We start from the raw sequence: 71,853 nt of genomic DNA, 5'->3' as shown, positions 1-71,853 counted from the left end.
TGCACGTTTTTTAGTCGACCAATGTTTTTTCGATTTCGTGTCAGGACTCAAGCTATCATACGCCTAGCAACGAAATCACGTTATCAAATCGCATCATGCAAAAACTCTAATAAAATCAATAGAATCAATATGTTCGTTGATTCCACCCACCTACAATAAGTAGAATGGAATGTGGAATTTTTTTCCCTTAAGCACGCTAAAAACTCGACCTAGAGCTCGATGGGATTGTGTGGAAATAGCTCAGTGGGACCTCCATTCAGCCGCTAGTCCGATAAGTGTAAGCGAGGGTCCCATCCTGAGAGCAACCACTTACGCGATTCCACTAAGCGGTCTGAGGACGTTTCGATCCAACTCTGCCTAACTTCAGATTTTTTGTCTGCAATCTCTGGACCATTTTAGTTCGGGTGGTGAATTTTTGTGGAAATTTTTTTAAAATTATTGTTAAAGCAAGAAAATTGAAGCAATCCTTTTACTATAGTGGTGTCGAGACCCTTGTGGAATTCTAGTTTGTTTATTAGCAGGTCCTATGCGCTAAGATTCATTACTCTACGATAATAATAAGAGATAATAGCAGATTACTTCCTAATCCAAGTGGGACCCTGCCTACTTTCCAACATTTCAACACATATTTATGAACTATCTTCAATATTTTACAGTTAACGACATCCTTTACTTTTTTATACAAGTTCTGCTGTGAAACTGGTTGCACAAAATTCTAAAATAGTGTCAGTGTCCAGTGCGCGTCTGCAAATTCTTTGCATAAACCAGATCTTTTCAAAGGGGAATACTTTTGTAAAGAGTTCTTTCTTTTTTTAAAACAAAACCATTAAAAATGAAGAGATTTGCTTCAAGAACAGGCTTACTAGCTTATTTCATTCTCTTCATTTTTAATAAGCTTATTTGGTAATAACAAGCTAATTACTCCATACTGTTATCTATTACAGTAAACGACATATGTTTAACTTTTTCCAGCAAGTTCTACTGTAAAACTGTACTATCACAAAATACTAAAATAATGGCGCTAAGAATGTTTGACGATGGTGAACAAATGTCGTGCTTAATTACCTTGAATTTATAGCCGTCAGTTTTTTGTTGTAGTGTTTTGTGCAAAGAGGATTCCACTAGTTAGAGGAGGATCTTTAAATCCATTGATGTTGTTACACACGGACCCTTCGCTCACCTCTCAGCTGTAATCAAACACATTTTCTGGAAATTTTTCAACAGAAATTATTCGAATGGAGTCTCGTATACCACTCCTACTTCGAACGTCCAGAAAATTTCTTATTCAGTATTCAAAAGAGAAAAAAGAGAAATTTCTTGAAGTAGGAGAAATGGTTGCATCAAGAACAGAAATTCGAAGGAGAACAACTACGGAACTAAGGGAAGAAACACACGGGAACAGTAAACGAGTACCATTAATTATGATATTCTCCGTTATATCAGCGAAGTTGGGGGGAACTGATCGTGAATGTCACGAATATCTGCACGTTTCCCTCGCTTATACACGCAAACACACGCAAAAGCACTACAGCGAACGATGTCGCCGCGAAAGCGGCCGAAAAAACCCAACAACAACTGACATTTCTAAAATTGCAACCGATTTTTCGATTGTTTGTAGCTTTACACTCGAACAGCACAGAAAAGACCGTCATAGAACATCAACAAAAATGACCGTTTGAAATAATCCCTTGAAAAATTTCAAACATGTTCGTTTTGTGATAAAGTGCAACTAATAATAGTGTCCCAGTATCTTATCACAGAATCCTATGAGAGACATTTCTTTGTGAAAGAAACAGTGTGCACTTGTGAACTCAAAGAACCCCGCTCGTAAGAAACAAACACTAAGAACACACGAAGCACAGGAGGAAAGAGCAATTTTCGGCCGGGGACCAGTTCTCGCATGAGAAATAAGTGCGAATTTACCGAGGTTTAGTTCGACGAATGTCTCAAATAAATCTCGTTTTACCTTTTTCTCTCGAAAAAAAGTCTCAAAAAATGATTACAGTATTAGGAGAAGAGAATAGCACGGATCATATAAAGAAGCATGGGCGGAGAAGGATGGCACGGTGCAATTAATTCGAGTATTATTTTTTTTTCGGGAAAATGCCAATGTAGAGGTTTGGTAGCAGAAGAAAATCGCACTAAATGTAATAATTGAAGTGTAAACATAAATAATACTTGATAATGGTGTAGTTGATATGAAATAGAAATTTTAAAAAAATATTTAAAAAAATGAGGAAGGATAAAATAATAAGCGATGGAAATAATGTCTATGAGGATTTAAACGACGAGCTAAAAACTCTGAAATGGAGTGTTTTCGAGAACTTGTATCACAGCGCTTGTTACGATAAAAAGTGCATCGACCGGGAGCATCCATAAATTCACATTCATTCATTCTACCTATCAGTGAACCGGAAAAAGTAACAGACTGATGACGTTTCGACGAGAACTCGTTTTGAAACCACTGGACCCACAACATCTAGCCGAGCAGTGGAAAGTCAAACACTCGTACAGTGTAGAGTGGCCCGTCTCGCACGGATGCTGACTGTGGACGAGTTCCCGAAATCGCTAAATAATTGATAGGTGCGAAAAAAAGGAAGGCGAGAGAACGAACGCCGTGTGCTAGGTGATGAAGGTGGCCGCGTTGCTGCTGTTAGCTCTACGGCGCCAGCTAGGTGTAAATAGCAGAACAATGGCCAGCAGTGGCAACAGCAGCCATCCCCGGTTAGCGGTAAACATTGAAATTAACTATTCTAGTGGTGAACAGAATCGTCTTCACGATAACACCAGTTTCAATCCGTACTGATCGATACATGGATCGATCAGGAAAGCCGTAAGACACGTCGTATCCGTCTTGTTACATTTTTTTATACCATACCACGTTAAAATCCTGGTTGAAAAAAAAGGAAACTGCTCTGCATTTCTGGGAAATTCTAATTTCCACAATTTCGTTTTTCAGCATTAAATCACCAAAAATACGACTAATATAATTATTAAGTACATTTTGATGTTTTCTTTCATATTTTTTTCCTAAATATTTTTTTTCTCGTTTCTAACACATGCATACACTACCCTCAGTTTCTCAATACTCTTCCTTCTTCTTTCTTTCTTTCTTTTCTTCTTTCTTACTGCTTCTAGTTTTCGATTTCTTCTCACGTTTCCCAAAAATGGATGTAATCATGGATTGCTCCTTTCTCACTGACCATGCCCAATTTAAATCGTCAATATATTCAGAATTTTGCTTTTTAAAATTCGTGACAAAGAGTTTTCTTTTCCTACACTACTATCCGTCCCTTTTATTTCATAAAATGGGGAAATTTCGACTTTTAAAGTGCTGTCGGTTTAAAGTGGTGTCGGTACCGTAAAAGTACCAAAATCGGTACACGCTCACATTTGCGGAACGTTCATAGTTCCTAACAAGTTTGTTGTCTCGAGGCTCGCACTGCGCGGCGCGACTATTGCGCTAAAATGAACTTGGGATATGTAGGAGATAGGAGATGGCTATTTATATGATTTATTTTCAAAATGAGAAACAAAAACAAAGGAACAAATGTTTTGAAAACTTTTGATTAGTAATTCTGCTAGGAATAAACATAGCAGATGTTTTTTTTTTCCTGAGAAAATGTTTCTTGAAGAATTACTAGAGATGAATAAACAATAGTTCTGGATTTTTTGGTAGAGGATACATGAAGTTCTGCTACTGCTTTGGCCATCCTTCTCATGTTTTCTTTTACAGCATCCAACATAATGTTATAAACGAGAGAACAGCAGTTTTTTTATGAACCATAAGAGTGACAAACACATGCGATCATCACATGTTCTGCGATATGAGAACTATTCACTGAAAATGGCAATATAAATTCTTCTATGCTATCGAAAACACTAAAGAAATATCTGGAAAATAATCGGGAAGAGAGCAATCACCAGTCGAGTGAGAGTTTAAGGTCATTCACGAGGGAATGATGACATTTTTGTGAGTTTATACACACACATGCGAGCGCACGCAGATAAAAGAGCAAGTACGGTAACGTCTTACGTCATTGTCTCATCAGCGTTTGTACTTACGTAAAACGTAGGATCATCGATGAAAAAATAAACCACATGACATGAACAATAATATGAAAATATGTGATTGCGATGCGAGCGATTCACGTCTGATTCACCGTACGGCAGACGTACTCAACGGGGCCCCGTACTGATAAGCGTACCCGTAAACAAAAAGTCTTCGTCACCTTCGCACAAACATCTGCATGCACATGAAAAGATCATTACGATCGAGCACCAGGACACGCTATGGGTGGGCGACTCAAAAAATTCCCTAGTTGAGCCGGTGAGAAAAATATTGATATTATATTAATTAATATTATTATTAATATTAATATTATTATATTAATTATTAATATTGAAAGAAATCTCGTAGGGGACGGGAATGGGTCCCAAATCGTTGAAATGTGGTGTGCCACTGTGAATCCCAGAAATCAGCAAAAATTGTGAGAGGAGACGAAAGAAAAAAACATCTAGAAACCAGAAAAATTGAAGTTAAATAGCACTGCCTGGATTTTTTTTTTTTGAAAAGACGTTCTTGGCATGGACGCTTGCGTAGAGATTTCTGATTAACAATCAATAATTATTTAAGGTACCGCGTTAAATTAGAGAAAAATGCTCAAAAGTCTTTTTTTTGTGACCTGATTGTGCATTGTATTGGGTTGATCAAGAACTTTTTGAATATTTGGACATATTTTGAATATTTCTTTGTGTCATATCCGGTTAAACTACAAAGCCATGGGACCGAATTTATGGTAAGGAATCCAGGAATGATAGAACTCCAACTGCGTATGCCAGCCCTTCTCCTCAAACACTTCTCCACTGCGGAATTGGAAGTCTACTTTGCTCCAGATCGTCAGCATTTACGCCACTTCATATTTTTTTCCATTCTGAATCCAGATTTTGAGCTTGAAGGCTGCGTAGGCAAACTAAAGTAACATAGTTTACAAAGAACATGCGCCGAACTACCTGGGCACTGTCGCCTCAGGCAAGAGAACTACAGCATCGAAGGCGAATTGATGTCTGGACGCCCATTTGAATTCAACTTGAAGGAGCCGTGGCTTGCGGTGAAGGCAGTTCCTTTCCAATCTTCACGAGGGGGATGGGAACAGCTCTCCGGACCGCCTATAGTGCTGTTAAAGCAGGCGAGTGCAAGCTTCCTTCTTTTCCTCCTTCTTCTCCTCCCTTCTTTTCTTCCTTTTTCTCTGCTTCGCCAGATTTCTTTTCATCTGGCTTGCCCTCGCCTTCCTATAGAACTTAATTTCCTTGAAGCTTATGTATAGGTGAAAGGAAATAGTTACTACAGAAGCTGAATCGATATGTCCCACACTATTTGAAGAAAATTGATCTCGACCCAAAAAAGTGATGAAAAATGAAGACAAGTCTCAACGAATACACCTGGACGGTCGCCTCATCCTCTGTTTATCTGTGACCGTGCTTCATCGGACTATGACCTTTCTCAGATCTTACCCGTTACTTGGAAAGAAAACATCTGAAGACCGGTGCCTAAGTCGAAGTTGTACTGAGATCATACGTTAAATAAAGCCATCCCACGTTTATCCGGCGTGATGTAACGTATGTCCTGGAGGAACGGCATCCACGACCTGCCTGTGAAGTTGCCTTGGAGGAATATAGTCGACTAAAGTGGTAGATACATTTGAGGTCGAATCGCTAAGCAGTATAAGACTTCTACACTCGGAAAAATTCCCAAAAACTTCTTGGACAAATTTATTTATGTAAATAATACAATATACGCGTGTTATCACTAAAATTACTTCAATGGACAGGTCATCCAGTCTCTATGAGGTTAGACCTATGGAGTCCAATGGAATTCAGGAGGAATTTAGTGAGCAGAACATCACTGGATAGCGTAGAAAGTTCTAAGTTTCAACTCATTAGCGAAAATATGACGACCAATAACAATTTCCAAAGAAAACCTGAAGAAATTTCTTTTTCACAAATGGACGAAAGAGTTTCTGAAAGAAAAAATTGGAATTCGAGCAGCAAATGACTTGAATTTTCACGAGAAATACATGAAAATGGATAGTTGGAGCGTGTCGACCGACTGTCGACTATGGTTCTTTTCGACCTTCGGCATCTGTGAAGCGCGAGAGTTAATGTACTTGGGGCGTGGCATCATATTATCAAATGATGAACAAGTGCATAAATCATTCTGGATTTTACGTTGAAACGCCTACTTTAATGGATTTTTTCCTTGGAAAGTCACATGAAAAAATTTATGGATAGTTGTTGGAAATTAGTCGAAAAATATCACGTTCAAAAGGAGAGCCAGACTGGAGAATTCCAAAGTATTTTACGGAGCAAATACTCTTATTTAAAGAAATATATTTTGCTACAGTATTTCGACGACCATGATTCGACAGTGAGGGGACCCGGCCAGGCGGAAACCCCTTCCATAGGTCCAGCGCTGGACAACCTATGTCAAGTACAATTTACACACGAAACCTCCGTAGGGACGAACGGCAGAGGACCTGGGAAAAGAACGTTCCACACGAGCAACGAGCATCAGGAAATAACGATAACGACGCGGTGGGGCAATTTCGAAATTGCCGCCTGAACGCCTGACGGTGGCGTTCCAGGCGGTGTGCGACAGCGACTATGTACCACCACGTTCCGCGTTCAGAAGTGGTTGATAAGAAAACTCGGCAATCCATGCGGCGTCATCAATCTCGTGCTGGGCCCCCGTGTTACAGCATAACAAACATGCGAATCTTGAGGTTAACTGCAAAAATTATGACCATGGATATGATGCACTTCGGCGATGTTCTTGTGCATTCCACGAACACCAGGAAACAGAGTCAGAGACAAGAAAACCCTGTGCGAATCGCTTCAAAAGCAATGGAAATACTTAATAATGCAAAGGAAATTCCACGAGATTCCAGAATGAGCGTCGCATTCCGGACACACGTCGTTTCAAACGAAAATGGAAAGATCGATAGTCGATTATACTGTAACAGATGTTTTATTATCAGTCGAGACGGGGAAACTCTTCCGCTGTCGCCCAGGTGTTCTCAAATCTCCCACGTCCGAAGGAACCTCCAAAGGATTTCGATGGGGATCGTTTTCTACTATTTATTTAAAAAAAAAATATGGATGGTGTCGTAATTATGATCTGATGCATGAGGAAAGGGAAATAAAATAGATGTTCCGAGGGTAGACCCCTTTTTCCCTTTTTTTCCAGAGTGGGCTCGTAACATCTATTTTATCCCCTTACTGTAAATTGCATGCGCCTACGAACAAAATTTTGCGCTAAAGACTTTTGTTTCGTATGTGAAAAATTTTGTAAAAATTTATTTACGATAAAGATAATTTAATTAATTAGATAATTTATCTTGATAATTTGTTTACAATGGTATTTAGTTTATTTTTTTTTTACTTCAAATGATTCTGAATTAAATGAAACGTGATGGTGCGTCATCCAAAGCGGATTGATTAATGCCAGACACCTTATCCTTTATCCTTTAAAGTGCAGAATAAACTTATTCTCATAAATATATTTGAATAGAAAATAAAATTTCTTCAAAATACATTTTTATAGAGACTAATACTTATTTACAAAAGGATTTGTAAGAAATGTTTGCTTATATTTCCCCCCACTATAGTTCATTTCAAATTTATTGTCCTGCGAGTCGCTTCGCACCATCGTATGACGCCACACCTTTAGGCTTTTCCCGTTTAGTAGTGGGTTGTCGTGCGATTCTTTGCTGAAGATCTGATCGTTCTGAGGCAACCAATTCTAAATCGCAGATTTATGTCCTACAAATCGAATGACGTTCTAGGACCATTGAGCGGATAACCGATGCTGCTGCAGGGATCGTGGATATAGCGATCGATGGAATAAAATGAAGGGGTTTTCTTCACCCTAACTTCGGATATTCTCCCGCATCGGGCAAGTGGCTTAACCGTAAGGGAAGTAGGAAAAATCATTGTTTAACTTACTCCGTCACATTTTCTCCGGTTCACTTTAAAAAAAGCGCTCTATGCGGGACCCTACTTACATATGTTGTAAAGAACCAAAACAACCGTTCTCCTTAAGTTCCTTAAGTCGAGGGTCAAAAAAGTTCTTTTTTTTCAATAATTAATAGACGCAAAATTTGGAAAGACTCGCTACCTCACAACTAAATATTTGTTTTTCATTGGCTAATCTCACTCAACCATACCTTGGCGATTTTTTAAATCTATCCTTCCCTTCTCTCATCCTTCAATAAAAATGTAATCTTGGCTCGATTTGTTTTTTTTTTCAGAGAATTCAGAAAATTTCAGCTTGTTGTAGTGTCGAAAAATTTCTTCGAGAGTTTTGCAGACTCTTCTATACTTGCTATCACTCATTTTTTTTCCCGAGTTACATCTAATTATTTCTATTAATTATTAATTATCAATTATTGCATGCACAATAATTACTATCCGTTTGCATAACAATAACGTCCACAAAAAATGTTCAATGTTCAAGGCAAATGGAGAGATTGAAACAAATTTTGAAATAAACTTTGCTCATCGGTAGACATATCAAATAATGATATCGTGAAATTGCAAAACTCTCCGTTAACAAATTCGCTATTTTGACAATTTCGTGTTCTTTCAATATCAATTCAATCCGACACAAACTTACACCTAACCATCAATGGAATTTCATTGCGAGATTTCTGGATCCATCACGTTTCCTTTCGTGGACTCGGAAATCTGATCGTCATTATCATATCATACTATTATTACTATTATTATTATTATTATTATTATTTAGATTACTATCGGATACTGATGTCAAACAAAAAATTTTTTTTCTCTCGTTTCACAAAAAAGTGAAAAGTTTGAAGAAAAGCGTTTCTTTTTCACTGAAACAAAAAAAAATTATATAATCATAATAATTAATAGTAATTATAATGTAATGTAATAATAATTAATTAATAAGTAATAATAGTATAATAATAATTATATAATCACCATCAGACTCAGCGACACTCAACAACTGTTACCGAGCAAAGAGACCCCCGTTACAAAAAGAATAAGGATATCTTTCGAGAAAATTGGTTTAGCGACTCAAACAGCGGAAAAAATTATTTTCGATGTTTCTGAAAACTGTAAGGGGAAATCAGCAAAGAATAGGTGATAAAAACTAGTCCAGGGAGATTTTTTTCAAGAGGAAAATAATAGAAATTACAGTTGAAAGGTCCCACTACACCTGCTGGACCTACTCTAATTTATGAGTAATTTCCATGCATTAGATTTCCGTGCTCAAAGGCTACATGAGAAATATTTCACAAACATATATTTTGCAGCGCAATTGTGCCACGTTAGATGATATTTCCCTTAATGCACTCGGATAAAAGGAAACTAATCTGAACATGACGGATCTGAACGTAATCAGTGCGAAAAAAAACCCCGAGAACGTTTATTGTCGGCTGCTCGAGGACGAATGTCGTCCTTTCGCACGACTACAAGAAGGATTGTAAACGAAGAAAAACCCAACAGCACATCGAGCAGTCGATGCATTAAAGTAATGGATAGGGGAGTGAATAAAGGATAGGATCGACACGGGATCCGTGCCGGCAGAGCTCACCTAATAACGAGAACAGCCGTTTCTGGTGCATTTGATCTTCTTGGTTGCGTTAGGGGGCCATTACGATCCATTAAATCGTGGATTATAGAATATTATTTGATATTTTTGCCCTTTAAAAACCAAAAACTTCAGAAGACTTCAGATTGTTCGCCAGACCCCTGCACAAAGTCATATGGCACCACTTTCACTGGCTTCCATCCTCAGTCTCCGAATCTCAAATCCTTGATTTTCAAATATTCCAACAACTAATATGATCTCACCTCATGCTTCTTTCCTTCATGGCTGGGAAGGATTTCCTCTTGCTTTTTTGAGTTTTCAACTTATACTTAATTTCCTTCTCATTTTTTCTTTTCTCTTTTATATTTTTTTCCCCGATTACTTGTTTCAATTTGAGTTGATGCTCTGTTAAAGATTTCCTCAAATGGTGCAGAAAAAACAGAGACCTAATCGAAGACAAACTAGAGAAATTACTTTACTAGAAAGAATTTACTAGAAAAGTGTTGCCTTAGTGTTTTAAGGGGCCTTTATTCCCTTTATAATACATCCATGCACTTTCTGCAAATCACCTATGCGATTACGATACCGATTTCTAATGCACTAAATGATTACTGCCAAGAAATGTGTGGAGCGAGGACAATCATCGCATCCTGTTTTGCCGAAAATTCTTTCCATTGCTGCTGTCGAGACGAGAAAGTGCACCAAATGCCCAAAACCGAAGGAAAAATCGCTGATTGAAATGTCAAGGTGACGAGAGTTGGACTTCTAAAGGCGAAGACACGGTGGAAGTGAAAATCAATTAAATTGACGAATCGAAAAGGCGAAAGTTGACTCTGTTGCTCAAATGTTGAGTTTAACTACGGAAGAATACGGTATTAAGAAATGACAGCAAGGCGTTTTCATCAATTTCATCAGTAGAGAACTTCTTTTATTTAAAAGCAGCATCCCACGAATCTGACATGGTGAGGGAATCCACGGCAAAAACTAAAGACGGGGTTGTAGATTCCAGGATCAGCTGAGGTTCCACTCACCTCTCCCTAATCGTTCTTTAAAACGGCGTGGGAAGCACTTTAGTTCCTACGAGGAACGTTAGAACGCTACTCTATCTATAATTTCTGGTCCGCTCTGCAACTTATTCATAGGTTTCACTTAAAGGCAGCATACGACGACTCTGAGGTGGTGCGGTTTTCTCCCTGGATCACTGCAAACAGCCGCCTCCAGGATGCTGTTTTGTACGACGCCATCTATTGCAACGCTCCACCCGTTGCGCCGCCTCCGCCCTGCGATTCGTCGAAAATCAATTCGGACTGCCACTATAGGCCGTAAGGGACGCTATGCGAGCAAAGGTGGCGCGCTACAATAGAAGGCATAGTATGGAACACCATTCTGAACGGAACTACCCCGGTCCCTATACTCTGCGACCCCGTATACGGATACTCCACCTGAAATCCGTACCACCCCAGATTCGTGGTATCCTGCCTTTAAATAGCCAGTCGAGGAGAACTCACTGGCTTTCGACCGCTGCGCAACTGGATGCGGTGCGTGTACAAGGTTGGAGCGTTGCGAATGAAATCCTCGTGTAAAATAGAGTCTTTCACGCCGTTTTTTCCTCGCGATTAGGGAGAGATGAGCGAAACCGCCCCTGATCTCGCAATCTATGACCCCGTATAGTGTTTGTCCATCGGAAATCCACACAACATCAGATTCATGGGGTGATGCTTTTAAAAAAGAACCGAAAAAAAGGAGACCGAACATCCCTCCGATTTTAAAGATTCAAATCAATCTCATTCAAGTATGTATGCAGGTCACATGCATATATGCATCCGTACATTTGGGCAAAAAATTCTTTAAATAATTATACGTTTTTCAACTACAAATTATGTTGGAAGAACGGTAACTCCGAAGAAAATGTTCCAAAACATTGGATGTGTGTCCAACTTTTCAAAAAAAAAAATCCTCCAACGAACAGGAGTGATACGACTGGGCGCGGGTGTAGCGCAGTCGGTAAGAGCTCCGCTGTGGGTTCCATTCCGGTTGAAAGTTCGAAGCCTGCTCAGTGCCAACCATGCCTCCCATCCTATTGGGGTCGACTAATCGATACGTATTGTATATGTTCGATATTTCAAAATCGCGTATTTTGCTCCTCGGCATCAATGTGAATTTCATATAAAAGCACAAACGATAAAGTGCACCCCTTTAATCAATCCTTATGATGGTGCGCCTACACGTTCGATTTCAATTCAGAATCGTTTACGGTTTAGGGACAGAGCATGACAATAGCTTGCGTGGGCGAGCCTTGGTGTCAAATTAATGTTTTATCCTTCCAGACAAGTCTAGTACTAATTTTTCGGCTTCTCCGCATGGAAGGAGGACCCATCTGGCACTGGTGCGATTTCGAACCACCGATCTTGCAGTTACAGCCGAACCTTTCACCGAATATGCTACACCTGCGTTACAATTTCGCCGTAAAACAACACAGTAAATGTTAGTAAGGAAAACGTGAATCAGATCAATAAATAAGAACTACAGAGCAGAAGGGACGGAAATTTACTGTACAACTCTTTATTGTAAAACGAATAATAGAGCGTAGGGCGTAGGGAATATCCGTCACATTAACGTTATTCATGAATATAAACTGATTAAATATATTTTTGAAAATGAACATTTCATGAAATATGTCGCATAGGTGAGCTTGTTTACAAATCTCAATAGGTATCCCATGGCTTAAAGAAAAAAAATTAAAAAAAAAACTAGGAAATTATGAATAATCCACTATTCCTTGTTTAAAAAAATGACAGATCAGGTAGATACCAGTCTGTTCCTAATCATTCGAAAACATTGACATTCGCAATCGCCATCGTTCAAACCCCGTCATCCTATAAGTCGAATTTCCGAAGAATGTTGTACATTCGCGTATCTGAACCGACATGCGACGTCGAAATTACACGATAAAGGTCCGGAGACGATTGATTGAGCGAGCGAGACAACATTTTGAAATTTTGATGATAATGCTCATTTTTACATTTTAGACGGTTAAAGTGCACGATGTTGACCAGTCCTTTTCTTCGGCGATTGTCCTCAAACGATCCTGGATGTGTGTCTGTGTGTCTTCTTTTTCTGGCTTCAGCGGTCTCTAGCGCTAGTAAAACTATTTTTCAAACACAGATAATAATTAAGAAAGCAAGTGTGCTTTGAAAAATACTCAAATACAAGGAATAGTGTGTTTCGATAAATTTTCTAGGATGTCTACGGATTACCTTAGAATGTAAGGATTTTTTTCTGGCGTATGTAAAAATTCTGAACAGTAGAAAGGTTAAACTATTAATCCGCACTTTCTTAATTGCTCTTGAACTTATTGATTAGTTTTTTCCACTCCATATAAAATCGAGTTGAAAAATAAAAAATAAAAAAGCTCATCATGTTTGATACATCAGTTATTTGAGATTCTTCATTATATCAAATAAAACAAAACAAATTACAAAAATGCTTTGTTACTGTAACAAAAAAAAAAAACTAATAACATAAACAAACTAACTATAGTATAATATTTGCATGAACCACGTAGCAGTATCTAACATCATAACACAATTAATAGAGATTATCTCCAGCACCCGATCAAGTAGGAACAAAAAACAAGTAAAAAAAAGACGAAAAAAAAAGAGAACAATACTGTAATACAACTGCAATTGATCCTCTTGAATTAGCAAGTGATAAGGAGGAAAATAAAGGCAATAAGAGATAATGAGATCATGGATTAGCAAGTTGCAGACAGACTATTTGACCACGGACTTTCTTCCCTGCCAAGGACGAGACAGCTTTTGCAGCATTCTGGAAGAAAATACATTAAGTAAATTCGTAGATCGCAAATCGTTATGCATCGGGGGTGGGAATGAAAGAAAACGCGCACAGTAGGATTTAGAAGCATTACGAAAAAAACAACTATAAGAGTCAAGTACTGCCTCATTCTTTTGACATCCCTAGCGGATTTACATAGACTCCCGTCAAATCGGATAGTTTGATCACATTGGTTCGAATATTTCGTTTGAGAAACTCAGAAAAATTCTACAATGTTCAAAAAAGGGGTCCATGGGGGAAAAGATGAGGGAGAGCGTACTCGACTGCATCAGTCAATGGCTCGCTCTTGAAACTATAATTATTCCTAATATTTCATCTGTTCCCTCAAAAATTTCTTCGATAAAATGAAAACTTCTGCCTGGGAAGAAAAAAACATTATGTAGCGTAGAAAAATAGGCGCACCTCTGGGGTCTCCATTGCCAACATACACTCCCCAGTTGGTATACCATCATCAGCCATTCGAATTCGAACGGAATTATGGTCTACGGGATAACCGCTGAAGAATCCCAGAACGTCCTCCATGGTGACATCAGACGGGAAGCCACAACATGAGACCACCGTACCTTTTGGTCCTAATGAAGCGACCAGATCGTCAGTAGCGGATACAGGCTAAAATTTTGCCACCTTCAGAAATTATAGAACCTGTTGTGTGATGTATGATACCGATAAAGGTGGCATCTTTGTACCAACTTGTGGTTCTGGACTGCCTGGAGCTAAGGATGCTGATCCGGATATGTCCCCGTGATAATTCTCATCGCCATTTTCTACACCATCTCGGCTCGATCTCATGTAAGGTTTGTCCTCTCGACCACGAAATCCGCCTCGACCTCCTGAACGACTAGTTCGTAATGGCGAAAATAGAGTTGCACTTGTGGTAGAGTTGCAAAAACCTACTAAAGCCACCAACTCCACGTCCTCGGCCCCTACTGTCATAAGAAGGCATCGATGGGACACCACGACCCATACCACGGTACCCATGAGCTGAAAAACAAAACCTGAGTGATTTCCTAATGAGCTAGAGGAATCTTTCGTTGCTTTTAAATTTCTAGTCTAGCATGACTAAAGGGATAAAAATAACAAAATTCACCCCCCATCCCCAATAATGGCGGCGGATGAGCACCTCCACGACCATACGAAGGCGTGCTAGCACCTCGCACTAAAAAAGTGCACTGTCAGCGCTTTTGGGGCACATAAACAAACAAAACAGAGTGTCAAATGAACATAATACAAATAGAAGTCGCATCTCGGGAGTGTTTCTCCCAGTATTTTGCACTGATCGCAAGAATTAGAATGAAGAAAGATTGGACAATGAAGCATATTTTCCTGAGCAAATGACCCAAAACGATAAGATGGACCTTGCGCTTGTTATGATTTCCAATCACAAATTTTAATGTTCAAATTCTATTTTGAGTAGATGACACTCATTTCTATTTCTACAATAGCGCAATGAAGCTTTGAAACCGCTACTGTTACTCGTTAACGAACCTGGTGCTGGGAAAAATGTTGATCCACCTCTACCACGGGTAGCTGGCACGTTGTTGAAATGAGACACCTCACTCATGTACTAAAAGAAATGAACAATTTCTTTAGCAACAATAAAGAATGAGACAAAAAACGTTTTCAAGTTGAAGAATTTTTTATGCCACAAAAAAAACCCATCGTAAATAGTACCAAAGGCGTAAAGAACCTTTAAAGAATATGGTTATAAACTACCGAAAACAATTTCTCTACCCTTTAGAAAACCTCTACTCTCCTCAAAAAAAAGAGAAGAAAGGAAAAGCGGTCAGTGCCTTAGAAAGACGTAAGAGAATGGTAAACCACTCATCTCTTTTACATTTCTCATAGAGTTGACAAAATTTTCTCAAGAATACTACCTTTTCACTATCTTCTTTCCTTCGTTCTCCATAAATATCTTCGATTTTCATCAGCTCATCTGCGTCCTCGTTAGAAATCTGGCACATCCTTAAAATTACTTACATAATATAGAAGGTTTCGAAGGACTGTATAATCTAATTTTACTTTATAGAGCGTCCCATAAGTAAACGTTTGATGCCTTGGGCTCTATCCAGTAAAGATTCGCTTTCGAACTCAGCAATCCATCGATCAGAAGCATTTCCGTCTGTATAAAAGGTACGAGTGATCTTGGTTGGTCGTACTCTTTCAGAAAACCACCTGAAAGAGATACTCGATGTGAAAGAATCGATTAATCAGATAAACGGCTGGTAACAGGTCAGGTTTTTGAGTCTATTTCTCCAAATTCATACGCTTTTCGAGAATTGTTTAGGAGAACACATATTTCCTTAGTAACGCACATTCTAGTTTTCTTCTAGATTCTAGTCTTAAAAAGAAACTGACGACTAAACAAAATCTGAAATGAAATACAACCAACTCGTAAATTTCTGACTCAGTGCATCGAAACGGTACATTCGTCAGTTGCAGACACCACCGCGTTGACGTCTGCCTGGCCCTCTTAGGGGAACGACTTCGCGAGCGTCTGGCAGACCGACGATCACGACTGCGGGAACGAGATCTCCAAAAGAGTGTCATCAGGAAAGTACAGGAACAACAGCAAAAAAAAAGAAGCTAGGTTAAGAGCAAATAAAATTTACCTTGGACGCTTACGTGGAGATGAGTCACGTCTATTTCGACGTTTTTCTCGGCTACGAGAGCGTGAACGACGTCGAGAGGAGTGGTCAGTCTCACGCTTACGATCTCCGTTGTCGCTGTTTTGATCGGATGCCTGAGAAACCTGAGTCAATTCCTATCTTCTGCCACAAAACCACTCTAACCGATTCTTTCTGTCACCAAAAGTATAAGAAACAAGTGATACTCTCGAAAATTTTTTCCTATTTCACTGGACCACACATAAGAATTAGATTGTAAGAATATAAGGTAAGAATGAAAGAGATGTAAAAATTAAAGGATAACATCTTAGGTTTTTTTTTTGAAATTACGTGTTCACAAAGTACCAGCCAAAGAAAGAACTTACTGCAATTACAGCTGGTGGGATTCCATCAACAGCTTCATCAAACAAAGCCTTGGTTGACCGGCGCACTCTAAAATACCCAATAAAGGCTATCGAAGAAGTCAAAGATCACTCGAAAAAGATCAAAAGAAAATATATGAAATATAGCTAGATGTGCTGAAAACATTCTTTTTAACCAATTTATAAGCACCTGGAGAGAGCTCGGAACAATTTCTTTAATATTTTGAGAGTATTAGCATTCTCAGCTCAAGAGGACATCTGTTTTTAGTAACAAATTTCGACCCAAAAATTACAGGAAGCGTGGGCAACTACTTCCACAAACTGCCAAAACTCTGGCTAAAGAAATGCCTCAACGCATAACCATAAGAACAAATGATGTGTTTTTTTTTTTCGGGAAAAAGAAAATCCTAAAGGATGAGTTCATTAAAATAAACATGAAGCAGGTGAAAAAGATCCAAAAGAGAAATTTTGCATAACAAATCACTTCAACACTCAAATACCACACAATCGTTATGAGGAATCAAATCAGAATGTGCAGAAGAATAGTAGAATATAAAACTTAAAGTATAGAATACTACACACCGTATCCCAAGTTCTCCATTCCTGCTGATCACCGCTTCAGCATCTGCTGGATTATCGAAGCGCACCAACGTGTGCATATGAATTCCTGAAACGCACAAATACTCTCATACTAATAACAATTTCAACTTTCCAGGATACCTACCTTGGGAGCTATAAACAACCTTCACCGACGAAACCTGAAGAGGCACCGATGGTCTGAGAAACTGTTCTAGCACAGCTGGTCGTAACATCTCCGTTGGTAATCGGCTAAGTTCCACATACTTTGCAACGCTAAAAAGAATGTTATAAAACGACATAAAATCAGAACTGATTAACAAACATTTCAAAACTTCAAAACACACTTTTGAGAGCTCCTCGGCAGAGTTGGTCCAGCACCAAAATTTGGTCCAAGCAGTGGGGTCCTGTTTACTGCTAGTTGTGGAGGTCCGAGTGGATTTCTGGGAGGGACAGGTGGTACACGAGGACCAGGTCCGCTTTGCGGGCCGGAGTGTCTTGATGTCTGAAAAAAAAACTCTTCACCACTAAAAGATAAAAGGAAAATGAAACATCTAATCTTACATCATTGAACGCTCCCAACGGTGTGGTGCTCAGCAAAGGTTTGCGCTGTGGCTGTCCAGCGCCGGCCCCAGTATGATTATCCGTCCTGGAAGATTCCCATTATGTTATTTTCCTTCAGTGCTACGAGTGTTCTAGTGCTAACAGTAATGTTCAGGTATAGAAACAAACGCACCTTGGCGCGTTTGAACCCATTGGGGGTGCACCAGAGTGTTGGGCAGGACCATTATCTGCTCGCCACGAATCTCTTTGTGGTGGAAAAGGGCGTGGAGGAGCTGTTGATTGTCTATTCACTGATGGAGCTGGAGCGTTGCCATTGACGTGATTGCGGGTATCTTGAGGATACGGAGCATGCGGGCCTCCGGGCAGATTCCTAAAATACATTTAGTTGTAAAATAATAAGTAGTTGTAACAAACATAAGAAGTGGTTTCTTTGTCAAAATCAGAGAATTTTTCCAACTTTAATCTGCTTGTATTTGGAGTGAATACAAATTTTTCCTTACTATTTTGAAGAACAGACAGTTGCTTCCACATCTACATTTCTTTTGTATATATATATATATTTATTTATTTATTTATTTATTTATTCATCCATTCATTCATTTGCCTTGTTTATTTAGTCCCCAGAATTATACCTCCGTTCCTCTCCTTTAGGCCCCTTTCTTAGAACAAATCGTGGTCTACATTTCTTCTTCCGCCCAATTTCGTCTACCAAAACCTACCGTTGATCATCCTGCTGCTGAGATTGTCGTTGCAAGGCAACTGGTCCATTGTAGCGTTCTTGCTGATTCGGGGCTTGATAACCCATATTATTGTTTTCCTCTCCCGATTCTCTTCCTTGCGAAGGGCCAGGAGGCCCACGAAACTGCGAGTTTGTCACTCCGTAAGGTTGCCGAGGTGCCGCTCCATCCCTACCAGATGTTGGGGCATTCTGTGTTTGGGTATCCTTTGGCGGTTGATGATACCCAGGAGGCATTGTCATTCCTGGCGGAGGTGGACGGATCACAGTTGGGTTCCTGGGCGGAGCTCCGAAAAACCTCGGCGCGGGCTCGACATTATGCTGCTGTGCTTGGTGATTGAAATAATTATCTTCGTGTCTATACGAAGCCTGCTGTGAGTAATTTCTTGGTTCAGGGTGGCGTGGTGGATACCTCTTCTCATAACTCTGCGAAGATTCCGCAGGCGGTGGAGCATGAGGGCGAGGGGGATTCTGTGACTGCACATGTGCGGGTGATGCGTAGTTGTCAGCAGGGGAAGGGTAAGCAGGTCTATGAGCCGAGTGGTAATCACCATTTTGCGCGGGAATCACTGGCTGTTGTGGTGGTGCTGCTGGTACATGTTGGGGCTGTTGTGGTTGTGGTGGGCCACGCATATAGAGCGGTTTGTTGAATTCGGATGGATCAGGAGCGAACGACGACGGCTTTAAGGACTGTTCAGACACGACTGGGACGGCGTACTGTTGTTGTGTTGGCTGCTGTGTCTGAGCTGTGTAATCCATTCCAGAGATTGGTTGCTCTAAAATTGATATTTTTGGTAGATCTTGCGCGACATCAGCTATACATCTTGTTTCTCCTGCGAACCTGTTACTTGTTGAATTACAGCTGGTTGCAGAGTAGTACGAGGCGGCGACGGCACTCGAATTCCTAGAACTGCTGCTTTGGCACGTGTGATTACTTCGTTCATCTCAGCGCGTGACGATAGGAATAGACGTACCTGTAGGAAACAAATTATATGGTTTCATGTTTGGTATTGGAATAGAATCTAGGTTGTTCTATAAGTTTGCAGTCAGAGTTATTGTGCTTGCAGTACTCTCTGATTAAATGAGTTAATAACAAAGTTTCAATTGAAAACTCTCAAGTCCACTCCCAACTTCCCCTGCTTCAACCTCAGCTGAATACATTCATATTGGCTTAGCCTTTATTTGTTCTGTAATATAGGGTTAGCTGTATAGAATATTACAGTTCAAAAAAAGTGAAGAAAACATCGAAATTCCCAACCTAAGTCTATATCCTATTTAGAAAACTCTTCCTGTCTTTGAAAACTCAACAGATTCAGATGGAGATCTATCCAGATAACTCACATTCAGTAAATAGCTTGAATACAAGCTACATGATTGCAATCATGAGTTTAATACCTTCAGCTGCACCGTTCCTATCTTAGCCACTAACCCAAGAAATGATGCGCACCGCAAAAATCTGTGTGAACCACACATATTATCATGGTACCGACCTCAATTGAAAGGATCGCGGTACCCTAATTATCTCTGCACGTTCTTTTTCAAATGATCTCAGTTCAAAACAACATTCGCTATATCAAGCTCATTTAGTTGTTCATACAATGTTCATACAAATGGCCGTAAACTACCCGTAACTAAACGTCTATTAGTTATACAAATAAGTTTTGAGAGATTTACAAAAGATGGCGTAACTAGCGCTAAATCGCACTGGACCATCTTCCAACTAGAATCATGTTAAGGCGTCAACATTTCCTTCTAAAAATCGGCATATGTGACTTTGCTGCAGTGTAAACAATCCTTGTGCCCTAACCATGTCAATCTATGTGCCAACAAAACAAAATTTGCAGGAAGCGCAGCTTTTTTTGTTTTAATTTGAAGAAAATCCAGCTGAAGAACATCGACTGTTGTGTGAATAATATAGGGAACATGCTCCATCAATGAAAACATTTGAGTATTGATTTCGGGGTTTTAAAAGTGACGATTTAGACACCAGCGACGAAAAAAAACGCGATGGGAGGTCTGTAGTGTTCAAGGACGCCGAGGTGCAGTCGATATTAGACCAAGATTCATGCCAAACTCAAGAGCTCGCTGAAACCTTGGGAGTGATTCAGCAAGCGATTTCAAGTCTTCTCAAGGCTATGGGTGTAGAGCAAAAATAAAAAGTTGAGTTCCGTGTGAATTCAAGCCAAGAGACGTGAAATGCCGTTTTTTCACGTGCGAACAACTGCTCCGAAAGCCAAATCGGAAAGGTTTCTTGTGCATCGGATCATGACTGGGAACGAAAAATGAATCCACAACAAGCGCAGAACGTCGTGGAATCAGTCCGGCCATGCATCAACTTCAACGGTCAAACCAAATATTCATGGCAAGAAGTCAATGCTATGGATTTGATGGGACCAGCTCGGAGTGATCTGCTATGAGTTACTCCAACCTAACGAAACCATCACTGGCAAAGATTTTCAACAACAATTAATGCAACTGAGCCGAGCATTGAAGCTCAAACACTCCCAAACATGCAAAAAGGCATGACAAAGGGATCTCACAACACGACATTACTCGGCTATATGTTGCAAAAATCGTCAAGGATACTTCGGAGGTGCTTCAGTAGGATGTCCTATCTCAATAGTATCCCGAAGAAGCCAAAAAAATGAGTCGATTCTTGAGTGGCCTCAAAATACGAGGAATGTTTTCAACTCGGAATCCGTATGCCGCCTGAAAGATGAAGTCGTCCCTAATAATAGACAATACTTTGAATGAAATGCATTGTACCAACTTCCCTGAATAAAGCTCTAAAGTTAGAAAAAAAAACTCAAAACTTATTTGTACACATAATTTCACCATCACCACTGCACCATTTATTTTCCTAGTCCTTGACCCTTCACTTTTGTTCATTAGATCTTGATAATCTCTGCACTTTGTTTTTCAAATGATTTCGGTTCAAAACAATCATTGCTTTGTCAAGCTCACTTGGTTGTCGATGTTTACACGACTACATGTAGGATCCTTGTGTAGGGATAATGAAAACATCCATATGAAATGAACACAAGTCCCAACTTACTTAAGGCTGGTGATCAAAGTATGTGAGCAGCACTATAATTTAAAATAAAAACTATATTTTTATTCCATTCTTCATTTGGTCAAAATTACATGCATATAGCAGATTCGTTGCATCATAGCACTGCTGAGAAAATGTTAAAGCTAAATAGAGTCTTTTCCACTTGACGACAGCTGACCTTGAAGTAAATGATATTGAGTCCTGAGTATTGCCCATGTCCGACTGTCTTTGAATCTTGGCATGTTGAAACGTAGTTTTAAATTGATTTTCTTGAGCTGTAGCCAGGATTGGTATTGATCTTTCTTTATTAAACAACAGCTAACGTTTTCGGTGATACTGATACCAGAAAAAAAAAATTGAATGTGTTTTGAGATTTCTACGAATAAATGGGGCAAGGGTAGCAGTTCACGAGTATGAGAGCGACAATACCCAATTCTCTCTAACTCTCCAGAAAAATGGTGCAAGAAACAGCCTTGTCGCACTGGATCCCATACAGTGTACCTAATAACTTGTCACGCCTACGACAGCGTGCATACGTGCTGTGCCTGCGAGTGTACGGACAACCAGATGGCTGCTGACATTGCTTCTTCCGCATGATGGCAGAGGCGGCGCGTCTGTCTGGTTTTACAGTCGTGCGCATTATTACGAGGATTCGGGCCTGGCAAGACTGTTTCTCTGGATAATTGAAGGGAATTGGGTGTGATCGTGCTTATACTCATAAACTACAATCCTGACCCTAATTATTCGTGGAGAGCTCAAAACAGCCTCAATTTCGTGGTGTGCTGCCTTCAAACTTCATACAGATGATGTAATAGTGACAAAAATATTTTTTACTGGAACTGCAGCTAGAATTTGCGCAACGCTGGCCAATCGCACACGTATATGGTTGCTGGTGAAGTTTAATTATCTATTTGAAGCTACTACTTTGTGGGCGGATGTAACGTAATGGTGAGACTCCTTTCACTACACTGTGTCATCAATGCTTGGAAATCGATCATGGCCAAACACGCCTTTCATCCGCCCGCTAGGTCGATAAGTTGGAGCCAGACCGGTCCAGAATGATAAAAACACTGATTTGACACAGATTCAGACTGCTTCTGCAAGTCTTTGTATCAGGCCGTATACGAGCTCATAAGTCTCTATTACCCCACTTGTGCGCAGTCGCCTGTTTTCGTGTCAGCTTTCAAAATCGCATGTGCCATATCCAATGGCCATATCCACAACAAAGTTTCTCTTTGCCTTCCTTTCATTTCTGGCAGTGTCATTGTCGCTGTTCAAAGCAGAATTGTTCAAGGACAGTCACAAGATGACGCGATCCTGACAAATATCCCTAATGCAAACACCAAAGCCAGCTTGATCGGAACAGGCTACGACAGATACTGCACTCGTTAAAGATGTGTTGTTTGCCCTTACGGAAAAATAGGCGACTGCGCACAAATGGGGATAATATAATAGATGGAACGCGTGATTTGCAATGCAACCTACATGAACGATTAATAGGATTGAACACTTGTCAATAACGAATGAGTTCTTGCCATTTGTGCCGCTCTATGACATATATGCCTGATTTTCTGCGTGGATGCTACGTAGTCGCTGGTGACCCTACACAATAATACCCACCATTCGTTGGTACACTCGGCAGCGTGCTACCAGCGGCCGTACATCCGAAAAACACTTCCGTTTTCACTACCTTGAGGGATTATTGAAACACTGAGCGAGAGTGGTTTGACACTTGACGGAATAAACGCCACGATTGTTCCAATAAACCTCTATTTAGGGCTCCAAAGACGAAAAAAACGAAACGACAGGCCAATAAAGGTTACATCTAAATACTTTGTAGACACTATGTAATATAGTGTCTACAAAGTATTTAGATGTAACCTTTATTGGCTTGTAATATATAGAAAAATATAATAGTATTGTACTCAACATGTCTTTAATGTCGTCTTGAGTGAATGAAGATACTAATAACTTGATAATGAGATTCATCGAAATTCACGATGTTTGGTTTCTCAATAGCAAGTAGGGTTCGATCCGCGACTTAGATAGTCTACAAGAGCACCACAGGTGCCAGTTGACTCAACGAGGCAGCAACTCTTTACACTGGTAGGATGCATTCCAATTCAGAGGCATCAATCAAGAGGCAGCAATTTAAGCGCCCTAGCTGGGGAATAATTCTGCCACTGTGGTGTTATGTTAATAGCATAACAACTGATTTTAAAAAAAGCTTAAAAACATCACTCCACGAATCTGAGGTGGTACGGATTCCAGGTGGATTTTTTTCGTATACAGGATCGTAGATTATGTAGAATTGGGTGATTCCGTCCACTCCTTCCTAATTGCCGTAAAAAACGGCCCGGAAGATGCGGCGTGTGCACACGGCTGGCGCACTCCAACCGAACTCCTTGTAGAAAATAGCGCGCCGGAACCCTCGAAGCCGTATCTTCCGGGCCGTTTTTTACGGCAATTAGGAAGGAATGGACGGAATCACCTCTCTCTCCTTAATCTACGATCCCGTATACGACTACTCCACCTGAATTCCGCACTACATCAGGTTCGTGGAGTGATGCCTTTAACTTTAACTAGCTTTAACTCTAACTGCACATATGTTCAAGAAGTTCAAGCTCGAATCATTTAATTTATCGAATCCCGCGTTCCAGTAGCAGAGCAAATTGCCAGTGGAATGTGGTATGGAGGCATATTTAAACACCGCCAAACTTGTTATAACTGAGCGCGCAAAGCTGTGGTAATGCGCGCTTTTCCTCTACTTCACACAGTTTCTCTTCCCTTTCCCTTACTTCAATCGCGCTTATTCAGTGGAATGAATTGGAGAGGGCCACAGAGAAAGGGGGGGGGAGACTATTTCTAATTTTTCTTGGTTTTAGAAGCATCACAAGCAGGCATGCAGTCTAAGTTTGACGGTCTGCTAAGTCCAAACTAATTCCAGGCATGAACGTTTCTCGTTTTACTTAGTGGGCCGACGTTTTTGTTTTCGATTCCGTCATTACTTTCTGCATCTTTTCTATTACTGCTGTTATAAGCATTGTCATATTGTTAGCGTTTTTGTTTGTTATTATGTGTTATCCAAGTATCCAAGTAAATCCTAATTGGATAAATTAGAAGATGCATTGTTGTGCTTATATTTTCTCTTCCATTAATCAAGAATTGCTGTTTTCATTCGTTTTTTTTGAACGTTCGCACTAAGATAAAAATGTATTGTTCTATGCGGCCATAGTGGTTTGTGAAATATAGTTTGCGTTATCGTTATCCGATGGACCACCGATTATTTTGCGACACCTTCTCGTTGGGCTTCTAGCTAAAGGTAAAAGGTAAAACCTTTTATTTTCTGTATCTACTGCTTCCGTAAAAAATCGGCTTTATCGATTTTTTTCTTAGCATGCTGCTTTTGCAATACTTGCTACTACTTCTGAGAATGGTAATTGTTCTTTTGTTTAACGTCTTTTCAGATCACATTGTATCTGTGCACCAAACTGGCGTTCGCAGTGATACCATACAAAGAGTCACCCTACTTTTCGTTCGCGTCGAATCTGTGTCCTCGTGTACTTCTATGTATTCCCCATCAATCCATCACCAAATCGATAATCTATTTTTTTTATATTTCATTATAGTTTATCGATGAGTAATAACAATAAAGAATGTGTGATGTATCAATAGATGACCTCTTCCTTTTCGCAAAAAAAAAAACAAGGCTATGAAGTATTTGATTCTAAAGGTGGGTAGTGATATATATGTACCTCGTATATTGTACGAGTACTTCGTATCTTCAAAAGGTAACGATACGTCTGTACGGACCGGAAATGAAACGCACCAGAAGATAAGGACAAATGAAGAGGTAATGTTGATCTTTTCTAGTTTGTATGAAGTGCATGATTCTGTTGTGTTCGGTGTTACACACTATATCCATTGTAACGACCGAGATGCCAGCAATTCCCATACAATATTTCCAGAGATACCTCTGTTGACTAAGAATGGGGTTGAACTCGAGGGTGGAAATGCAGAACTTTTCGACGCAAATCAAACAATAAGGAGTGCGCTTATTTTTGTTCAAAATAAGCGAGTTTTAAAAAACGCGCTAAACAAGCCTTGGATAATGAGTATACTTAACCCTTATACCTATGAACAGAGTAAGCGTAAAGAAATATATTCGTAATAAGAAAACTTGGGAGAGTACTTCTTGTTTGCAACTTGTTAAATTGTAGCCTGGTGCAGTCACAGGACCTCCAATTCACAGAAGTGGTTGGATATTTAGAGCTAAGGTTCACTAAGTCACATAGGACCTATAAAGCAGATGCAAAAGCTAGGAACATCGCTCTGCAATTCAATGAGCAAGTTGTCACATACTTATACTTTCACATATATTGATTGGACACAATCGCTGGCGTAAACAGCCGAAAGAAGAACTGGAGCAAGCACTTTCTTGAGATGAGATAACGGCCGACAGTAGAACCGCAGTGGTCGCTTCAACAAAGTAGTGAGAGTGAACAACCAGAACTATCTGGATCTTATGCAGGACAAACTGCTACCCTGGACTAGTATTTACTTTGAAAACCGTCCTTAAAACTACAACTGCTGGATAGAGCAAGACAACAGTAATCAAGAACTGGTGCAAAGACAACTAGCGACTTCATTAACCTTCATATGTGGCCCTCCTAATTAGGAATCCCATGGTCTGCAGCATCTCGTAGTTTAGAGGCAAGCACATGCTTCACCGTTTGTGGATTCACTGAAGAAAACATTCGAGCAAGTGTGGAAGGATGCCGACGAGCCGTACTTGCGTTCCTCAGCCCGTGAATTCTGGAGGCCTACATCAATACCAAAGGAGATATTTTCGATCATAAACGTTTTCTTTAGTTCAGTACGAACTGAAAAACAGTGTTACATCATTAACCTTAGAAATCGTTAGTCAACAGTCATCGTTAGAAATTGTTACATTTTCGCTACATGCGATTCGATTACCTTTTCAGTGCAATTCTGCCTCACCCTGTGCACCCACATAACGGTTTTATTTTCTGAATACCGGCGAGACCACTACATCGAAATGAAACCGGTGACAAATGCGCTTAAAGAAAGCGCCTCATGATTTTGACGTGATGCGGAACCCACAGCGAAAGAGTTCGGGTAGTAGATTGCAGAACCCAGCATCGCTCCGCTCATCGTTCCATAATCGTTATTTAAAAAATTGGAAAATTGCTGTCCAATTTGAACTAACAGGAGTCGAATAAGATAAGAAGAGTCGTAAAAAACGGCGGGGAAGGCACCGTTTTTTACGACTCTCGTTAGTTCCATTTGGACTGCGGATCTAGTTGAGGTCCTATCCAAACGCTGATTTTCATCAATAACAAGATAATTCTTGATTCCTCAGGAATGAAAATATCAGCAGATACTGAAATTTTCGTTCCTGAGAATGGATGATGGACAAGACTACGGTTCTGCTGTTTTTGTGCCACCATGTGTGTCTCATTGATGAAACCGTCGGCAGGAGATACCTGGTACCCACATCCCTCGATCCATGCTTTCCCTCGACAAGTTCCTCGAAACCCGTTTTTCTTCGTAATTTTTCGTAGAATTCGTGGAACTGGCTCATATTCGTAATAGCGGCGAAACTCCTCTCCGCCTGCATCAACGTCCTCCTCGTCCTCGTCCTATCATCTTGTGATTAGCAGTTCCAAACTCCACCAATGTCGCAGCACATCAATCTGTCACAACACGATCACTTATAAGTATATTCTAGCTGCCAAATGTGGTCTTACGGATGATAGCGGACTCACGTCTATCGCAGCCACCCGGATGAATATTCTCTTTCCTTGCTTTACACACAACTTCTATCCCATAAGTTGTGCCCTTATCGAAGACGCATCGTGCTAGCCCGATTGCACAAATTCAGCGCTGACCGTATTTTTCGAATCGCCTCACCGTAAAGGTTCAGAACAGGCCAAAATTTTGGGAGCTGGAATGAATCCCTTACTTCAAATAGTGAAGCTTGGAATTATTTGTAGAGTTATACATTCCAAATTACAATCTTCATACTGCAGAGTTGTACATTCATATAATTGCACTTTTTCACTTTCTGTTTGATCACTATAGATATAGATCAGTCGTAATTCAGTGGTTTTAGATCAAGTAATAGAATACGGTCAGCTTCGACGTACTTGACTGAGCAACACAACCTGGCGCAAGCACTAGTAGCTACAGAACAGGTAGTGTGTGCCTGTCCTTATATCATGAGGAAAATACCATTTAATTTGTGTTATTCATGGCCAAGGCAGCACATTGATCTTCAAAACATCCAACCAAGCAAGGTCTTTGATATAGCTCCTTGCATCTATATTGTAACCTTCTAGAGCCTTCACAAAGATAAAATGTCGTTATTTTCTTTCCCTTTGTCACTGTCTCATTTATGCTAGGTCAAATTGTTGTTTCCCCTTTCAGCGAATTAGTTCACTAAGTCATCAGTTGACCATCCATTTATGTGCTCCTCCGTTGCTCTAGGTGTTCATTCAACCATATCATATCTGCTGCGACTTTCCATGAGCCTTCTGTGTGGATTTGGAATTACAAACAAGGAACAGCTGGTAGAAGTGCAACTCTCCCAATGGAGGTTTTTGTTTATGTGTTCATCAAAGTTTCTCAGTGAAGAAATGCGTCACATATAGTGGGGTCAAGAATGAATGACGTGAATCGTGAGTGTAGTTGCGGTGCATTTGCGTACGCGCTCGAAACGGCGCGGTGGAGGAGGCAGTTCGAACCGAGGTGGGACCGTCGCCAACTGCAGGGATGGATGGTGCCAGCAAGGGTTCCACTACGCTCCAGTGCACCGCCTCGAGAGCAGCGTACGCAAATGTGTGTGTGTGTGTCTCATGTCGTTTTGACTCTACTATAGTCTGGTCGAAACGACCTGACTATAGTAGAGTCCATTGGAGCTGCGTAAGCGGCTGCGAAGCGACCGGGTTGAGCTAATGGTTAGCATCTTTGTGGGACCATCGCTATTGATCTTGATGTGTTAACAACTATTTTGTGAAGTACCCATTTGCTAGAACGTCAAAACCTACTTACTGCTAAGAATTATCAAAGAAGCATACGAGATCTTTGCGTTTTGTGCACCTTTTGCTTATTTTACGTTTGTATGTTGCGAGTTTAGGTAAGCTTCTTGGAGTTCCAAAATGACGTGGAATATAGGTTGTTTGTATATTGACAACAGAAAGAAAAACACAGTAGAAGTATAATGGACTTCAAACAAGCTGTTTCGGGACACTCTCCGAAAGCTACTTCATAGCATCCAAAACGATGTCTGTTGACAACGTCGCACCACCTCTGAGAAAGTGTCGTTATTGGTGCTTGGCGGAATAAAACGTTACGCAAGGTTTTAGTACAGTCGGATTAAATATAAATGAAAGACACCCCACTTGCCTACATATACAATATCTTTGCTACACTTGAAAATCTCTTCCTACAGTGAAAATCTCTTCCTTGTGTCAAGCTATGTTATGATATTCACGGTCAAATTGAAATTGACAAAATTGCTGTGATTAGATGCGGAGAATGGGGTGCATGTAAAGAGGGCCCCTGCGGATTTTCGAGCATGCCCGATCATGCCTCGGGAGAGCCTGGTGCGTCTTTGAAGAGATTCACTTTCGTTCCTACGTAAATAGCTGGTTCTGCCTACTTACTGTTAATCATACGCTGCATCACCGACTGGGATACAATTCATTAGCTACTAAATTGTTCTGGAGAATCAGACACATCCACTTGAATATTTTGATTGTAAATTTGTAACCATACCTGAAGCAAGAGCAGTACTCACGCAAAATATGAGAGACAGATGCATCTAATAGCTCCAAATTACATATATGAAGACTTTTTTGTTGAAAACAAGGAACACTCCAGCGTTCAAAAGTAAGAGGAGCGAGAATTATCGTTATCTTTAAGTTCCAAGCTTGTTTGTAGTCAGTTTATTTCCGGCTAAACGGACTTACTGTGTATTTGAAATTTGAAAACTTCACAACATTCTTCTTTATATATTTTCTTATAAGTGTATAGTTCTTTGCCTATCTGTGGTAAGAAGAGCATCCAAGACGGTTGTCTGCGTCTCCATGAACCACTGGAACGTGGCTTCGTCGAGGTATGGTCGGGTCAAAACGACTTGAATCACGAGTGGAGTTGCGGTGCAGTTGCGTACGCGCCCGAAACGGAGGAGACAGCAGTTGGAACCGAGTTGGAATCGTCACAAAGTGCAGCTATGGGTGATCCCAGCAAGGGTTTGACCGCGCTCCTAGCCGCTACGCTCTACCAATGGGCCCCGAGAGAAGCCGCGTACGCAGTTGCGTAAGTGCCTCATGTCGTTTTGACCCTACTATATGTTTGCGTATCTCTCGGCATTGCCAGTGCACACGTAATGTCTAGGAGGCATTCGCGGAGAACCCGCCGAGACCCCTTAACCTTTCCCCGGAGGATAAAGGGCTGTACATTGAAAGACAGCTAAGCGCATAAGTTAGCTGAGAAATATTGGGCGGACACATTGGGCGAGAACACATCGGTTTTCCTCAAACAATCAGCATTATTTGGAAGAACAATCCAAGATATTTCGGAGCGCTGGGACAATGAAATGACGTTCAACAGCTGGGCTGTGATATAATGTGAAGCTTGCATCGAAGCACTATAAGATTTAATGGCTTTCGTATCATTCTGAAGGAATGAAGAATAGGATATAAAAGCTAACCATTCACCGAGTAAATGACGTTCTGGGCCATGGAATGCAACAGAAGACGCAGTCCGGAGCCCGCAAGTTACTCTCTGAGACCATGCGACTCACAGTATCAAATCAAGGATATTGAACCAGTTCGGGATTCGATTTCGGCTACAAGAACCGATATGACAAACGACCATGAACTGGGGTGAATGTCTTTCCCATCTTATGAACTTAACGTCAGGACTAATGTCACACTCAAAACAACTAATCTGCACCGAAGTTGTCAGAAATGCTGACGAATTTTACATATATCTTTAAACAAGAGAAAAACAGAGGATGTGCCTTGTAAATGCAAACTTCGACGGACGACAAATTCCTACACCAGAGAAACACGAAGCGAATTTTTTCAACTAGAAAGACTACTAACCAAGATAAGGTTCAAATACTCGACAACTCTAGTAGTTCCTATCGAGCCACTGCAGATAGCACGTATGCAGTGGACCTCGACGAACTAATTCTCAAGCATACAAGACAAGATCGCCTCCCTCGAGATAATTATTAGTGATAGTATGATCCACACGACGTGCGAGTATAAAACACTGATGGCCTTTATTTGCATAGTTTCGTCGATCTGTCGAAGCAATTTGCCTCCGCTACAATTAAGCAGCATATCCCTACACAACATTATGAACCATTTCCTGCCGTATTTCTTAAATGTATCAATCAAAAACTAACAGCATCCTTAACAAAATTCGTTATTTCTGTTTAAAAAAACCTACCGTAGCATTACATGCTAAAGCAATGAGTATGATTCAAGAAAGAAATAGCATCATTATTTTGAGTCATCTTTTGCGGATTATTTTTGAACAATTTGATGACTCTCTACCTTCACTTAAAATATAGAAGTAGTGTTACTGGTTTCCTAGGGTATGCATCCATAAATTGGTAATGAATTGAATCATCATCCATGAATTGTTTGAAATTTGAATCTTTTCTATCCAAATCACTCAGTTATTCTCGCTGATGTTTACATGTGGAAACCTAGAGTGGGTATGCTTGCTCTTCGTGTGATTGCAAGCACTGTAACACACCAAATCTATCCACAAGCCGGAACCCCGTTTGATTACGTCATGCCATACTGCAAATATGGAAGAGATTCAATTCAAAGCGTTGTAATAATCCACATTTTCGAATGGAAAAGCAATGGAATGTATTCCAATTATTTGATTTATTTGATTGTTTCTTTTGCATGAACTGCACCTCTCTTGAACTAATTTAGAATTTTATTGGTGCGTTTTGTTTGGTTGCATGCTCATTAAAGGGACATAAGAATAAGTAAAAGCTAAAATCATATCTTTTTGTTATATCATCAAAAATCCAATGTGTCAGATTGCGATCAAACAAGCTGGGTTCCATCATTATCTATGACCGAAGATTTTGATCTCGCTCAGAACAATCGTCCATCACATTCACTTCAGTCAACAACAACATTCAAAACAGCAATTAAAATCTAGTAGACCCATTGTGAACGCTCTCTAAAGTCCAAATAGTTGTGCTTTAAAAAAAACTTCCATATAATGGACAGAACAATTTGAACTATTTGAAGTCGCACTCAGAATGTTCTATGCTCCAGTATCATCCTGTATGTCTGTTTGTGGTGCTGTCAATGGAATCATTGCAGAGCAGCTAAGAAATGACACGATAATCATGAAATAGCGATTTCATCGGGTTCAAAGCTGAAGGTGCCGAATTGAAGAGCAAGAGTTCGTGCGAATAATACACCAGTCACCCCTCCTCAACAGTGGATTGTTCAACCAAACCCAACAGAAGTGTTATCGATGTTCTTTTCCACACCTGTTGTTCACATGAAATTCCCAGTTCCACAGATCAACGACATTTCATTTTCCTTTCTCGTTCTTCGTTCTATGTTTTATATTAGTGGTGTCAAAAGTTCCCATTCATCAAGCAAGAACTGTGAAATCATCAGCAACACTTCCATTGCCCAGAAAGAGCAGCGATGTGTGGGTAATTGGGTGTTGGCAAAATGTATAGAACTTTGATCAGGTAGGAGACTGAAGAGACAGCATCTGAGCAAGAAACGACGAGCATTGAATTGGGAGGCCCACAGCTGTCACAAACTGATGCAGGTATGGACTTAAGACTTTGACTTGCGTTCAAAACTTTCTTTCAGATCTAGCAGCTGCACACTCTGTGTGCACACCATGATTGCGGAGATGTTCTGTTCTATAAAAATAAATGCTTCGAATGTTTTTTTCTTCTCATTTATGAGCTTGGTATTTTACTGTTCCTTATGTGACTTTATTGATTGACGATGTTCCCTTTACGAATTGCTGTAAACTTTGCGAATTGCTGGTGAATGTGGACAAAAGAAGAAAATATTTCGTTGGCGGGTTGAATTCCAATTTGCTGGCAATCCTTCTCACTAGGAGTCGCCATAAATCCCCAAGATTATATTAAGGAATAGCAATATAATTATTAATTAATGTAATAGCTTTAGATTGCTGCTAATCATTTCAAGACCCTTCGTTGATAGCTTTCAGTACGAGGAATTCATAGGTTAAGATATCTGTTGACTTCAAGTGAGATTCGATTACATCAGATTCAGAGCGGAATTGATCGTCTCCAGAATGAAAATTTTTGTCCGTAGATAATTTCACGACACGACACTATCACTTTACCCAAGTAAAATACTACAGAGCAAAATAAGGAAGGTATTGAAATTCCATTGAAAAATTCTATCTCCAGTCAAGTTTCACAACATATTTACAGTAAACATGCACCAATTTAAAGACGTCTATTCATCTTTGTGTGACTTCGACGAATTATGATGTCAATACACCGAGAAGGACAACAGAAGTCGAAGGGTTGAAGCGAAGGAGATGGAAATCAGCTCGGTATGTACGAATCGAATCAGAAAAGAATGCTCGCATTTTCAGGAGATCAGAATATTTTCTTTCTTGTTATGACTAATTTCTAGAGAAAAGTTAATTCCATGTTTTATGAAATTAATTCATTTTGGTGAACTATATTTATTGAACTTAGTGATTTCACCTAAGCAATTTTTAAAGTGTTCCATCCAAGTAATACCTCTATTTCAAACCAGGTTTTCTGCGATACATTTTTAGAAGAAATTGTAACGTTACGGAGATCACTGGGATCATTAACAAGACCATTATAGATGACAAGTTGTTAAAATAGATAGCGTAATTTCGAAATATATCAGATTGTTTGCGTATAAGATTTGCCTAGTTTTCTTCACATTGTTTGCCTTTTGGAGGCTTCGTTGCTTTGTTATATAATGTTAAAATTCAAATATAGTGACTTCAGAGAATGAGAAATAGAAAGTAGCAGCTAAACCATTTCAAACTATGCTACATTGGAGGGAGAGAATTTCGATTTCTCCCATCTTGAATAATCAGATAATAATCAGATTGGATAATCAAGATAAGAAAAAACACCAAATGTACTACGCTCTAAATATAAAACTCCATTTCAGAAAATGTGTGCCAACATGTTGTTGTTTCTCGCTCAGTTGTAGCAATTCTAAGTCATACGAACCTCCTGTCCGTGAATGTTTCCGCGATCTCGCCGCATCGCTTGTCTTGCGTCTTCGTCGGTAGCGAATCCGATGAATGCATCACCTTCGTCTCCTCCTACTATGTGCACGGCACCGTCAGGAATTCGTAGACCAGAGAAGAATGCTCGCACGTCGGCAGCATTTGCTGACAACGGCAACAATTGCAAGCGAATTATCACCGACATCGCAAACAACTCGTCTTATTTTACTTCTCTCTTCAGAATTCTCGTAATCAACGCACTTCCTTCTGAAATCGAGTTCTCGCTCATAATAAGGCATAAAGTGGACTCACCACTACAGAAAACTTAACGAATATATTGGAAGATCTACACTGAATAGAAAAGTTTCTAAGAGCAATTGATTCATCCCTTTTTAGGGAAATGCTTCGAAAACATATGCTTTTGTTAAAAGTGACGCAAATATAGAACCAACGCAAGGCTAAACGTTGAAACAACCCTCCACCGGTCGAATAAAGTTGACGACCGTATAGGAAACCGTCAGAAAACGAATAATGTTGCAGGATAATCAACTGCCAAAGGCGATATCAAATGATCAACTAAAATGAACCAAAATGCGAAACCAACAGCAAGCAGTGGTGACAACGTGGCGAGGCGTCGTTGACTGCAAATCGATGGAGGGATCGCTGCACACGGGGCGGTCGCGTCGCGGTCTCGCTATTGATTACCTGTGACAATGCCCTGCAAAGTATGCTTAGCTAAGAAAACACAGCAGTCAAAAAGTGGATGTGGAATGATTGTACTGGATCGCTCAACAGATAAAATACATTGGAAATACTTTTGGGATATCAGACTCTTTATTCAAAATAGTAGGAATACCCGTAAAACATAAGGCACTTAGGAAATAATTACAACAACAGCTATATTCTTGAAACTAATGGTAAGATCTACTCGAACTACGTTACAGGGCTATGTTTCAATTTGAAACAACACTCTCAGCGCCATTAATTGATTGTCGGCCCGAAAATGAGTTCCTTGGTGAGCTCGAAGTCAACGCAACCACTTCTGAAAAAAGAACACTTATAACACGTCTTATATGTACAGAATTGTCAACACATGTTTGAACTTGTTTCTCGCTTGTGCGGAAACAAAAATCACTATCTTTATTTTCGAAAATGACCTCTTTACGGAGATACACTACCACGTTTTAAAGGCATCACTCCACGAATCTGAGGTGGTAGGGATTTCCGGTGGAGTATTCGTGTACGGGATCGTAGATTACTGAGAGAAGGGTGATTCCGTCCATTTCTTCCTAATTTCCGTAAAAAACGGCCCGGAAGATACGGCTTCAGGCGTTCTGGCGCACTATTTTCCACAGGGATTTCGACTGGAGCGCGCCAGCCTTGTGCGCGAGCCGCATCTCCTGGGCCGTTTTTTAAGGCAATTAGGAAGAAATGGACGGAATCACCCTCCTCTCCATAATCTACTATCCCTTATAAGAATACTCCACCTGAAATCTGCACCACCTCAGATTCGTGGGGTGATGCCTTTAACAAGTCAACGATGTTAATACACGTGAAACTCCGTCGGGTAATTAGATGCTTTTCCACAGCCTCTCGACAAAAACTTGTGCATAACGTTATACATGCAATAACATTAATTAAATCTAACCATGTAATGAAGTACAACCAAATTGTTCTTTTGTTGTCGACGTTTAGTATTATTGGTAACAAACAAATATGTAAGTATTTACTGCTTGACATTTAAACTTGTAAACTTGGCTTCTTGATTTGATCAATACAACATTGCTAAAACTTCACCTTTTTCAAAGTCCTCCATTATTTTCGGTCTATATATCTTCCCAACATCTTGGATAGTCCTGGAAGAAAGTACATAAGAGTTTAGAAGAAAAAAATAGGTCATTTAAAGAAAAAATCTACTAGCTCAAGACAGTCAAGCAATTAAACCACTGCGGATTAATTATTTAACCTACCGCAAAAGTGAGCGCAAATGCTGATTACTGCTCATCATACGAGCGCTTCCAATCAAAACGAATTGCCTTCTTGCTCGAGTGATCGCGACGTTTAAGCGCTTTTCATTTTGCAGGAAACCGATAGATTCTCAAAAAAGAATTATACGGGTTATAGTGAAGCTATCACAGCAACAAGATTTCCTCGACCAACTTTCTTCATTGTGACGGACCATGCTGAACACAACAACCTCCCGTTCCTGTCCTTGGAAAGAATCCACCGTATTCGCTGACACATCAGTGTCACCTAGCAGGCCTCGTATTGCTGCTACCTACAAATAGATTCGATAAAAGACGTGCTTTTATGGCATAATCACAATAAAATAGGAAAGCGTTTCAACTTCAATGTTTGCGTTTCATAAATAAGGAAACGCATGAAACCTGTGCGTAATATGGTGAAATGACGGCGATCTCTCTTCCAGGTATTCCTATAGACTTCAGAATCTGCACATAACGAATCACAAGTTCAGCTTCTCCTAGGCAAAGGTTATAATGAAGAGGGGAAGAAACAGAAAACATAGTGTCCTCGTGAACTATTTATCTATAAAGAATGATGAAGAATAGAAGTGTGAAAATAGATGTGACGTAAACTCATCACAGCTCTACTTTCCCTGAACATTAGGAATACCTGGATTTTTGTAGGACATCTGTGACTGCACCTCCTTGTAAGGGTTCTTGACTGTTTTATTGATGAGATCCGTGTTTATCATAATTAACGGATTATTGATTTCAGAACTGCTCTCTATTAACGAAATGTCACTGAAAATAGTTCACGATTCGACCATATTTTTCTCAGTAATAGAAACGCCTAACAGCAAGCAAAAAAAAAGCAGAGAAACCTTAGAGTAATTTTCGACACCTCTTCACTTGCAATTAATCTAGAATCATAGAACTGGCGAGACGACCACTGCATTATCTTTTCATTCATTCTGTATTGTACTGTGAGGAGTTGGTTTATATTCGTTTTAGCGAATTCACTGACTAGCCTTTCCATCAGAGAAACATGAAGATTTCCCTTGAGGGCCCTGGAGAAAATACCGAACAATATTCACAGAAAAAGGTCCATGAACAAATCACAAAAACCTACTCCCTCGACAAAATCGTTGAGGGAAGTTGCGCATGATCTCCTGCCAGGATGCAGCGCTTAGCTTGTACTATCGCCGCCCACGAAACGGGCTCTGACGCTTGCGCAGCTTCATCTGAAAGCAATTCGTGAAATACTCAAAGCGTGTCTCACGTAGAAAGCATAACCAATGCATACCAATAATTATAACATCGGGATGCCAGTTAACTTGCGCTAATCTTTGAACCGCAGATGAAGTTAAAGTACAGAATATGACAAGTCGTTTCTTATAAGCATCCTGAAGCAACGACTGTTAATGCAAGGAAAAAGAAAAAAGAGACAGACAGGTCAAGGAAAGTGACAAATATCATCTTAAGCATGATATTCACCTTGATGATCTTCCACTTCAACTTGTTAGCGTCCGTTTTCAGCCTCCCTCGATCTTCAGGGTCCAACAATCCATTCTTTAAGAAAGAATATTTTATTCAAAATCACATAAATTACTAAACATGTTTAAAAAGTGTCATTCTAAGTAATGAAGAAAATCTATGTTTAAATGCACGAAAAGGTACTGAAATATGTGATCCAAAGTCCTTAAAAGTGTTACTTGAATTAAAACAGACATCGGGTAACAACTAGCTTAGCTAGATATTTCCTTGAAATATTGGAGATCAAGAATGTACAAAATACACTTGCAATTGGGCTGCATCAAACAGAACCTAATCTTGTTTGGGATAAATAGTTTATTTCGACATCAAAAAGTCAAGAAAAGTTGATCCTTGACTTCCAGAGAAACTGCGTAACTAGCAGTACAACAAGAAAAGATAGTACTTTCATAGAGATGAGAGAGAGAGGAGAACAGCATGACAAGAGTAGAGGGGGTTCGTGGTCAGTCTACACAAATAGTATAGACAATGCACACAGTTTAGAGAAGTTGAAACAGAAAAAAACCGCAGCTTATTCTTCATGGAGAGTTCAAAAAAGATAAACCGAAGTGATCTCAGGGAAAACCCTATTGAAGCATACAAATATCCAGTAGTCAACTTACCATCTTGTCAAATAAGTCACAGAGATCCAAATACTTCTCATGCGATGAGATCGCATCTTCGATTGTCTCAGCATCAGCGATTACATCTTAATTAAAATTCTCATTAAGAAACGAAATAAGCACCACTCCACATTTACAAGACCAAACATCAATTTTCCAATTAAAATTCAACCCTAAAGGGAGAGGAAAAATTTAAGGGACTGAATAGAAGTCATAGATGGGACAATGCGAAGAATGTACCTACACAGAACAACCTTGATTTTGAGAGATTCGTATTATAATAAATTGTAAGTACGCAGAGATTAGTAAAAAGCCGGACATGGCACCAACATTATTTAGCGAACTCTAACTGCATGAGTTTTTCAGCTTCAAAATTTGGGGAGGTAGCGCGAAATTATTCTGTAAAAACCTTCACACAACATTGGCTTCTTACCCTTACCATTCTCCTCACTAGAGAGAGAAACATCCCCGTCATCCTCAGTGTTGTCGACAATTTTCAGGACCTCGGACATCACCTTGTCCACGGCAACGTGCGAAGGCGCACAAACGAGGGTCTAGGATACAATGGCATAAAGATTTAAAACCGTTTTTCTTAAAATTTAAGGAGTACCTTCAATTTCTTCTTGTACAACTGCCGAACGATCTCCGCTACTACTCTGGTCTTTCCGGTGCCTGGCGGCCCTTGAATGGCCACGAATGGTCGCCTTTTGTTGAGAGCAGCGCTGACCGCTCGACGCTGACCTTCATTAAACTCGTCAGAGAGGTCGGAAATCATACGGTCTGTAATAAAATTGGAAACGATAACAGACATAAAAAACATTTAAGCCCAAACGAAAATTGAGAAACATTATGAAAGTAAGAAGGTGTACCATTATGTATTGAAGGCATGTTCCTTGCACGGAATGCATAACCCAGTAAATCTACACCAGGCTTGTCGGCCACTTTGTTTTGCCTGAAAAGAAAAGGGAGTAAGGAGACAGATCTACAGTTACCGAGTACTTTTTTGAAAACGCAAGGGGCACTAACTGAAAGGGAAACACAAGAAAAAAAAAACATCGATATAAACCACAGGCATTCGGTGTGCACGACTGAGAAAAATCAAGATAAAACCAAATCGCGCGGATACAAATACGCCTAGGAACCCACCCAGTTCGTACGTGTTCTCTAAGTTCCAAATTGTTCACGATGGTGGTAGCAAAATATCGTCATGTCCATCCGGACTCTTAGGGCTTTACAAAGGGGTTATCGAAAAAGGCTCGCTCACTCTAGATGACAGCACGAGTCAGCGACCTTCTCTCAATAAGCCTTCCCTCTAACAAAGGCCTTCTTCTCCACCTTCCCGGTGTCAGTCAGATTATTTGGATTATTTAGAACATGTTTGAACGTCTTCAAGCTTTATGTCGGACATTTATTAATAAACTATGGATCTATTTCATAAAGCCATTTTTGTATTCGCAGCGTTTTTCGTTCTAAAAAAAAAGACTTGAAACTTGCAAACACCTACAAGAAGAAATCCTGCACAGAATGTAAGGCTCCACTGGACTGCGATAAAGTAAGGATATAATCGGTGTCACCGTTGAGAGATCTCGATGCGCTTGACGGTCGAATTTTTACCTTGAAAAATCCGTAAACAATGGAAATATGTAAATAAATAAATAATCGGTTAATATCGCGACTACCGTGATCTCCTTGCGATTTGACGCCAACATCACGCATTCTGCCACTTCTCTCAATGATTTCGTTTCTCTTAAAGCTACTGGGGCACCTGCAAAGATAATATATGATAAGGACAGTTATCTTAAAACACAGGATGTTGCAGGAAAAGGAAAAATGTCAGGGGAACTATGAAGAAAGAAAACAAGGGAACAATAGTATCAGTAACAAAAAAGTGCGAAAGCACCTGCGCGGAATATTTTCGACCGATCAGTTCCATTTGCGAGTACAATTCTTTTTAGGACAACTGTACGCCCACTAATTGGATGAAGATCATCAGACAACAGCCTAAGATTTGCAATGAGTAGCCCTCGTTCTTCCAGCTGTCGAAGATCGGCGAACTCACGAAGCTCTTTGAGCTGGAAGCAATAAGCATCTAGAATTAGTTTTGAAGAGCGTCACAACCAAAGTACCAACATGAGAAACGCTTTCGTCAATTTCTGCCTGTAGCAACTTCGGCCAATCCCGGAGTTTCGCCCGAAATTCTGGTGGATACGCCGCCAGAGGATCCTTTCTTTTTTGCAACTTGGCATAACGTCCTATTGAATTTTCCTATACATTAAAAAGTAGATAACATTCTACAATCTAAAAAAACTAGACTTAAATCACTTGAGAGGTATATATACTCACAACTATGGAAGAGTGAATAGAAGCGGTGGGAGTATAGGCTGCGGTGTAAATCCTGCTCGACAAGGTAATACGACCGCATAACATGATGGTCGGCTGGTTTCCTCAGGATATCTCATTGAGCGTGCCGAAGACAGTTTCTCATGGATCTGCTAGAAATTTTGAGCATCTTTAGGCGTCGGACCTCGGATAGAACAGCAGAGATGAAACGCTTTTTTTTTTGCTCTGAACAAAAAAAAACACATACGAAGTGCTGCTCCTTCTACATAAACCTTTGTGGAGCTACAAATACGCCAAAAATTACTTATACATGAATTCAAAGGTGATAAAGAGTTTTTGTAAACAATAAGTGAATGAAGTGTAGGATAAAAATGAATAAGCAGTAAAGAAACAATATTGTTGTAACAAATGTTTGTTGTGGATAGGAATTCTATTTTCGGGTAAAGTGTAGTTAGGAGATTCAACCGCGCTCTTATTTCTAGAAGTGAATAGCTAAGTAAACGCATTTAAACGTAAGAGTTAGTCTTAGAGGATATCGCTTAGGAATGGCATGAAAACTAAAGCAACTAAGAGAAGAAAGGAAGATACATCTTCCAGAAATAAGAGCGTGATCGAATGTTTCCACACAACATTTCTATATCGTGATTTCCGTGGCGATATCTCGCTTACCGTTTTTCCGACAAGTGAGAAGGCTTTGCTTGTGTTAAACTACGATATACTCTATACAAAAATGGTATGTACGAAAGAATGATCAACTGCTGCACAAAACAGCTGAAAATGCGTCGACACCACCTTGAAATTTGTTGCTATGGCAGAAACATGAAAAAGAAAAATTAACGAGGAAATTAAAACTAAACAGGAGCAGGTATGAAAAGAAATAGGCAAAACAAAAACACCTCTAGCGCTTTCCAATGTAGATTTAGTAGTCATTAATTGGGTAGAGACACTGTTCATCATTAGATAGAAGAAAATATAGCCCTTTACACATTCCAAACTAACATGATACATCTTTATAACAAAGATGAATGGTACAGCTATAAAACCAACAAAACAATGACTTCCCATATAAAAGATTTATAAACAACAAATCCGTTACATATACATGCGCTATTTGCGCGCGAAAATACGCGCCCGCCACCAATAATCAAAAAATATGCCCAAGCTGAGTGCTTCAAAAATTTCCATAAGAAGAACTTTAAAACCCGCGCATTCAATCCTGAGTATCAGGGTTTTGGCTACGGTAATGGAATTGGCGCGCTCTTGGCCTAAATTCCTTGGCTACGACTTCGTCGTCAGTGTTGTGTCCTGGTCTTATGGAATGCGGCGGTTGTGTTTCTGCTTCTTTCTGCTCTCGGAGGTACGAGGTAAGTAATGTACTGCTTTGGTAAGACCGTCGTTCGACGTCATCAACGTTTGTACACAGTATGCAGCCTAGGATGAATTTATTTTTCGAACTTTTAGGTGTAGCAAGGTAGCAGTTGGTCGTTAACTCCGCTAGGACTTCAAGACGAAAATGTGATAGTAAGCGGATGTTTCCTTCATGTGAAATCCACTAAACCATGAAGCTGCGGAAGACATCTATTATATGAGGTATGCATATTAATCGCTTGATTTTTTTGTTGTGGACATGAGGCCTAGGGTGACCTAGCCACTTGTGGTGTGGAAATCCTTCGTCGTCGCAGAGCAGCGGAGCCACCTCCCTTGCGGCTTTTCATGGTGGTTGAATCCGGTCTGACTTGTCCCACAGAGTACGGCTGTGTGGCGCTCCATGCCTGTCGGAGATGCCCGGCTAGCTTCGTATATTCCTAATCTTTCCGTAGTCTCGTTGAGACCTTGACGGTTGGGAAAAACCATACGAAGAACATGAAATTCATTTATGAAATTTTGAGTTATGGATGTGACATTCAGTTTTTTTTTTCAGAGATCCCGCATTTGATGCTTTTCTAGTGGCAGCTCCTTGGAACTTACGCTACCATGAAGAAGACACGAAGTAAGCTGTTTCAAAATAACTCTGGAACTGAAATGTGGACATGAGGCTTAAGAACTTCTAACCGCTAACGCGGGGTGGAGATCTTTTGCCATCGCAGAGCAACGGAGCCACCTCCCTTGCGGCTTTTCATGGTGGTTGAATCCGGTCTGACTTGTCCTATAGAGAAGGTCTGTGTGGCGCTCCATGCCTGTCGGAGATGCCCGGATAACTTCGTATATTCCTAATCTCTCTGTAGTTCCGGTGGGACCGCGACAGTTGGGAAAAACCATACGAAGAACAATTAACAAATATTCGCCAACTAATACTGAAAATGAGAATTCACTGATGTTCAGTTTTATTCCAATATTTAGATCCTACTAATGTATGGCCACTGAAGACTTTCGGAATTTGGTTCTTTTTCTCTGTGGCTACTGTATACGGTGTATAACGTGGATTTATTCTCGTGTTATTTTTTTTATGATGTCAATAAATTTATTTCGCGAAACGATACACTACAAAGGGTGCGGAGCCGTAGCTCCGAACACAGCTATGTTTTGCGGTTGAGACAATGTGTTCGAGGGGTCACGAGGTCGTCTGGCTGGTATTAATTTCTTAGCGTGTCTGACCATTTATTCTCCTTATCAGTTTGTTACAGTAGATTTTAATCTGGCTGGAAAACAACATAATCTCGTTCCTTGTAAAGTCGTGTAGGCTGTCGTCAACTTCCCACCTGTCAATTCCCTCCCAAGTGTTGCGGTTACTGTCTTCTTTGAAAATTCAGGAAACTACAGCTCCACTAGTTGTTCCTTCTAGGAGAGGATGTTGCACGGACTTTTGAATCTGTTATTATTATTCTGTTGCTTTACATTTGCAAGCGGAGACGTTGCTCACGTTTTTCACCCGGTTATCTTAAGTGAGTGGAAGATTTTTAGATTTCTCACAAATTTAGCAATTGCGAACATACCTGACAACAGTCCAGTCGGGTTCCTTCGTTGCCATGCAGAGTCTTATGTAGGTTTAGTAAGGAATAAAGCGTTTGCTTCAGTGGTATTTTGTCCTAAGAAGGACGACAGTAGGGGTGCTGATGATTTCGTAATTTAATTACCTCCACTTCGCATTCGTATTTTGAGGGATGCTGAGCGACTATTGCTTTAAGATGTTAACAGCAGCTGTTGTTTGCTTCATTGGAGTGTTTGGACTTACAGTAGGATGCCTTTTGAAGAAAATATACAAAACCTAATACTTAACCTGATCAGTTTGAAATGACATTTGTTCTGGACCATGAGGCATCGTTTTTTTTTTTGTGTAGTGATGTGTTAATGGTTTAGAAGCTGATTACATTAAGAGATTCTTGAGTTTTATGTGTAGGGATCATCCTACCAAAAATGACTATGAACGAATGAGTTCACAGCTCCGGGAATTGTATTTTTGACTTTTTTGCTAGTGCCATGTATGGAGTAGCATACGGAAATGAGGACAGTAGACAGTGACGTGAACAACTGCCGTCAGGATTCTAGATAGAGATATTTTTCCTGGTGTTCAGGTCAGCTGTCGATTTCCAGTCGATGAAGGAGGTTGTTTTTACTGTCGGTACCATAGTTTTTATTCCACTAACGCCAGCTGGACCGCATTTCACCGTTCATCATAGCCTTAAAGCGGCGATTTAGGAAGGAAAAACTATGGCGGATTCAGTTGGATCCTTGCTAGTGCTATCAAAGAAAAAGAAAACGTGTGATCTTTTTCACTAAGGTAGATCTTCACTATTCTGCTAGACTAATAGACTTGAATCGCAATGTCAGGGATTGTCAGAGGTAGTATTTGAACGTATTTATTTTAAGTTTTATGTAAGACAAGAGAGCAATCCATCATCTGAAAAAGCAGTAAAAGATGGGTTGCACATGCATATAGTTCGTCCTTTTTTGGAAAAGATGTTTCAAAGGCTTTATTTTTGTAGTTCCTGGGGTCGCTGGGAGCCAGCTGGAGGCGAACCTGACCGGGAAGCCGGACGTTGTTCATCCGTTATGCCTACGGCGTACGCACAAGTTTTTCGATCTCTGGTTGAATTTGGAAAAGCTTCTGCCGATTGCAATCGAGTGTTTGGCCCACAATCTAATGTGAGGTCTTTTCTCCCTTGTTTAGGTTTAATTTAAAGAGGTTCTAGTCAAAATCCAAGCACTTGACCTTATACATGTTTCATAATCAAAAACATTGAAGATAAAGTTCTTTGCTTATTTATGTATTCATTGCTATGAACGCATCTTTACATATTTCCTCTGATGAACTGAATTGAGGTTTATCTTGTAATCAATGCGTCGCAACACGGACGAAAAGAACAGAGTGTTAGTGTTGCAGTGAAGGTGAATAAAACGAAATCCTCACCTACACGTGGGGGATGATAAAAAGTAAAAATGATCATTATATAGTAGGGTCAAAACGACATGAAGCACGGTGCAACTGCGTACGCGGCTTCTCTCGAGGCGGTGCGGTGGAGCGTGCGGTTGGGTGCGTTCTGGAACCCTTGCTTGCACCACCCATCGCTGCAGTTTGCAGTGGTCCCACCTCGGTTCCAACTGCTGCCTTCACCGCGCTGTTCCGAGCGCGTACGCAAATGCACCGTGATTCATCTCGTTTTGACCCGACTATAATTATGCTGTCAGTAATGTGAACAAAAGCGGGAAAAATGTTGTAGGGGCACTCAGTAGCGCCTTTATATTACGACGCTCTAACTTAGTTTTTTCTCTTAGTACCTTCAGTTTACATGTCATATATCCTCTAAGACTAATGCTTAGGCCTTAGGGCCCCGATTAATTTGATTATTTACTTCGAGAAATAAGGGCGCTACTGAGTTGTCCCCTTTTCCAACTTTATTTTACCCAACAAAGGCTTATGAGACAAACGGGTGTTAATTATTGTCTAGCATCCTGTGGAACGGTGCGTCATTCTTAGGGATATCTTATTCCTATGCCAAAAAGTCAACTATTGTGTTTTCCAGGCTGCAAACCAATTCTGAGACTGGGGAAGTTTCCAGCATGCCCGGTGTCGATATTCGAGTTTCAGGGTTTGGCACATCGTCATCTGTTGAATTTCTAGACAAAAGCAGAGTAAGTGGTCTGGGCGTTTGGTTTCAGTGGTCTGTCTTAAAGCATGCGTGGTGTCTCGTTCTGTTCATCACTCGGTAGGTTCAAAAAATTCGCTGCGTTTCTCATCACCTATCCACCTCGAAAATAAGGTTCTTCGGTGCATTTGTATTCCTCTATTTGTGTGATCGATTGACAGGCATAGAGAACACTTTTTTCTTTTCTTTTTGTTTTTTTTTATTGGGGTGGGAACCAGTTCATCAAAAAACTATAATCTAGGCTGCTCCCGGGATGTATTTCTTCCTACTAGTGGAGAATCTTGTGAAATGGGGTCTCCGGCGTGATGTGAACATCACTGGAGCACCATACGACTTCAGACTAGCACCAGGTACGAAAATAAAACTATTCCAGGACTTTTATTGGTGTTATGTGTGTTTCTGTAGAACATCTGGGCGTCTATTATCAAGAGTTGAAAGCCCTTGTTGAAAGATCTTACGATAATGCCGGATACCGACAAGTGGTGCTCATTGGTCATAGTATGGGGAACCTTGTCGCATTGCATTTCTTCACTAAAATCGTCGATCAGGTATTTGAGTTGTTACCAGAGCCTCAGTGATTTAAAGTTTGCTCAGAAAGTGGAGAAAACGTAGTTGGGGGACTCACCATGGCCCTTATTTCTGGACGCTTTATCTTATTTTTTTCTCCTAGTAACTTTAGCTTGCATGTCATAGATCCTCTAAGACTAATGCTAAGTTCTCCCGAATGGTTTAGTTATTTACTTCCAGAAGTATGTTCGACACTGAGTGCCCCCATTTTCATCCAACTACACATTACCCCAGAAAGTTCTGATCAACAGTGTAATGTTGCGTGAGCGCTTATGTAAAGCCGCCATCTCGTGAGGTTGCGATTTTTTGATCGCTGTGCGGTTACGGTCAGAAGGAGTTGTCGCCATACTCCATCGCCGTTGGCGCTGACGTCAAAACTGACGTTGGCTGTGTTATTCTTGATAGTTGTTGATTTCTTCCAGAAGGATGGTCATCGTTCCATCGTCTACAATCAGTACCGACCGGTAGTAAAACCAAATTAGCCAACGTTGGTTCTCTTCTGTCTCTGCCAACGGCGTCGGAGTATGACGGCAGTCCATAACCACTCTTTCAGTAGCCCTGATATTTAGGCATGGAAGAATAAGTATATCAAAGGACTTATATCGATCGGATCTCCTTGGGGTGGCAGCATGAAAACGTTGCAAACCTATGCATCTGGCTATAATTTCGATGTTCCCAATTTCATTCTGAATCCAATGAAACTTCGACCGGCACAGAGGTAAAGGAACTTATGAACCGTAGATTTGGCATGTTTTTTCTGCATTTTTTTTATGAGCATAAATTCGTATTTCATAGAACGTTCACATCTCTAGCAAGTCTTTTCCCAACAAGAATGGCTTGGGGTGGTAACGAATTGATGACCACCGTCGGAAATAGAAACTATACTGTGAGTGTTAAGAAGAAAATATAGAGTTTACTTTCCCTTCGATGACTCTGAATGCAGTTAGCAGATATGCCAGAATTCTTCTCCTATTTGGAGTATGAAACTGGGTGGAAGCAAATAGGAAGGTTAGGTATCGTTGATAGGACACTTGCAGCACCAGGTGTGATGGTAAGTCTGAGGTTTTGAATTGTGAACTGTTTTTCTTCTTGATGGAGGATTTTTGAGGTTCACTGCATCTTTGGGGTTGGATTGCCAACAATTAACAGATTGGTATGGTCCAGTTCCGCGTTCCCACACAAACAACCACTAGAGATAAGAAGTAAGAGTTCTAACATTCACTTGAATTGTCGGGAACTCGGAGTTATCTTAAGCATCGTTGGTGATAATCGTGATCTATTGTTACTGTACAAATTGCCGCAAATATAGGGTTCTAAAAAGTTGTAAATAATGTATGTGTAATCTCGCAGGTTGTGAATCATAGCTGTAATGTTATCTCTATGTCCCTAGTATACTGTAGGTTTTACCTCAATCCTATTCACTTCTAATTGTTTTTGGATTCGATAAAATTTTTAATTGGGAGCTAGTACGGAGTCTTTCAGTCGACAACCTATTCTGTCGTGTTGATTGATATTTGACTCTTCAGAAGGAACTGGCGATGGTACTGTTGAAGAGAAGTCATCGGAATTGTGTAAACATTGGAATCCGGGGAATAACGCTGGAAAGAAGGTAACTACGTGTATTTCTTATTGTTATTTCTTAGTATTATTTCTTATACACGGATCTAAAAACGTGATGCTAAACTTCATCATCACCAGCACCGGATCAAAGTCTGATCAGTACAGCATTCTTGATTCTTACTCAAGATTGTTTCATAACATGATAAGAACGATGGTCCGATAGGCAACATTCCACTGTGTCTCATAATAAAGTGGTCCATGTTTAGGTGACAGTACATCGAATTGATGGCGGCGATCATATGCACACGATTCATCATCCCACAACTATTGAAATTGTTCGACAAGTTGTAATTAGCTCGAACCAGGCGACTACAACCTCTCCACTTACTTGAACCTTGGTTTCTTTTTTGTGGCTAATGCTCCAGGACAAAACTATACGAGTTCACCTAAGCCTTTCAACAGTAGAATTATATATATATATATTTATATTTACGTTAGATGCTAAATTCCTTTACAAAAAGTCAATCACTTCACAAATGACCTGGAAATTGTTTCATTTGTTCAGATGTCTTATGACAAATGATCTATATATTCTATTAAAAGCTATAAGATCTAAATTCGACCTATTCTTGACTGTAGAACTACTATTTTTAATCCTTTGAAGCAAGGTGTTGCAGACAAACTTCGAAATAATAATAAACTCAGATTAATTTTACTAGAAAAATCATTATCAAATGTTGTGGACTATTGATTGGTTGTGGTGATTGATTATACTGCAATACTTGCTGCGTTATCCAGGAATAGACGATTGAAGTTAGAAGCTCTTTACCTAACAGGAAAGAGAAATGATCTTATCACAGTTCATGGAATTCTTTGTGGTTGTACTACTTGGGAATTTCTAATTTCTTCTCCATTCAAAAATCGACAGTCAGTTGTGGTCCAACATTTAAGATTGGCCTTACTTTTCCATAGATAGTTAGTCAGACAATATTTTTTCGTTAACAGAGCTGCCTAGGAGTACTTGACTATGTGCAAAAGGGTTCCCACACACACCACGTTTTCACTATTTAAGAGAGCTGTTGGCGGATTCCTCAAGCAAACGAGTGATAAGAGGTTTCTTTGATTGTATTGAGTAATGTATGTGTTACTACTCAATTTTTTAAACTGTATATTTGTGTTATTTGTTCCTTGTATTCTCGGTTCATACACACATAGGTAACCATGTAATGAATAAATAAACAAATAAATGTTTAAAATTGACTCGTCCTCAAGAAAACTAGTAAATGCTAAAGAGTTATGGAGAAGTACCTGGAACAGAATCACAGTTATTGGTTGAACAGAACATCACTTATGCAATTCTACTAGCCTCTTGCACATTTCAAGTGTACACAAATGAGCCCCAAAGCATCCACGGACGTGGATGGGAAGTCTGAGTCTCTTCTACGATTACGTTGGTTTCCTATTGGGAAACCACTACGTCGTCTGCCTTATTCGAAACTTTGCTTCTACATAGACAAATTCTTGTCTGGTAACGACAATTAACTTACGGATAATACTAATGACAACAATAACGCTAAAAATCCAACCCAACAACGTCGATAAAAGATAGTGGAAAGAACATTTGAAATCAACATCTGCGTTATAAATCATGTATTCTCGTTTGAAAAAAGTGGGAAACTGCCTAAAACGAGAAAGAGGTAGTACTGAAAAATAAATAAATAAAATGCCGATAAGTGCATAGAACACTGAGACTAGTATCAGAAAAGATAAGCTCCGGCAACGGGGATGGGTACGGGTGATCATCTGCGAGAGATCAACGGTAATGCCAATATCTCATTAAAATTAAGATTGGACCGGGGAAAATTGAAAAAGATTTGTTAATGGTTATCAGTGTCTTAAGATGAAGAGTGGTGCGTGTTATAGATCCAAAATAGCTAAGAAAAAATCAAATATTTGAAGAATATATGTAGAAAGATCTACAATGTATAACGCTGATGTCAAATAGGAGTGTCCCACTGCTCTCAACAATGCCATCCCATGCGGTCTTTAACTCAGATAGGATGAGGAAGAGTGTTGGAATTCTCGAGAGCCGATATCCCCAATTTAGATCCTAAAATCCTAAAATTTAAATCCTAAAATCCTAAAAAAGAATCCTAAACCGTACAGTTTTCAGTTTTTTTTTGCTCATTCCGAAATGTAAGGTATCTGTACCTGGTTCATTGCCTCAGGCGTATAGAGTGTAGGAAGACTATAATAATGGGCCATCAATCCTTTGTTTTATGACTTCATCCATAGGTGCGATGGGGAGGTGCTGGACACTCGTTAGGTGAAATTCATCTAGCTCATGGGCTACAGCTGAAGTGATGAGGGACCCTTCGCCAACCATCCAGAAATGAAGGGGGTCGGAGCATCGGCTCCAACTATCGCAGCTATGACTTCACCAACATTCGTTTTTCTACTACAGCAAATGATTAATGATCCCCTGCCGCCTGTACTTCTTACTGCGCTTCTTTCCCGGAGAAGGTCCAGAGAATCCATTTGCTATCTAAAATCCATTTACATGAAATTAGGACCAGGACAAGGATAGCAGAAACGAGAGGAAGGGAAGGAGAAACGAAAATAAAGGAGGAGAGAACAATTGAGAGAGGAAAGAAAAGAAAGGGATCAGCAAAATTATAGCAGATTAAAAATCACTAAAATCATTAGAAATGATTTCTGATTTAGTTTTAGTTTGGTTTGGATATCTTTTATAAAGGATAACAACTATCTCTCTTTTCCTTCCTTGCGCATCGATTACGCGCACCTTTTCCTTCCAATTATGTGCTGTCCATAATTTCTGGAATGCGATACGTCTGCTGTAGTTATCACAGCTGTGATCAGTTGATTTTGTGGTGTTATCGACTCTGACTTGTTACACTGCATCGACAACGGTCAGTCATGTGTGTGTGTGTCTGTGTGTTATTTGCCTCTGGGACACTCACCTGAGAGATTTGAGCTCGTCTGATCTGAAACCGATTAGTCGCCGGTCAGTTGTAGGCTCTTAGACACGAACGTCCTCAATTTGCCGCTGAACTCCGTAGAAGATCCTACGAATATTGAGATAGTTGTAGTTTTGAAGAGCTTCCTTTTCACCTTTTTAGCCCTCGTAAGAGTTTTTTCTCAGCTTCTTTCCTGTTCTTTCACGGTTAGATGAGATTCTTAGTGAGATCATATCGTCAAGCCGGCTTCATAAGCATTTCTGGGAATTAAAGTTAATTGATTTCCAGTAAATGTCTTAACGTTCTGATTTTTATACGCGAATTTCTTGATGGCTTTTGCTGTAATGGATTACGTTTCTATTCTTAGTCATGCTAAAGAATAATGGAAGTTTTTTTTTCTATTCGCTGTAGTTCAGCAACATTTAAAGACCGAAAACGTTGCTGCTCAACGTTTCCTAAAAGCTAGTTTCTCTCTTTTTTTTTTCGAAGCGTTTTCAATCTGAAATCTCTACGCTTTGATCGATACTTTTGAACATTTTGACATTGTATGCTTCCCGAAATTTTAGGAGAAATTTATCTTGAAAGATGTTTTCGACTATAAATGGTCGCACGCCTGCTCAGTTAACTTCCAGCGACTTCAGTATCAGTAGTTTGCTAATAGAAAAGGGTTAACTTGCTGCGTTTTGGGAATCTGAGCAACTTTTTGTGCATTTTGGCTTTAAAGTTGGTAGTAATAATAACCAAATATACCAGTTTGTAACTGTAGTGATGTTTCTACAAACAGCGATCTTTCTAAAAGTAATTTATTTCGGATAATGTTGAAAAAAAAACAATTTCCGATTCCCCCCCCCCCCCACTCGAAATTTTAGATTTGACTTACTATATTACTATTCCCAATCTACAGTAATTTAGTTTAAAATTACTGTAGTTTTTCCAAATGTTTCTGCAGAACTACTACTCGTTTGAATCTTCATTAGAGTCAGCACCAACGGATTTTCTTTTTTTTTACCCTTGAGTATGAGGCTGTTCGAAAAAATCACTCAATCCTCAAGATTTCACTGATTATGAGATTATGCGGCATTGAGTTACATTCTTTGAATGGTTTTCTAATCTAAGAAAGGATTTTTTGCCTGATTGTGAATTGTTTAATGTTCTATGCTGCAAAGACCGTAGTGATAACGGTTTTCCTCTGTTTGCGCTGCAAAAATCTGCCGCTGTGGTGATAAATTTTATCTGCGTTTGCTCTTTATTCTTCGATATTTATGGTGAATACTTATTTTGTTTTCGGCTAATGTTATTTAAGCTACAAATTCCAGATGATTCTACGGATACTTGGATTTACTTTCTTGATCGGTTTGAGCATAATTGTCGTAGAATGCATGTCGCCGTTTGTACGAACACGTTTTAAGAAGAAACCCGAGCATCCTGTAATTCTCAGTAGGTCATTAATAAAAATACAAACATTTATGGATATTTCATCGATTACATATAGTATCCATTATAAAAGTTTATAAAAGTTCACAAAGATTCATTCATTCTACGAGTAAATCGCATCTAATTACAGTACCTGGTGACGGTGGAAGTCAATTGGAGGCGAATCTCACAGGGAAACCTACAACCGTACATTATATTTGCGCAAAGCAGACAACTGATTATTTTGATCTATGGTTGAATTTGGAGTTGTTTGCACCTGTGGTTATCGATTGTTGGGTGGATAATATGATGTAAGCATTTCACATTTACAGTATTTTATTTCCACTCAAGATTTATTCATTTTTATTTGATCGATGCATTTCCAATCACTTCGCTTTTGTATTCTTTCCATAAAAAAATTATTCGTAATTAATTATGGGGTCCTTAAGCTGATGTGCATCCAGGAACTTCAAAATTTGAGCACTATGCTGGCGGTGGAAGACCTTCCCTGTTTTAATCAAAAAATTATCAATTCCGTTTTAAGGATGACTATGAGAGATGATAGGTGCTACACTTCATTAGCAGCGCTTAATTGTTTTGTTCATGGGATTAAGCGTAAACATGATACAGTACAGCGAAAACTTAGTGAAATTAACTTTAGAAAGTAAATATTTGCCTTAGCAAACGTTTTCATGTTCGAAAGACATGTTACGATTCCGTTTTCTAGGCTGGTTTTCAACTCATCGACTGGATTATCTTCAAACATGCCAGGTGTTGACATTCGAGTTCCCGGTTTTGGTGGCACCAGTTCGATTGAATGGCTTGATAAGAGCAAGGTCAGTTTATGAATCATTTCCTAACCTCTTTTTTTGGATTGAGGGACCGGATGAGTCAACTGCAATTTCAAAACCCGACACGTTTTTTCCCTCTTTATGGGCCCATATATGTAGGAATACTAAAGAAAGAGATGGATCTGTTTGAAGTTGAGTTGTGTTCCTCACTACAAAAGCTCCTATGGAACTAGTCAAGCTACCTTAAAGAAGTTAAAGGCAGCATACCACGAATCCGAGGGTGATGAGGGAGCCCGCGGGAAAAGCTAGAGATGGGGTTGTAGATTGCGGAATACGAGGAATTTCCGCTCATCTCTCCCTAATCGTTGTAAAAACGGCGTGGGAACCGATTTAGTTCCGACGAGGTGCGCTAGAACGCTCCTCTATGTACACATTCCCGTCTCCTCGGGAGCTTTTTTTTGGTTTTACTTGAATAGGCTGGTGTGAAGACCTTTTCAATCCTCGACCGCTCGCTCGTAAACGCGGCGCGTGCACAATGGTGACGCGTTGGAACTGAAACCGTCGTTAAAAAACTGCCTTCTATGCCGTTTTTTTTACGACGGAAGAGCTGAGCGGAACCATCCCGAATCCCGCCATCTACAATTTCATCTCCAGCTTTTCCCTCGGAATCGCTCACCACGTCAGATTAGTGATTTGGTGCCTTTAAATTTGCTTCACGCAAATGCTACAGCATTTCTTCTACAGGAGTTTGGTACATGGACGTGTGCGAAGTACTCATGGTCTACTTAGGCTTCGCGCTGAAGTAAAAATGGGTTGTTTAAAGGCATCACCCCACGAATCTGGTGTGGTGCGGGTTTCAGGCGGGTTATGCCTATACGGGGTCATGGATTGTGAAAAAGAGGGTGATTCCGTCCATTTCCTCCTGATTGCCGTAAAAAACGGGCCCGGTAGATGCGGCGCGTACACAAGGCTGGTGCGCTTCAATATAACTCTTGTAGACAACAGCACCCAGGAACGCTCGAAGCCTCATCTTCCGGGCCGTTTTTTTTACAGCGATTATGAAGAGATGAACGGAATCACCATCTTCCCCACAACCTACGATCCCGTATAGGCACAACCCACCTGAAACCCGTATCACCCCAGATTCGGGGGATAATGCCTTTAAGGCCATTAAGATCAGTCTACTGTCCGCCAGAAAACGGTATCTTGCGCTTATGCTCATTAAGTTCACTTCGCTCGTGATAGTGACACGAAAAAACCTTACCACTAGTCTCTTTTTTCATCCATCGGCACACGCGCTGCTGGACAGTGACCCTAAGAACCACAGAGTTTCTGTGGAGTTTCTATATCCAGCCATTTTAGGAAGAGAAATTGAATTGTTTCAGGCATCGACTGGCTCGTATTTTTCTACACTTGTAAGCATGATGACAACATGGGGATATCGAAGCGGCAAAAGTGTTCAGGGTGCGCCGTTTGACTGGCGGCGGTCACCAAGTTAGAGACGGTTTAGTTTTTTTATTTTCCCAACTCAGTACTCTCTTAACTCTTTCATGGCTATTGATAACTACGAGAAAAAAGTATGTACTATTACCACAAATTTTGTTTCAGATGAGCTGCATCTCTACTTTGATTTATTAAAAGTCACCATTGAGACCACTTACCGCTACAATGGTAACACCAAAGTGATCACTTTGGGGCATAGTATGGGTAACCCTATGATGCTCTACTTTTTCAACAATATCGTTGACCAGGTGTGTTGTTTGAGGATTTTACCTCAATTACAATAAACACGATGTACTTATAGGCTTGGAAAGATAAATACATCGAATCCCATGTCTCACTTGCGGCTGCATGGGGTGGAGCTATGCAAATAGTTCGACTATTTGCATCTGGTTACAACATGAACTACTACAGAATAGTTCTGCCGCCCAGCAAGTTGAGGGCAATGCAAAGGTGTGTTTTCTATTTTTCCCGACACCTCTCGCTCCTTGAAGTCAGTTAGCCTCCTCCGTAGGTCCTTCACTTCGTCAGCTTTCCTCTTTCCAAGTGTTGCTGTATGGAATAACAGTGAAGTGTTAGCGAGTACATATGAGAAGAACTACACGGTGAGTCCATCAATTTATTTCTTGCGGTGCACGCGAATATGCGAACATGTTCAGCATTTAGTTTCGAACTCATTCGAATAAAACTGCAAACAACTCCCCCGCTGCATTGTAATAAAGCAGTTGAAATGAAACTAAAAAGAACGAAGAATCACCTTGAGGATATACCCGATCAAAATAATCCGATCAGTCTTAGCCGACCAAATTGTGCGGAAGATCTCAAAGCTATATGCCATTAGGCGGACGGTGTAGCGCAATCGGTAAGAGGTTCTGCTGTGGCTGTAGCATGACCGATCGGAGGTTCGATTCCGTCCTAGTGCCAACCAAAATTTCCCTCCCTCTTATCTCAATAAATTGGTACCAGACTTGTCTGGGAGGGTAAGAGCACTGACTTGACACATCGGCTAACGGATTGATTAATGCCAGACACTTTATCCTTTATCCACTTTATATAGTATTAAGCAGAAAAGTTTTATCAATAAAGAGATTTTTTGACAAAGATCTGGAAGAGATGTGATTTTTCGCCAACCACACAATAACATTAGACAAAATAACGTGAACTGACCGAACTTTCTGGATCTGCGCAAGACATTTCACTATTTGTGACGATTTCTTCTTTACCTATGTTTACTTATGTGCTAACACGTATGAGCGAAGGTCCATAGCAGCTCAAGGCTTAAAAATGGCACTCACTCTCTTCTAATTTCTTCGTATTGTGGCGGGACTGGCCGGTCTACGACAAACCTATATTTTTTTTTTGACCTTTTTTCTGTGTTGCATGAAATAATCGTAATATTGAGATTCATTCTATACTCTAATATTTTTTTGAAATTCCTTCTTGATTTTGTTTTTGGGGTAGTGTAGTGCCATTGTTGAAGTGTAATGGAAAAAGGTCATTCAGAATTTTCTCTTTCAGCTCGCCAACGTTGAAGAATTCTTCAACGACATCAATTATACCACAGGTTGGGAACAATATAAGGTGGCCGCACAAATGAATGGGAACTTGGATCCACCAGGAGTTAAAGTAGGTCATAAGAACCTCAAACCCCCATTCAAAGATTTTGAGAGGAAAAATTTACGGATGTTTCAGGTGCACTGCATCTATGGCACTGGTTTAGACACTCCGGAACAGTTTAGCTGGGCTAAAGGTTACTTTCCTGATTATCCGCCCTCGATTGTTTTCGGGGACGGTGATGGGACAGTGAATCGAAGATCAGCTGAAGTCTGCCTACGGTGGAATGAGTCTAATAATAAGGGAAAACAGGTCAGTTCTTGCTGTGAAAGAGGAACATATTCCCAACGAATAGGGTCTCGTTTTTAGGTTACCACTCACGAAATCCCAGGAGCAGAACATATGGCCATTATGCATAATCCAGCTGCTATCGAACTCGTACGGAAAGCAGTCTACGGTTTATTGTGATCTTCTGCCATTTTTCAACAAGGTCTCCATATCCGCAAATAAAAATTCACTTAAGACTACAACATATATCAGTAGTTTGATTTTGGGCAGAGATTGCTCCGCTTGGTCCTCTAAGTGGAAAATGCTGCAATTATAAAGCAACGATGAAAGTGATGAATTCTTACATATCGCCGGTAGTAACGACAAAGTTATAGTATCATATAAATTCACATTGGAAAATCGTTCTCTCATCTGTTTACTGCTGAAAAATTTGATGAGCAACTGGATTAACTAACTAAGGTGTGGGTTATTATTAGTAAATTCGGCACTGATCAATCTACACTGAAATTTTAACCAAAACTGAAACTTGGGCTAAAATTTTAGCAACTCTAAGCGCGCGAGTTGGCTTGTAACGGCGAGTTTATTCCCTTATTATCGCGATTCAACGCTACAAAAAAGCGTAAAGGTATCACTCCGAAAATCTGGCGTGTTATGCATTTTCGTTGGAGTATACCTACATGGGGTCTTAGATTATGAATACAGAGGTGGTTCCGCTCTTCTCTCCCCGCATCACTGTAAACATACGGCTCCGAAATTGCAACGCGCCACCTTTGCTCCCCTACCCCGCCTGCAATTCGTCGGATGAAATGAACTGCCTATCAGGGCGACCGAATGGATTTTCGGCGAATCGCAGGTGGAGGCGGGGCGCAAGGGTGGCGCGTTGCAATGGTGGACGTCGTAAGAAACGGCGTTTCGGACAGTTCTTGTGGGCAAGGAGTTCGCTATCAAATAGTGCACAGCATTTTTCCAAGTCCATTTACATTTCAAATTCAAAAGAGGCAAAGAATTATCTCTCGACTTACTAAATAAAATAATTGTTTTCTAGTGTTTCTTTTCGTTTTTTTTTAAATGTGACTATAGCACAAAGGGACATTTACGTATTGCAAGTCTTATATAAGTGCAGTTCATCTCCTCGTTGCATACCGTTCCTTTTATTTATATTTCTCTGGAAGCCAAGCAGATACTTTACATTTGCTGTTGAAATACATGAACTCTATAAAAGAGGAACATACTTCTTACTGCTCACGCAATTATTTCTTATGACATTTTTGAACACTTTCAGCGCACACCGATATTTTGTGGCATTTGGATATATCATCTGAAAGAATTGGGACCCTATAACATTTTACCGCATAGAAAAGAATAGCTATACTATAGGAATATGAAAGAATACTTGTTTCTTGAATTCCTCGTTAATTCTTTGAGGTCAACTAGGCCGCATACAGGACAGTACTCATTATGATTTATCCTATAATCAAATAGTCTGGATAATAAATTGAAGAAGTACAATGGAATTAGTGTAAGTTACTGCAGTTATTAGTTACTGCATTGATCAATTTCTACGGAGATGCGCCTCTGCGGGTCCGACTCCAATTTGGAATCGTTAGAGTTTTATTGACGCATATGCCTAAACAATAACCGCCGGAAGGCAACAGAAGCTTCAACCCAGTGTTTTTATCCTCGTATACAAATTTGTTTTATCGGAAAGGTTTGGTTGGCTCTAGGGTCGAACCATTGACCTCGTGGTGGAAGCAGAAATGAAGCTACGCTACACCCGCCCTAGTCTGAGTGATGCTGAATCTGATTATGAACGATCATTTTTTCATAGTAATAGAAAGAAAGAAAATTTCAGATTGAAGAAAATGTTCTGAGAAAGAATTTGTTCAGATCAGATTTCTTAGATAAGGCAAATCACTAAGACAAATCTTAGTCGGAGCGACGTCTTTCGGGGATTGGGGGTATGCTTTATCCAGAATTGCTCTCTCAAAGATGGAAAGCTACCGCTGTGATTTATGCAACATAGCTCCAAATGTGCGAAGGTGTTCCAGAAAAAGAGACCGAGCCCAGCTGCAGTGGACTTCCTCTAAGGACGGTAAACAAAAAAGAAAGTTGTGGCAAAACTTCTAGCGCTTTTTTCCTAACTTTATATTATGAACAGGTGAAACTTATATATTTTATACTTATATACTTGATGTTTAGGCTCTCACTGTAAACATTTTCACGGTCAGGTGACTTAAAAACTTTTAAGCGCAAGTCATGACCCAACATATCTATCCATTCCGTTCCCGATAGGAACGATATTTTCCCATGAACTAGATTGTTAACAATGATGAGCTAGCACCCTAGGAAGCGATCAATAGCTCGAAGCACAATGGTAAAGCTCGGAAATAAAAGTTGATGATTACAGGAAGCAGAAGAATCGACGCGGCGCACCTTCGGACCCAGTCTTCTGTGTTGATGATATTCGTCGTCTGATGTTATGATGATAACGTGCTGATAAATATTAAAGCTTAATCTGTATTTGCTGTCATTAGCGCGCTTCTTCCACTCCCATAACTACATGATCTGTAAAGAAATTTCCCGGCAGTGGATCAAACCAATGTCCTAACAAGAATTAGCTGTGACAAATATTTTTTGATTTCTGCTTTGTTTCAAAGCAAAAAAAAAAGCCAGGGAATCTAATCTGTAACGTAATATTATACAACACAATTAAATTACACACTTGGAAGAGAGAGAGTCTGTATAAGACAGTTTCTTCAGACTTCATGAATCCCAAGTTTTTCCTCTCGAATCTTGACAGATTTGCCTTTTTATAGCACTTCACTCTCTCCTCGCACCCTTTGCGAACGTAACTAAACTATTAGCATAGCGATACCGAAAGACGGCTGCAGACTCTTCTGATTCCTCAGACTCCATCGATCCCACATTCCTTCACATTTGTTGATTCTTCTTCTTTTTTTGAAACCATTACAGTCAACGATTTTGAAAAACTCCAAAATTCAACTATTCCATGTCTAAATGAGACTATTACAGCTCGCCTACAAATAATTCTCTGAGAATTTTCCGAGACACCAAGGATAATTTTATTGTGCAAAATTCAATCGAAGAAATCGAATCAGGATGCAGTCAGAACAGGTACACAGTTAGAAGTACCGTACACTTTTGAGGTTATGGAGGTTGTGCAGTATGGAACTTCACGTTATTCGCTATTTATACATAATATTATTATATTATTAATACATGAGCGACTCTTAGTCCTAATCCGCCAAAATTGAACCGATTGGATCAACTGAGCGATAGAGTTAATCTGTGTTACTTGTCTGGTGAAAAGTTGGATTTGGAAAAAAAAAATTTGGACTGAAGGGGAACGATGTTCCTGTGGCGGATCCGAAAGTGAACAACAATATTCCTGCCACGATATATCGGAATATCATTGAGACCAATTCATCTTGTAGAATTTTCCGTCACAAAACAAGCACTTTAGAAGTCACATCAACACTTTTTTGGATCATTCTGCTTTAGATTTATTTCTCAATGTGTAGCAACTGTTTAAATACGGGACCAGCGCTAAACTTACACTGCATTCTTCTAAGCTTCAGTGTCTTCTGTTTTTTGCTCACCACTAGGTAAATCTTACTATCTTATTTATCAGTGCACTGCCCATGAATTTGACTCCGACCTGAATCAACTAGTTTCCATTCGTACTTAAGTTCAATTTCTTTCTTTCACTCTTAGAAAGGAGCTGATAGCCAAAAGAAAAGGAATAGATTTAAAAAAAAACAAACGGATAAGGAAGGAATTGGTTGAGTTTGATTGTTCCTGTTGAGATGGGCGCTATCGCGTTCAAGCTAAATTAAAGGAATCATCCCACGAATCTGGGATGGTAGGGGTTTCAGGCGGGTAATGCCTTTGCGGGGTCATAGATTGTGGGAAGAGGTTGAGTCTTTAGTCGAAAAGTCACCTTTTTTCTGCATGTCTCAAAAAAAATTGCATTCAAAATACAGCAAGAAATCTATTGAATTAATTTGGTTACTTTCCATTCTTGCTTTTTATGCACACGTTTGAAAGACAAAGCAACACAAGTGCTTTCTTCACTTTTTTAGGATGGCCGTCATCCAAATTGTCGGCCAACTATTAAGTTTCCTCACAGTTGTTCAAATGGTATCGGGAAGAGTAAGCACAATATTTTTTTTAAAGATAAACTATGTAAACTTAATTCTTTCAAATTTTTTTTAGGCGAAACCAATCAACATATTCACACAGAAAAACGGAGCGGACATTCTTCAGCTGAGGGGCAAAGAAGGGTAAGCATACTTCATCATCGCGCTTTTGAATTGAAAGGAAATGAGGATACAATGATTGCAGTTGAACAGTCGCATTAGGTTCCACTAAATTATTCCATATGAATCCAGAACTATTTTTGATCAATGAACGGCCTACCGATACATCCGAATAGTTGATTTATGCTCGAGTACAAGCTAATGGGGCCAAGTATGGCGAAGTTGGTAAGAGGTTCCGCATCGGCAGCAGAATCGGTCGGTGGTTTGAAATCTTCTCGGTGCCATAAGCTTTCTATCCCTCCGGGATCGATAAATAGGTGCCAGATCTGCATGGGAGGATGAAGATTGACCTGATTTATCGGCAAGCCTCAGCTAGTCATTGTTCAGCCCAGAAACGAGAACGTTCGTAAACGTTCTCGTTCTTAAACAACTCTGAATTGATGTTAACGTATCCTAGGCGGATTGATTAATCACAGATATTTTTATTCTTAACCTTCATACAAGTTTGGCACCTGTTTTCCGAATCCGAAGTGATAAAGGGATTGTCTAGCTGGGGGCGGTTCCGATATAGATGACAGTGTAAACACAACGGATCCTCTCAACAGTACAGTTGAACTACGACTTTTACTATCTTTGAAAAGAAATCTTCCGGTACGACCGATAACCGCTACATCTAATTCTTTCTGAGCAGACATATCAGCAACTTTTCTTTCGCGAAAATTTGGCTTCAACTCGAGCAACGCATTCGTTCTCTTAATATGTGATCCGTACCTTTGGCGAAACGGTAAAACGTTGCATACCCAAAATGATTCACGAGCGGAGGAAAACTGTTTCTAAAACTAAAAAAAAACAGTTTTTTTTTTTCAAAGTGTAAAAGTGGCGAAGTGACATGAAAATTAAAAGGAAGCGGCGAATAAGCACTGTGACTGCTGCAATGCGTATGATTTATTCGAATGAACTCTTACAAACCTCTCCCATGACAGAAATTTATGCAACATGCGAGTTTAGCAAAAGCAAATCTTAATTTCTCACTTTGGTTTATACAGAACGCGGACATCTTGAGCATATTCCAATCCTGTGCTACTATTCTGTTGAGTAACAAGTAACATAAATAATATTTCACTACAAATTACAAGATACAGAACAACGATCATACTCTAAAATAAATTGTAGCTGAGGGGTTTACAGCGATCCCGATTCGATAATGATACTTGTAATTTCAGCAAAATGTTCAATGCTCTTTATAAAACGTCGCCTCTTAAGTGGAACGTAAAAGATAAGGACGGAAATTTTGTCATACCATACCAAATAGCAGCACGCTTCGGTACTTCTCTAATAGAGTAGAAAAAAAAAACTTCATCTGAGCAAAACTGATGTATTTCAGAACCACCAACGTTGACGAGAATTATCGGAAAAGCAATGAGACGTGTAGAAGACAACACATGCATTCGATTTAGGAAAAGAAAGAATGAAGAAGATTACATCGAGATTCAGAGTAAGCCTGGAGAAGGGTAAGTCATCCTTCTGCTTGTTGTTCTTCTTTTTTTCCGTGTTTTTTCTTTTCTGTTCCATCTATTCCGTTCATTGAAGAGGAAGCTAGAGATAACTAAGATTTAGATAAAAATTAAATATGGTTACGTGTTTCTTTTGAATCTGATATTGTCGCTAATTTAATCCGCTTTGGAATTATCTATCAAAAATTGTCCTAACTTATTTAGTTGAATAATTTATTTTCATAATATATAATTTTTGTTTAATTCGGTTTTTTTTTAAATGTAATCAACTACTACTGAGTTCTACAAATACACTTAATGCGTCATCAGCAACAAATACATTTTTTTAGTTTAAGAAAGTAGCGCAGAAAATCTCAAAAATTATGCTGACCATTTAGCAGTTCAAAAGACTTAACAGAAAGATATAAGGATGTTGTACGAATACCGAAAACACCATTGTGTGAATGAAGTCAGATAGGTGAGTGAACATAAAGCAAAGCACCTCTTAGCTCTAGAGCGTTTGAAAAATCTCCCGTTGAATCAAATCTACGGAAGATGGGAAATTTTCTGGAAGATAGCGTTGATGGAGATGTGCATGGTTTAAATTATATGAAACTCGGTACAGTTGTGTATGCGTCTGCACTTGAGGCGGTGCGGTGGAGAAAGCGGTTGGAATCGAGGTGGGACCATCGACGGCAATAATTGATGCTAGCAAAAGTCCAGGCGCGATCCAAACCACAACTCACCACCGCACAGGTTCAGAGAGGGCAAAGGTTCAAACGGGGAACGGTCAAGACGTACCCGTATGATGTGCCGCCGCATATCCAGGAGACTAATGAGCGTCGTTAATTGTACTGCGCGTCTTCTGATACCGTCATAATCGCTACAGTAGCCTGATTGCTCCTCTTGTGCTACGTCTTCAAGACGCCCCTCCCACGCCACCCGCGTCTACCGCTCCTACGACAACTTTTTTTCGCCGCGCCTACAGCTCTTATGATATGCTTTTAAAATCGAACGGAAGGGAAAGTACCTGGTATTAGATGTTGTTTGAAGGTCTACATAAAGTGTGCTTGTAAATTAGTATAAAAGAAGGAAAGAATGAAATAGGTTTGTATAAGTGATATGCCATTTAGAAATGCGAGTGAAAATGAAATTATCCTGCTTCGACTTGTTAGGCGGAAAACACATCCATTTCTGGGAATGTTTCAAAAAATGTCCCACTGATCGGTGTTATGCTATCATCTTTACTTTTTTCGCTTTGTAAGGATTTCTTTTTGCTTATCTAGCTGGGTAAAACTGGCATCCAACGACTAACGAGGCGCGAATAGTGCCTCGCAGACATGCACTGTACCTAAAGGTATATCTCGACGATGCAAAGGTCTCTGTTCGCCACTAATACATCTAACTTGTCATATAGATTTTATGCAGGGAATAGATAGAAATGAAGCAATAAAACGCTGTTGAAAGAAGTTTGAAGAACTATACAAAGTTCCATTATATAAAACTGTATAAAACGTACAAGCAAGTATTGAAATATTTGACATTCGCTGTATATAAACATTATATCTATGTAAAATTTTGAAAGGCTAGAATGTAGAAAGGAGTTTCAAGGATGTATACAAAGTAATAAGCGCATAAAGTTGTTGTTATTATAGCTGCTGCAGTTGAAGTTGAACACGAATTCGCTGAATGGCATCGTGACAAACACGTACTTATGCACTGCTAACTTATGTAGAAGACTTAGGGCATGAAATGTGTTAAATTATGAGATGTGTGAAAATATATGCATGTTATTCTTTTCCCTGGAGCACCTTTTTGAGACAATTTTTACTTATGTAAAGTTAAATAGGGTAGAAGGATCTACTTCTTCTCTTTTATTCCCAATAATATGCGCTTAGTTTACTGTATCCGTACATCAGAATTCGCTGCTGCAATTCGTTTTTCACTCCCCCTCCCTTCAAAATTCGCATTATCCACCGCTTCGTCGTGGCGCGAACATCGTCCGCGGGGTTGATCAGGGAGCAATAGGGAGGCGGGGTGTAGGTGATCTCAGGCGGTCGTGGAGGATGTCTAGGTGGTGGAGCTGCAGCCGTAATTACGCGGAGGAGCGCGGTGCTGAAGGGAGGACAGGAGCGGTCAGCCGGTTTCCACGAGTACCTCTTGTCCCGCACTGGTTCAAACGCAGCCGTACACGCAACAGCACTGAGTTTCACTTCGTTTTGATCTAACTATGGAATACAAGTGAAATTAGGAACATTTTACTGGATTAGTGTTCCTTGTTGTGCCACGACAACCTCGTCTTTTTTAAAGTTCTAAATATGGTTCGAGTCTCTTAGCGCAATGCATAACTTATCAAACCCATTCTCTCTCCTTGTCAGGCCTCGATGTTGTTTGAAGTGCACCATGCAAGAACTAAAGACAAGAAAACAGATTGACCGGTCTTAGTGACCTGCGAGGTTGGTGGAACATCGCGTTCCCACAGACTCTCACCAAACGCGAGTGACATCTATACAATGCAGTATCCTTAACTATTGGTGTAGAGATGGTGTAAAAAAACTGGATGTGAGGCAATGTTATAGCTCATGGAATGTTGCGAACGACATAAGGTCATTAGTAATTGATAAGAAATCATTTTTGTTATTTATGGATTCATCTAATAACGTACACTTTATTCCAAACTTATTTCCCTTGTGTTTCTTATGCTTGTGCTGCCCCAATGCTGTCATCGAACTTTTACTTCCTTTACCACCCAAATGTTCTTTGATACACAAGGTCATCATCCTTCCAGTTTTTCCAATGTAAATGACACTGCACACTGGTAAAGCACTTTATTGAGGTTATGTTTATTTCTTTTGCATCAGAATTTTGTTCGTCTTTTACTTCAAAGAATTCCTTTTAGATGCTACACCAGTGTTGGTCGACCCGGAGGCAAAAGCGTACTAATGCTGGAACACGGCTCTGAGGAAACGTAAACCTTTCATTTCTCAATTATTCAGATTCGCATACATGAAGGGTAGCGAATCTTTTTTCTTATAGATGTATGGCGGTTGAACTCGTATTGCATGAACTATTTCATGTGATAGGACTATGGCATGAGCATATGCGTGCCGATCGTGACAAGTACATCAAGGTGCACTATAAGAATATAGAGCGAAGTGAGTAGAATAAGCTAACTAACATATATTCAACCACTGTATTACTGTACTCGAAAGATTACTTTGACTCAGCTACAACTCTAAACCTGAATACTCTTCACACTTTTCAAATAATTCAGGTTATTGGAGTCAATTCGATAAGGTGTCACCACTCGAGGCAACTACTTATAATGTACCATACGACTACAAATCGATCATGCACTACGATAAAACATCATTTGCAATAGAAGGAAAAATTAGTATGGAAACGCGCGACCCTAGGTATCAGGTTCGTGTTCATTAGAGATATACACAAATATGTAGAACAGGAAATTTGCCAATATGCATACGTCAAAGGTATGTTCTACATATAAGCTTAGCGGATCAATCGATGTCAATCAAACTTCGCACACAGATATTTACGGACAGATCACAGATTATACGCCACTATTCGTTCAGAACTATTAACGTTTTAGCCAGCTGCATTGAATTTATTGTTTTAGGCGGTATTTTTGCCCCAGCAACAGCAGAACTTTGCCACCTTTAGTTGTGTATATGGCGGTGACAAATGTGATAACCATACTATGTACGGAAATATCGAGTTTACCTAACTATTTATTTGTAAGCGCTTTCTGCGTGGATTTCGCAATTTATATTTCGTTTTTCGTACTTGTTCCAGATGAAGTTATAGAATACGCCGATGACGGCAAATTTTTCGTAGAAAATGGATTCTATCGATCCATCTTCTCCAATATTTCCATAGCCTTAACAAACCGCGAAGCTTCCGGATAATGTAACAATTGGTGCGATAACCGCATGAGAAAAGGTATTTGATCTGTAGTGAAAAGCGTTATAAAATCGTATGACAAAAATGTCGCACCTCCTCTCACCTTTAAAGATCACCACGTATAAGTTGGGGAAGTTGATATCTTGTTCAGAGTGAATTTGACCAAGCATAAAAAGCACTGACGGGTAACTTCAAATGCACGTCAGTGATTCTTGAAGATATGACCTTCAGAATGTTCAGCTATCACTAACGCTTCCACTACTGCAGGATGTAATTGGTAACCAAATGGACGCTTCTCCCAACGATTATCGCAAAATCTGCGAAATATATCAGTGTAACAAATGCATGGGCGCGAAAACCGGCTACAGCAGCAATAACTCGGGTGGAGTGAAACCACCTATCATCGTCACCCCACCATCGAACAAAAACAGTTAGTTACATTTGCTTAATAACTTTCCTTTAAAGAAATACATGACTTGGGTATCTCAGATTGCCGCGATTCAAATCGTTCATTCTGCAACGCCTTGCTCAGAACACGAAAGCACTACTGCACACCTAAGGACAAGCAATTTTGTTGCGCCACATGTAAAACTGTTGGAAAGGGCTACCGCAACCCATTCTTCTTCGAATCCTACGCCCCTTTCGATCGTTTTTAAACTGGTACCCTAACTAGATCAAATAAATAAATGCAGTGCGTTATGCCTTTTAATACATTCTTTGAGCTTCAGAAACCATGGAACAATTCACATCTCATGTAGACCTTTTATACCTAGAGCACTCCACTAGGTGGAGTATGAAATACTTCAGTATCGAATGAGTTCCGATTACGAGCAGCTATTCTAGGTGGATTTTTATGGACATTTTATGACTAAGCCACAAATCCGACACCGTGCGATCTCTTCCAGCCCACTCTTCTGCGTTCTGGCACCAATCTTATCAAGAAAATCAAATGATGCGGTAATTCCTTGAGCCAGGAAAACCAGTAAAGACACTAACTGGACCTTCCTGCAAAATTGGGCGCCAGCCCATGGCGCAAAGAGGACACTGGAGTGGTGTGAGGCCAATGTTCCGGATTTTTGGACGGAGATGTTTGGGCGTCACACTCGCTCGATCTCAACCTTTTGGATTTTGCTGTATTGTCGATTTAGAGCAAAAAGCTTGCTCTTTTAGGTACAAGTTACTGAATTCTGAATATTGAAAAATATTAGTAAATAAAGAATATTGAATACGGAAAAGGAGCCTTGGAGACATGAGAAGTGATCGTGCGCAATCTCAAAAATTTTCGGAAGAGATTGAATGCTTGTGTTGGAGCTCATTCTGTATGTGATGTGTGAGAACTTACTCAGAAGTTCCTGGGTATTTAATTTGAAATAATATTTCTTGTTCGGATTAATTGGTGGAAAGTTGCGAGGAGTTTTTTGCGTCTCACTTCATGTGAGCCACTTTATATATAAATATAAATAAGTAAATAAATAAATAAAAGAATAAAAGAATAAATGAATAAATATGGACTATTCCAAGCACATGAATATATAGACTAGACCCTTTTTTCCGGATAGCACTGCCCAGAAATTATGCACGTTTTAGGACTGTTTGTTTTTTTTTTTAAAGAAGAACGATGATTGTAGTCCGAGTGTTTTTTTTTTCAAATTTTCAGAAATAACAGCATGTTTAACTGTTCACTCATTGTTATCTTTTAAACTGATGCAAATCTCGAGACCTTACAGCTGGTCCATATGATGTTGATTCATGCATAGGCGGACCTTTAGGAAATGTTGGCAGGATGGTTTTCGCGCTTCTGCCTTCTGTTGCCTCTTCTTATGCATATACTTGTCGTTTGTTAATTTAAATTTTTTAATTTTTTTTAATGACTCACCGCAAAACGTCCGAGTTCTAGGACGGCAAGTTGGTTGCGAATGAAACGTCGCAACTACTCGGTGCCGGCACGAACAGCTTGTAGGTTTGTAGTAGGAAGAGTTTGTTTGTTGTGGTTGTTGGAAAAGAAAAGGAAAAAGCTGGAAAAGCGTTGGAAAAGCTACCGTGCTGAGGACGACTTTTGCAACGGGCCGACGTGGGAGGCGTGGTCATCAGCCCGCGACCCTGACAGATCTCTTTGAGTAGCGGTGAGTCATTCTTTCCCTTTCCTAAGCTATTTCTAACCTATACTCTTCTACCGAGGACGGGGTATTTTGAATGCGTGGGAGTTGTAAGAGTTGAGGTAAACGGGTTTGTTTTCTGTTGATTATCTCGACAGGGCGCAAAAAACAGTTGCGTCAATTTTGCTCTTTTTGTGCCCTTGACATTTTAAATTAGTGATTAAAGAAAACAAGATTCAACAAAATGAAGAGATCGCAACACCAGCGCCTTCCAGAGTGAGGAATTATCCGTTAAGTTGAACATAATATTTTGCAAACACTTTTTCTTTCCAAATGGACTTTTATATTCAAATCAAGGACAGGAATTATATCGCAACCCAGTAAATGTTGAAAAAGCTCTGAATTGTCTTTAATCCGACGTCCCTTGTAGGTCAGCGTAGCACAAGGGATTTACACAATTCGCAGGTTTTAGATAGGTGCAATCTCCTCCTTTCTCGCATGCGTTTCTTTCTATTTCATAGTTGTCCGGAGCACTAGAAAACATCTTACATTAAATTGATGAAATAATTGAACTGCATAGAAGAGGCACATACCTTTTGTTGAGCACGCACACAACTCTTAATTTACAAACCTTAAGTAAACGTGTGTCCTTGAAAATTTTCAGCGCACACGCATACTGTGTCGCATTTGGGTATATCATCTAAAACAACTGGCATCCAACTAAATTTTCGCTGTACAAAAAAGAGTAGTGCTACCTGGCGCAAGACTGGATTGTGGGTTTTCATCAGATTAGCTAGTTCGTACACACCGGTGTACTTATCACGATATGTTCTGAAATCAAAATCGAAGGATGAAGTGGAAGAAGTTAGAAGGATTAGGTGCACAGCATTGATCAACCCCTATTGAGAAGCACGGATACGATTTTAACTCGAAATCGTCTCAAATCTATGGAACTATGTACAGTCTACACGGCAACTCACGGAGGCCAACCGATCTTTCAGATTAGTGCTCCTATCTTCATAGACAAGTTTGGCGCTATTTTACTGAGAAGAGTTGATTGACACTACGAAAGTTTCGACCCGTCTACCTTGCCAAAACAGCAGAACACATTACCGCTGTGCTACACCTATTCTTCTCTGAATGATACAGAATTTATCTGTGAACTATCATTTTTACCTACTAAAAGGAAAGAAAATTTATTCTGATAAAAAACCATTAAAGAAAAGCTCGAGTAGTTTAAAACTTTTGGATACTGACCGGAATGACAAAGGATAAAATGTCTGGAGATAATCATTCCCCTTAGGATGCTCTCAGATCGGAAAAGCAGAAAATCAAAGAACTAGAAATATAATAGAAAATGATGACAAAAGTTCCAAATATTTTTTCCTCAAGTTTATATGAAAACAAGTAGTCAAGGAGTTTGTTTATAGTTTAGATGCCTAGGCTCTCATCCTCATCACTTTTACCACTTTCCTTTTAAAAGCAAGTTATCATCCAACATATGCAGAAAAGGTATTTCCGATCAGAAAGATATTCTCTCATGGCTTGGATCATTCACTATGATCGACGGGCTAAAAAAAGACACCTGTGCGGATGTCGATGGGAAATTTTGGATTTTAAACGAAATGTGAAAGAAAACGTACGTCAAAAATCTGTACAAGCCGTACGTTAGTGGACTTAGAGTCTTAGGCTTCTCTATCTCCTCCTTAGCTAAGTTGTATAGGGAACTATTGAATATCTGAAATGCACTACATCATTAAGCAAACAGAATTATTTCATAGGATCCTGCACATCATGTGCTTCTTCCTAAACTGCCAACTAGTGCATTCTGCCCTATCTATTCACCATTGCAACGTTTGAACATTTCCCTTGCTCTCTAAAAATTAGTGAACACACTCACGAGTGCATACATCTGTCCTCCTCGCCCCAACGACACTTCTTTCGAGTAATTTTGACCTCTAGCAGCAAGAGTAAGAAGTTACGAGTAGCAAGAGAATTTATGATTGCTAGGCGCTCCGTCAGATTTTCTGGTGCCTCGCATTCCTCCCGTTCCACTAACACATAAAATGTCTTACTTCTTTTATCGTCAAGTTTCCACTACTGTTTCTTACCAAGACTTTGACCAGAGCTCAGAAGAGCCAGATAAGCAATCTAAAAATAGAAGATTGTTGGAAGGAACACATTAGAGGTATGTAGAGTAAGAAATTACCAACAATGCAGCTAACTGTAACGAAAAGAATCGTTTTCATGTTGAAGATGAGGAACGACCAGTCAGGGTCGCTTAAATCCATTTCGTTCAAGTTTGCAAAGGGTTCTGCTTCTTTTTGTTTTCCCTTCAACTGGTCATTTTGAGTTCTAATTAGCAAAAAAAGGATAATAGTAGGATTGAGGACACATTTACGACTGAAACATTTGTATAGTTTCAACAGATTCGTGTCAGCTCGTTCTATCTAGTACCACTTCAGTACCTAACGCAACTCAAATAACTACAAAATCCTTGTGTAGCTAGCCTACTTTTATTTACAACTTGTATTTGCAGCTTGTTGCAACTAAACGAAAAATAATAGTTCCTTTACATGAAAGAGAAAGCAAACTTGCTTGGATCTTCACAAGACTTGTTGATAAGGTACCTGAAGCAAGGACGAAATTTCTAACACTCTCTTATGTACTTAAAACTCTGGAGTAGCGGCCCTCATCAAGGCCTGAAAAGTCGCAACATTTTTAACACACCCCTTCAAACGTCTTGTATCTAATAGAGAACAAATTAAAATCTCACGAAAAAAAAAACAAAACCGTAAACAAAGTCAAATGTTCTTGAACCGTTATGCTTATCTAAGCGAAATAGTGCTGTTAGCAGACGATTGCAAATAATCTCGAATAGCTCCCTTTAATGCACGTTGGAAAATGGTTCGCATATGACCCCGCAGAACAAGACCCGTGAAGCTCCTGACATCAAAATCCGCGAGGGTCCCAGTCAGAGTGCACTTGTGGGTTACAGTTATGCTCCACTGTTTTCTACGCATTCTTCGAATTTTTTGCACCTACTGTAAAAGGAACTTTTCTCTAAAGCTCTGAGGTCAAAATGTCCCGAATAAAGTAATGATTAAAAATGGATTTTCAATCGTTTAATTTGTCTGGTTCTATGCAAACTAATAAAAGCATTTTCTACTTCGCTCTCTGAAGATCAAGATTTGTTCCCAGAACTTTCGATCATAGACCGCGTTGACGGGACTGCTGATAGGACATCGCAGATTGGAGTTGCGTTTCATATGCCCTCTATTGTGATTTCGTTCATCAAGGGGTCCATTGTAATTCTACGAAATAGAGAATTCTCCATGTGTGACCTTCAATAGGCTTCGGTATAGTTTCAGTATTTCCTTTGTTTAATTGAACCGAACACGAGGTTGTTATTATCTTTTATTCGTGGTAAACATTTCGGCAATATCGCCTTCTTCAGAGGCTGGAAGTGTGAAATCGAACGTGATTTATCCGAGTAAACGGCCTATCCTCCCAACAAGGATAGTCCTAAGTTAACTGTTGGGCCTCATGAGAAGAGGACATCGTACCTTGGGATCAGATGACTATCCTGTCACTGCTAGATACCTGTGGTGAGGGAATAAGGCTTAGATAGGAACAAGCTACTGCGCAATCCAGAATCTTTTCTCTTTGCCAGCCAACGCGCGCGCCGATAACGTGATCTTAACTTCAAAATCTTCTCCGTCATAACCCTGCACCATATGACCACGTAATGCCATGGTTTCCTTTTGCCGTCCAATTGTGTAGACAGTGGTCTAGTTGTTTCTTCGTTGAGTAATTGTGTAAGTTCAGGATTTCACACGAAGAATGGATTGGATTTACTTATAGGCTTGGAAAGATAAACATATCGAATCCCGCGTCTCACTTGCAGCTGTATCCCTTTCTCTCTATATCCCTTTCGCTCTCCGAGGAGTTAGCTTCTTCCGAATGTTCTTCGTGTCGTCAGCTTTAATGTCCCTAAGTGTTGCTGCATGGAACAACAACGAAGTGTAGGGGATTACATGTGGTAAGAACTACATTAAGTGTCCTTCAGTTTATCTCTTGCGAAAATGTGAATATTTGAATATTTATGCTGACAATATCTTCCTTACTGCACTCACTTGTAGAATCGGATAAAATGATACCAGAAGAACGAGAAATGGTCTAGAGACGACATCCGAAT

At 39.9% G+C, this 71,853-nt stretch overlaps 5 protein-coding genes across 10 annotated transcripts in view; 3 read left to right on the top strand and 2 right to left on the bottom strand.

The window, feature by feature from the left end:
- Window positions 1–13,956: 13,956 nt before the first annotated feature.
- RB195_004406 (uncharacterized protein) lies at window positions 13,957–40,217 on the bottom strand (the record flags this gene model as incomplete). Of its 4 annotated transcripts, XM_064182237.1 has the most annotated exons (41): window positions 13,957–13,970; window positions 14,038–14,083; window positions 14,165–14,304; window positions 14,369–14,455; window positions 14,562–14,630; window positions 14,960–15,038; window positions 15,349–15,436; window positions 15,494–15,646; window positions 15,864–16,004; window positions 16,084–16,214; window positions 16,464–16,530; window positions 17,043–17,127; window positions 17,185–17,312; window positions 17,384–17,541; window positions 17,601–17,685; window positions 17,773–17,970; window positions 18,320–19,112; window positions 19,178–19,310; window positions 33,675–33,838; window positions 33,903–33,940; window positions 34,278–34,378; window positions 34,642–34,715; window positions 35,471–35,529; window positions 35,644–35,770; window positions 35,834–35,951; window positions 36,061–36,155; window positions 36,308–36,438; window positions 36,519–36,608; window positions 36,666–36,704; window positions 36,767–36,878; window positions 36,941–37,040; window positions 37,132–37,206; window positions 37,791–37,876; window positions 38,230–38,344; window positions 38,401–38,570; window positions 38,660–38,742; window positions 39,295–39,404; window positions 39,470–39,555; window positions 39,691–39,862; window positions 39,921–40,055; window positions 40,134–40,217. In XM_064182237.1, 41 exons carry the CDS (start codon window positions 40,215–40,217, stop codon window positions 13,957–13,959), a joined length of 4,959 nt encoding a protein of 1,652 aa, XP_064033502.1. The 4 variants fall into 4 exon arrangements, with proteins under 4 accessions (XP_064033502.1, XP_064033503.1, XP_064033505.1 ...); XM_064182238.1 differs by lacking the exon at window positions 14,562–14,630; XM_064182236.1 differs by lacking the exons at window positions 33,903–33,940; window positions 34,278–34,378; window positions 34,642–34,715; ... (17 more) ...; window positions 39,921–40,055; window positions 40,134–40,217 and having other exon boundaries at window positions 33,675–33,878.
- Window positions 40,218–42,576: 2,359 nt separating this feature from the next.
- Window positions 42,577–47,733, top strand: RB195_004405 (uncharacterized protein; the record flags this gene model as incomplete). 2 transcript variants are annotated; one of them, XM_064182233.1, is made up of 11 exons in its annotated part: window positions 42,577–42,658; window positions 44,054–44,213; window positions 45,092–45,200; window positions 45,456–45,564; window positions 45,620–45,762; window positions 46,351–46,499; window positions 46,577–46,667; window positions 46,725–46,832; window positions 46,890–46,983; window positions 47,308–47,390; window positions 47,608–47,733. In XM_064182233.1, the coding sequence occupies 11 exons, from the start codon at window positions 42,577–42,579 to the stop codon at window positions 47,731–47,733; spliced, it is 1,254 nt and encodes a 417-aa protein (XP_064033500.1). The 2 variants fall into 2 exon arrangements, with proteins under 2 accessions (XP_064033500.1, XP_064033501.1); XM_064182234.1 differs by lacking the exon at window positions 42,577–42,658 and adding an exon at window positions 42,919–43,012.
- A 3,902-nt stretch (window positions 47,734–51,635) lies between these two features.
- RB195_004404 (uncharacterized protein) lies at window positions 51,636–56,045 on the top strand (the record flags this gene model as incomplete). The annotated part of the gene is made up of 10 exons (XM_064182232.1): window positions 51,636–51,756; window positions 51,884–52,043; window positions 52,460–52,568; window positions 53,909–54,017; window positions 54,132–54,274; window positions 54,328–54,476; window positions 54,538–54,628; window positions 55,542–55,649; window positions 55,716–55,889; window positions 55,947–56,045. 10 exons carry the CDS (start codon window positions 51,636–51,638, stop codon window positions 56,043–56,045), a joined length of 1,263 nt encoding a protein of 420 aa, XP_064033499.1.
- A 3,354-nt stretch (window positions 56,046–59,399) lies between these two features.
- RB195_004403 (uncharacterized protein) lies at window positions 59,400–66,215 on the top strand (the record flags this gene model as incomplete). 2 transcript variants are annotated; one of them, XM_064182231.1, is made up of 10 exons in its annotated part: window positions 59,400–59,491; window positions 59,969–60,038; window positions 60,102–60,169; window positions 61,369–61,469; window positions 61,530–61,656; window positions 64,538–64,606; window positions 64,675–64,793; window positions 64,913–65,061; window positions 65,827–65,989; window positions 66,049–66,215. In XM_064182231.1, the coding sequence occupies 10 exons, from the start codon at window positions 59,400–59,402 to the stop codon at window positions 66,213–66,215; spliced, it is 1,125 nt and encodes a 374-aa protein (XP_064033497.1). The 2 variants fall into 2 exon arrangements, with proteins under 2 accessions (XP_064033497.1, XP_064033498.1); XM_064182230.1 differs by lacking the exon at window positions 59,400–59,491 and having other exon boundaries at window positions 59,970–60,038.
- A 1,849-nt stretch (window positions 66,216–68,064) lies between these two features.
- Window positions 68,065–71,853, bottom strand: part of RB195_004402 (uncharacterized protein) — a gene marked incomplete at both ends in the record, with an annotated part of 3,811 nt that continues 22 nt past the window's right edge. The window contains 5 exons of the mRNA XM_064182229.1: window positions 68,065–68,188; window positions 68,249–68,355; window positions 68,411–68,486; window positions 69,299–69,393; window positions 71,792–71,853. The exon at window positions 71,792–71,853 is cut by the window's right edge and continues 22 nt beyond it. Of these exons, the coding sequence (XP_064033496.1) occupies window positions 68,065–68,188; window positions 68,249–68,355; window positions 68,411–68,486; window positions 69,299–69,393; window positions 71,792–71,853 (464 nt within the window). The remainder of the gene's footprint in view (window positions 68,189–68,248; window positions 68,356–68,410; window positions 68,487–69,298; window positions 69,394–71,791) is intronic.

Source organism: Necator americanus, chromosome I (assembly GCF_031761385.1).
Source record: "Necator americanus strain Aroian chromosome I, whole genome shotgun sequence".
Classification (NCBI taxonomy): Eukaryota; Metazoa; Nematoda; class Chromadorea; order Rhabditida; family Ancylostomatidae; genus Necator; species Necator americanus.
The sequence above is the reverse complement of the archived record's forward strand: the minus strand, read 5'-3'. Positions and strand labels throughout refer to the sequence as shown.